The 72089-nt window shown below is 34.8% G+C and overlaps 5 protein-coding genes and 1 pseudogene across 15 annotated transcripts in view; all 6 read left to right on the top strand.

The window, feature by feature from the left end:
* Positions 1 to 238, top strand: part of LOC107892975 (zinc finger BED domain-containing protein DAYSLEEPER) — a 9331-nt gene extending 9093 nt beyond the window's left edge. The window contains exon 4 of the transcript XR_005905185.1: positions 1 to 238. This exon is cut by the window's left edge and continues 52 nt beyond it. The gene's annotated coding sequence lies outside the window, so the exon portion shown is untranslated.
* Positions 239 to 34588: 34350 nt separating this feature from the next.
* Positions 34589 to 37960, top strand: LOC107892479 (uncharacterized). 6 transcript variants are annotated; one of them, XM_016817569.2, is made up of 8 exons: positions 34589 to 34896; positions 35454 to 35793; positions 35899 to 36061; positions 36278 to 36458; positions 36558 to 36638; positions 36850 to 36957; positions 37067 to 37336; positions 37596 to 37960. In XM_016817569.2, the coding sequence occupies exons 2-8, from the start codon at positions 35481 to 35483 to the stop codon at positions 37692 to 37694; spliced, it is 1215 nt and encodes a 404-aa protein (XP_016673058.1). In that variant the 5' UTR covers positions 34589 to 34896; positions 35454 to 35480; the 3' UTR covers positions 37695 to 37960. The 6 variants fall into 6 exon arrangements, with proteins under 6 accessions (XP_016673058.1, XP_016673063.1, XP_040937876.1 ...); XM_016817574.2 differs by having other exon boundaries at positions 34615 to 34896; positions 35457 to 35751; XM_016817563.2 differs by having other exon boundaries at positions 34617 to 34896; positions 35444 to 35793.
* A 1090-nt stretch (positions 37961 to 39050) lies between these two features.
* On the top strand, positions 39051 to 41709 carry LOC107892471 (uncharacterized; annotated as a pseudogene).
* A 2114-nt stretch (positions 41710 to 43823) lies between these two features.
* LOC107892463 (violaxanthin de-epoxidase, chloroplastic) lies at positions 43824 to 47209 on the top strand. Of its 5 annotated transcripts, none has more exons than XM_041081937.1 (6): positions 43824 to 44060; positions 44624 to 44947; positions 45076 to 45248; positions 45754 to 45850; positions 45950 to 46341; positions 46575 to 47209. In XM_041081937.1, exons 2-6 carry the CDS (start codon positions 44660 to 44662, stop codon positions 47086 to 47088), a joined length of 1464 nt encoding a protein of 487 aa, XP_040937871.1. In that variant the 5' UTR covers positions 43824 to 44060; positions 44624 to 44659; the 3' UTR covers positions 47089 to 47209. The 5 variants fall into 5 exon arrangements, with proteins under 5 accessions (XP_040937871.1, XP_040937872.1, XP_040937873.1 ...); XM_041081938.1 differs by having other exon boundaries at positions 43826 to 44060; positions 44632 to 44947; XM_041081939.1 differs by having other exon boundaries at positions 43846 to 44060; positions 45100 to 45248.
* A 12241-nt stretch (positions 47210 to 59450) lies between these two features.
* Positions 59451 to 64516, top strand: LOC107892452 (aquaporin SIP1-2). Its single transcript, XM_016817537.2, has 3 exons — positions 59451 to 60017; positions 60756 to 61028; positions 64172 to 64516. Exons 1-3 carry the CDS (start codon positions 59721 to 59723, stop codon positions 64343 to 64345), a joined length of 744 nt encoding a protein of 247 aa, XP_016673026.1. The 5' UTR covers positions 59451 to 59720; the 3' UTR covers positions 64346 to 64516.
* Positions 64517 to 65847: 1331 nt separating this feature from the next.
* On the top strand, positions 65848 to 70317 carry LOC107892437 (apyrase 2-like). Of its 2 annotated transcripts, XM_016817525.2 has the most exons (10): positions 65848 to 66653; positions 67529 to 67657; positions 67747 to 67803; positions 67890 to 67982; positions 68526 to 68731; positions 68944 to 69035; positions 69295 to 69509; positions 69595 to 69784; positions 69873 to 69995; positions 70077 to 70317. In XM_016817525.2, the coding sequence occupies exons 1-9, from the start codon at positions 66336 to 66338 to the stop codon at positions 69980 to 69982; spliced, it is 1410 nt and encodes a 469-aa protein (XP_016673014.1). In that variant the 5' UTR covers positions 65848 to 66335; the 3' UTR covers positions 69983 to 69995; positions 70077 to 70317.
* Positions 70318 to 72089: the final 1772 nt, after the last annotated feature.

Genomic DNA, 72089 nt, shown 5'->3' with positions numbered 1-72089 from the left:
ACTATCAAAGCCCCCTCCCCTTTTTGGTACAATTTTGGTTGAACTTCGAAATGGCATGTATAGGACTACCCGTTTGTTGTGGGTCATGGACCCTTTGGACTTGTATAATTTTGGATAGCCATGCGAAAATGGCTTATATATGTTTGAGTATAATGTTATAATCATTTGGTGTAGATATGCTTGACAAGGATTGGCCATGGGAATGGTTAATCACTATCATAAATTGTGCTATTTATGCAAAAAGGGCTAGTTGAATCATGGAAACTATGAAATAGGTAAAGTCTACCTTAAAGGCAGATGCTGATAGCAGCAGTGATGTAGATTTGGAAAATCACTAAAAATAGTAGGAATGGAATTAAATAGTGAATAAAATATGTAAAAGAACCTTGATGAATCTATTTTCATAGGAAAGTAACGAAACAATCATACAGACAGTATGTTAAGAGATATTCAGGTTCTTGTGAGACAGGGCCAGAACGGTTTCTGGATTTCCTATTCCGACTTTAGAAATTCATTACAAATTAACCAGAGACAATTAGGAGTCAAGCCATATATGTATAGATTCCTCTCTGAGTCCAGTTTCTATAGAAACAAACGGCATCAGTATTGAAGCCCTGTACAGGGAGATATCCAAGTCGTAATGCGCAAAGGTCAGTATAGTCGGTCCCTGTAACATGGGATGCTTTGACTAATAAACTGTACTAATTGGCCCAACTAAAAATTCTAGAAAAAATATGTAGATGGGGATTTGAGTCTAGTTTCAGGGAAAATTTACGGAACTGGATTCCGAGTTTCTGAACTCAAGATATGATTTTTAAAGTGACTAGTACGCAGATTGGCAGTGTCTGGGAAATTATTTTTTTAAAGTCTGTTAACACCTCGTGTTCGACTCCGGTGACGGTCTCGGGTTCGGGGTGTTACATTTGATTGGTATCAGAGCTACGGTTTAGTCGATTCTAGGACTACCGTAATGCGTTGGGTCTAGCTATACATGCCATTTTATGTGATTATTTGATAGTGTGGTGATTTCTGACATTTGCAAATGTGTTTATTTATAGTAATGGATCCCGATCCCGACCGAGCGGTAGCTGATGATCTTGAGAGTGTAGCGCCTGCTCCCGCACAAGGGACAGCGCCGGTGAACTCTCAACCTAATGCTAGTAACCCGAATGATGAAGCTAGACAAGCTTTCTATAGCGTGATGAATGATTGGTTCAACCAATACATTCGAACTAATACGGCTGTTCCACAACCTCCCTTCCCGACTAATACAACCCCCGCACCTACAATACCTCCTGTAACTGACCAAATAAGGTCAAATAAGCCCCCAGTTGACAGAATCCAAAAACATGGGGCTACTGGATTTAAAGCTACGGATAGCGACGATACCGAACAAGCTGAATTTTGGTTGGACAACACTATCCGAGTACTCGATGAGCTATCTTGTACACCCGATGAATGCCTAAAGTGTACTATCTCCTTGCTACGTGATTCTGCCTACTATTGGTGGAGTACTCTGACTTCTGTTGTGCCCCGAGAGCAAGTAACTTGGGAGTTTTTCCAAACTGAGTTTCGGAAAAAGTATATCAGTCAGAGATTTGTTGATCAAAAACGGAAGGAATTTCTTGAGCTTAAGCAAGGTTCCATGTCGGTTACTGATTACGAGCGAAAATTTGTTAGACTTAGCAAATACGCTCGGGAATGTGTTTCGTCCGAGGCTATCATGTGTAAACGCTTCGAGGATGGGCTGAATGAAGATATAAAAATGTTCGTTGGCGTTCTTGAAATACGAGAGTTCGTAGTACTTGTCGAGCGAGCTTGTAAAGCCGAAGAGCTTAGAAAAGAAAAACAAAAAGTTGATGTGGGAACTGGAGAGTTTCGTAAAAGATCTTCGGGAAAGTCTCTTCAACAGGCATCGAAGAAATTTCGAGATGATGTGGGCTGGTCGAGAGGCACTTCGGGCCTTTTTAGACGAGATCGTGATCGACCCCCTGTGGGTACACGAGGCACTTCGGTCGCCAGTGTTGGGAATGAACGTCGAGACAGAACGAAATGTCGATATTGCGGTAAATGGCATTCGGGGAGTTGTAGATTCCCTGACCGCTCCTGTTACAAGTGCGGATCAGTTGACCACTTCATTAAAGATTGCCCGAGGTTGTCTGAACAGAATGTAAATCAGAGTGGGAAACTGGGTGCTACCACTGCTCGAGGTAGACCATCTGGAAATACGGGCAATGCTAGTGGTGGTCAGAGAGGATCTAGAGATGCTACGACCAGATCCGAGGCTCGTGCGCCTGCTAGAGCTTATGCTATACGTGCCCGCGAGGATGCTTCTTCGCCTGATGTTATTACCGGTACTTTTACTCTCTTTGATACTAATGTAATTTCTTTGATTGACCCCGGTTCTACTCATTCTTACATATGTGAAACCTTAGCATCCAGTAAGACTTTACCTATTGAGTCTACTGAGTTCGTAATTCGGGTGTCAAATCCCTTGGGTCGTTACGTGCTTGTCGACAAAGTGTGTAAGGAATGTCCCCTAGTAATTCGAGGTTCCTGTTTTCCGGCGGACTTGATGCTTTTGCCATTTGATGAATTTGATGTTATTCTTGGTTTGGATTGGCTGACCGCGCATGATGCAGTTGTGAACTGCAAAAGCAAGACTATTGATTTGAGGTGCGCAAATAACGAGATAATCCGAGTTGAGTCTACGGACTTAAAGGGGCTGCCAGCTGTAATATCCTCAATGTTGGCCCAGAAATATGTAAGAAAAGGGTGCGAAGCATACCTTGCGTATGTACTTGATGACAAAGAATTAGAAAAGAAACCCGAATCTGTGCCGGTGGTTTGTGAATACCCAGATGTTTTTCTTGAAGAATTACCGGGTTTACCACCTGTTCGGGAGATAGAGTTTGGTATTGAGCTTGTACCTGGGACTACGCCGATTTCGATGGCTCCGTATCGTATGGCACCAACCGAGTTAAAAGAGTTGAAAGCTCAGTTGCAAGAATTGACGGATAGAGGTTTCGCTCGACCAAGCTTCTCACCTTGGGGTGCACCAGTATTGTTCGTGAAAAAGAAGGACGGAACCATGAGGTTGTGCATTGACTATCGTCAGCTGAATAAAGTGACGATAAAGAACAAATATCCGTTACCGCATATCGATGATTTGTTCGACCAACTGAAGGGAGCCTCAGTGTTCTCAAAAATAGATTTGAGATCGGGCTATTATCAGTTGCGAATTCGAGATTCGGAGATACCCAAAACTGCCTTCAGAACGAGATATGGTCACTACGAATTCTTAGTGATGCCGTTTGGGCTCACTAATGCCCCTGCGGTATTTATGGATTTGATGAATCGGATCTTCAGACCATATTTGGATCGGTTCGTAGTTGTGTTCATTGATGACATCTTGGTCTATTCAAGAGATGAGACCGAACATGCTGAGCACCTGAGACCAGTGTTGCAAATTTTGCGGGATAAGTAGTTATATGCTAAGTTCAGTAAGTGTGAGTTCTGGTTAAGAGAGGTTAGCTTCTTGGGTCATGTGGTATCCGCATCAGGTATTCGAGTTGACCCGAGCAAAATTTCAGCCATACTTAACTGGAAGCCTCCAAGAAATATTACCGAAGTTCGGAGCTTCCTAGGGCTCGCCGGTTATTACCGACGATTGGTAAAAGGTTTCTCGACGATAGCCACACCAATGACGAAGCTACTTCAAAAGGATGTTAAGTTCGAATGGACGGAGAAATGTCAGAAAAGTTTCGATCAACTGAAAACTTATTTGACTGAAGCTCAAATTTTAGTGCAACCCGAATCAGGCAAAGAGTTTGTCATTTATAGTGACGCATCCCTACTTGGGTTGGGTTGCGTATTGATGCAAGAAGGTCGAGTGGTGGCCTATGCGTCGAGACAATTAAAGCCACATGAGAAAAATTATCCGACCCATGACCTTGAACTAGCTGCCATCGTATTTGCTTTAAAAATATGGCGACATTACTTATTTGGTGAAAAGTGCCATGTATTTTCGGATCACAAAAGTCTCAAATATTTGATGACTCAAAGAGACTTAAATCTGCGACAAAGACGTTGGCTTGAGTTGTTGAAAGATTACGAGCTTGTCATTGATTACTACCCGGGAAAGGCTAATGTGGTTGCGGACGCCTTAAGCCGGAAATCATTGTTTGCTTTACGAGCGATGAATGTGCACTTGTCTGTTCTACCCGACAATGTGTTAGTAGCTGAATTAAAAGCCAAACATTATTGATTCATCAAATTCGCGAAGCCCAGAAAGTTGATGATGAATTGGTTGCAAAACGGGCTGAGTGTGTTCCGAACAAGGAATCGGAGTTTCAAATTGATGATGATGATTGTTTGAGGTTCAGAAGTCGTTTGTGCGTTCCAAGGAATTCGGAACTCATTTCGATGATTCTGAACGAAGTCCATTGTAGCCGAATGTCAATTCACCCGGGGAGTACGAAAATGTACAACGATTTGAAATGTCGGTTTTGGTGGCATGGTATGAAACGAGACATCTCTGACTTTGTTTCGAGATGTTTAATATGTCAACAAGTGAAAGCAGAACATCAAGTGCCTTCAGGATTACTTCAGCCGATCATGATACCCGAGTGGAAATGGGATCGAGTCACAATGGACTTTGTGTCTGGACTGCCATTGTCAGCAAGTAAGAAAGATGCGATTTGGGTTGTTGTCGATAGACTGACTAAGTCGGCTCACTTTATCCCCGTGCGTACGGATTTTTCATTGGATAAACTAGCCGAATTGTATGTTTCTCAGATTGTGAGATTACACGGGGTACCTATTTCTATCGTGTCGGATAGAGATCCGAGATTCACCTCGCGATTTTGGAGGAAATTGCAAGAAGCTTTGAGTACCAAGCTGCATTTTAGCACTGCTTTTCACCCCCAAACCGATGGTCAATCTGAGCGGATAATTCAGATACTTGAGGATATGTTGAGATGTTGCATCCTCGAGTTCAGTAGTTCATGGGAACGGTATTTACCTTTGATTGAATTCGCTTACAACAATAGTTTTCAATCAAGTATTAAGATGGCACCTTACGAGGCTTTGTACGGTCGTAAATGCCGTACACCATTGTTTTGGACGGAGCTCAGTGAAAGTAAAATTTTCGGAGTTGATTTGATTAAGGATGCCGAACAGAAAGTAAAGGTAATCCGTGAAAGTCTGAAAGCAGCCACAGATCGTCAAAAATCGTATGCGGATTTGAAACGAAAAGACATTGAATATCAGGTGGGAGATAAAGTGTTTCTTAAAGTTTCGCCTTGGAAAAAGGTACTCAGATTTGGCCGTAAGGGCAAGTTGAGCCCGAGATTCATTGGGCCGTACGAAATCTCCGAACGAGTTGGTCCGGTTGCGTATAGATTGATTTTGCCCCCTGAACTTGAAAAGATTCACGATGTCTTTCATGTTTTGATGCTTCGACGTTATAGATCCGATCCGTCACATGTGATTAATCCCTCAGAAGTTGAAATTCATTCTGACTTGAGCTATGAAGAAGAACCGATTCGTATCCTAGCTCGTGAAGTGAAAGAGTTGCGAAACAAAAGGGTTCCGTTAGTTAAGGTGTTATGGCTCAAACACGGGATCGAGGAAGCTACTTGGGAAACCGAGAGCTCGATGAAAGAACGATACCCAAACCTATTTACCGGTAAGATTTTCGGGGACGAAAATTTCTTAAGTGGGGGAGAGTTGTGACAGCCCAAAATTGACCCTAGTCGGGAAGTGGTTTCGGGACCGCTAAACCCAGTCACCGAAATGTTTGAATGTGATATTTATTGTCTAGAATATGTAATTATGAATGTGTGAAAATTTCAAGCTTCGATTTAGTCGATTGCATGTGAATTTAGTCAATAGGACTTATGTGCGACATTTTTGAAATGTGATAGGTCGAAGCATAAGGACCCATTAGTGCATGAAATAAAAAGGGGGGACTTGCATGTCAAATTCCCCCCTAATTAGTAGTGGCCGGCCATGACAAGCATGGTAGACCAAGTGTGATGGGCAAGACATGTCATAGACATGTTGTGTTGGTGCATCATGGGTGGAAAAAAATAAAATAAGGAGCATGGGCATAAAATAATGAAAGGGAATATGATGAAAAAAAAATGTGTGGTTGTTTCCCCCCCCATTGCCGTGAGTTAAAGAAAAGAAAAGAGAAAATTTTGTTCATCCTTTTTCATCTTCATTTGGCCGAAAATTCTAAGGAAGGAGGAAGGAGTTATTGCTTCATGTTTGGTTTGGAAGAGGATTAGGAGGAGGTTTGGCCATACTTGTATCTAGATCAAGGTATGTTTGAGGTTGTGCCATGAGATTCATGCATGTTTTTAGTTGCTAGCTTGAGTTCTAATTAGCCCATGGTTCAAATCTTTGCTATGTCATGGGGATGATATTCGGCCTAGGTAGATTTTGTGTTAATGCCATTGCATGCTAAATATGAAGCTTGTTAATGATGCATGTGATGGTGGATTGATGATTCTTGAATCTTCTTTTTAGCATTTTTGAGTGAGCACATATGTGCATTGGTTTCTAGATGGAGAAGAATCGGCTAGCAAGTTTTGTGCTAAGGCCGAATATAATTTTTGTATATTAATGAGTAATGCATGTGTTAAATTGATGGAAAGGGAGAGGATGCTTTACTAGTGTATATATGTGTGTATTAGCCAAGTTTTGAACTTGAAACAAAAGGGTGTTTAGTCAATACAAGTGACCATACTTGTAGAATGTATTAAGTGTTGAAATCGGCCCCAACATAGACATGCATATTCGGCCATAGGAAGGAGATTGGTGTTGCATGTATTCGGTTAGAGGCAAGCATATTGATGCTTTTGTCTTGGCTTAGAAAATTCAGCCAAGGGGGAAAAATTAGCTAAAATGTTGAGTTTGATTCATGATTCCGTACATATGTGACTTTAATGTCTAATGTATAAATATGGGCTAAGTGCCTTGTGTTCCTCTTTTCGATGCTCAAATGATTAAATCAATTTATTTGTTTAATTAAGCTCAAGAGCAAAGGGGAACTAAATCCGATAAAGGGAAGGAAAAAGTGGTCGAATAGCTATCAGAATCGTTTGACAACACCCGAGGTAAGTTCTTGAGTAAAAGAGCTTAAATTATGATTTGATTAGATCATGTTTTAAGCAAATTAAAATCATGCTCTTTGTGTGGCTATTGAGCCGAAATTGCAAGAATGATAAATGTCTTGTGTTTGAGTTTTGCTAACGAAAACGAAATACGAATGTGCCATGATTTATTGTTAAATGTGCGTGGTTATTTGAATAATGTCCGGGCTAAGTCCCGAAGGCTTTGTGCTAAGTGACCATATCCGGACTAAGATCCGAAGGCATTTGTGCGAGATACTAATTCCGGGCTAAGCCAGAAGGCATTTGTGCGAGTTACTAAATCCGGGTTAAGTCCCGAAGGCAATTGTGCGAGTTACTATAACCGGGCTATGTCCCGAAGGCATTTGAACGAGTAGCTATATCCGGTTAAATTCCGAAGGTACGTGATTTGGGAATGAATGATCTTGCTGTAAAAATTTCAGTAAATACTCTAGAAACATCCCAACATTGAGGTATGTTTCGTATGTGCTTGAATTTAGTTGAGCCCTTACAAATAAGTATTCGCTCAGTTGATAAACGAGCTACCGGCCTTTGGCTAAGTTGATCTTTTGTGTATGTACATAAGCGTTGGTAATGTGAAGCAAGTATGATATTGAAAAATTGTGCATATGAAATTATCCGTTTAGCTACATGAATGCTATACTTTTGTTGTGCTGGAATTCCTTGCTCAAAACTTACTAAGCATAAATTGCTTACTCCGTTTCTTTGATCCTCTGTTTTATAGATTTTGGTTCTTTAGCTATCGGACTCGGGATTTTGAAGTCGAAGTCGCCCACACTATCAAAGCCCCCCCCCTTTTTGGTACAATTTTGGTTGAACTTCGAAATGGCATGTATAGGACTACCCGTTTGTTGTGGGTCATGGACCCTTTGGACTTGTATAATTTTGGATAGCCATGCGAAAATGGCTTATATATGTTTGAGTATAATGTTATAATCATTTGGTGTGGATATGCTTGACAAGGATTGGCCATGGGAATGGTTAATCACTATCATAAATTGTGCTATTTATGCAAAAAGGGCTAGTTGAATCATGGAAACTATGAAATAGGTAAAGTCTACCTTAAAGGCAGATGCTGACAGCAGCAGTGATGTAGATTTGGAAAATCACTAAAAATAGTAGGAATGGAATTAAATAGTGAATAAATTATGTAAACTAACCTTGATGAATCTATTTTCATAGGAAAGTAACAAAACAATCATACGGATAGTATGTTAAGAGATATTCAGGTTCTTGTGAGACAGGGCCAGAACGGTTTCTGGATTTCCTGTTCCAACTTTGGAAATTCATTACAAATTAACCAGAGACAATTAGGAGTCAATCCATATATGTATAGATTCCTATATGAGTCTAGTTTCTATAGAAATAAACGGCATCAGTATTGAAGCCCTGTACAGGGAGATATCCAAGTCGTAATGCGCAAAGGTCAGTATAGTCGATCCCTGTAATATGGGAGACTTTGACTAATAAACTGTACTAATTGGCCCAACCAAAAATTCTAGAAAAAAATATGTAGATGGTAATATGAGTCTAGTTTAAGGGAAAATTTACGGAACTGGATTCCGAGTTTCTGAACTCAAGATATGATTTTTAAAGTAACTAGTACGCAGATTGGCAGTGTCTGGGAAATTATTTTTTTAAAGTCTGTTAACACCTCGTGTTCGACTCCGGTGACGGTCTCGGGTTCGGGGTGTTACAATAAACATAGCATAATGCAACTCAATTTGAATCCAAATCCAAAAGCCTAACACATATTCAATCAAAAAGGTTAGATATGAATTCACTAATCTCATAGATTCAATACTTATACAATTCATAAACATACCTGTACTGGTACATATCAATCTCTTAGTCTTTTATATCATCAATATACTCGTTGAACCATTTGGAATAATATCGGATACTTAGGAATCTCGCACACTAAGTGCCAATACATGGTCGAAACCATCTAAATCTCATATCTCATATAAATGCTCACTCTCGAGAAATCACTGGGTCTACTCACAGAAGCTGACAATCAAGACGTAACTACACAGTGCTGTTCACACAAGCTGACGAGTAACCGCAACACATGCCAGAAAACTCAGCCACCGGTAGAACGTACAAGACCAGCACCCAAAACACGGTAACCCCTAAAGACATGGCATTTGTATCCTATCTATTCCTAAGGTTCAATCGGGATCTCATATATTGCCAAATCTACATTGAGTCTTTTCGTGAAGTTGTATTCATCAATAATTCAATGACAAAGCATTTAAAACACAATTAATTTAATGCTTATTAACATACTAACTTACCTCAATCACAGAAATGACGAAATAGGATCGACTAGTTCAATATTTTATCTTTCCCTCGTTCTAGATCCGTACGAGGCTTAACTTGATCTAAATATTCAAATTCAATCCATTTAGTATTCATTCTATTCAATTCATTCCAAAATACATATTTTTGCAAATTTATACTTTTACCCCTAATATTTTAACTTCTTTACAATTTAGTCCTTAAGCCCCTAAATTGAAATTCATGTAGTTCCATCCACATACTAAGCTAGTCGAATTTCATAAAAGCTTATAAAAGCCCACACATTTCATTAATTCACATATTTCACCACATAATTTTCACATTTTACAAATAAATCCCTATTTGACAATTTCAACCAAAATCACTTTAAAAAACTTATTTATCTAACAACAACCACTCATTTTCTATCATCAAACATCAAAACACATACACATTCATCAATGGTAAAACCCTAGACTTTTAACAGCTTTGCAAATTAGTCTCTGAGCTAGCTAGATTAAGCTACAACGACTCCAAAAACATAGAAATCATTAAAACCGGATCGAAAATACACTTACATGCAATGGGACTATGGCCGAACCTTCAAAAGCACAAAAATGGAGGTTTTTGCTTTTTAATTTCAGTTGAAAAAATGCACTTAGGACGATGACAACTTTTGTTTTTATTATTTTACTATACTTAATTAATGAATTAGAAATTTAACCTTTGTTTTTAACTTAAAATTCACCTATTTAATGTCTATCTTTGCCCACTCAAATAAACAATGGTCTCTTTACCATTTAAGTACTCATACATTTAAGTTCTTTAGCTATTTAGTGCCTTTAGCCTATAGAACTCTAATTTTGCACCTTTTGCAATTTAGTCCTTTTTACTAAATTAAGCATGCAAACGTCGAAATTTCTTAACGAAATTTTTATACGACCTTGCTAACATACCGTAAACATTAAAATAATAATAAAATAAAAATTTTGACTTCAAATTTGTGGTCCCGAAACCACTATTTTGATTTCACTAAAAATGAGCTATTACAGAATATGTGCTAATTTTGTTGTTTTCCTTCTGGGTATAAGAGTTATCTTGCTTTTTCTTTATTTCTTACCTATGAATATGAATTTGATTTCTTAGAACTACCAAGGAATGAGTCATCCCCGATTCCATAATTTTGTGAAAGAATACAAAAATGAGTTTGCACCGAACTTATTTTGCTTTTTAAATACTCGAGTAAGTAGAGCTCGAGCTGATGAAATAATTGGAAAACTTGGTTTTTCGAATTCTTTTAAAGTTGAGGCTATTGAATTTTATAGGGGCATATGGGTCTGCTGGAATGATAATATTCAAGTTTAGATTCTAGAACTACACCCTCAGATGATCCATATGTGAATTTGGAGTACACAAGGATGTTTCAATTTTTTGGGTTTAATTATTTATGCTAGCCCACAACCAATGCAATGTTGTCTGTTGTGGCATTTTTTGGATTCTATTACAGAAATAGTTGAGGAATCATGGGTACTTTCTAGGGATTTTAATTTGATCTTGGACATCTTAGATAGGGTGAGGGTACGCCTCTTTCTCAAATAGGTTGTGTTTGGTTTCAGTGTTTTTTATTCAAGAATGGGTTTCGCGACATGGGATTCTGTAGTACTCTATTTACCTAGAATCGAGGTAATTTATTACAACATCTTGACAAGGCCATCTGCAACTTGAGTTGGGATTCTTTTGCACCAAGATACTCCATCAAACACCTTTATAGACTTAAATTAGACCACCGATTGATTCCTGTATCTTTCAAGCCTTATTCTTATAACAAGGGGTGTCGACCTTTCCATTTTTTAGCGGGTTGGTTATTGCACTCAGAATTCAAAGACCTCATCCAAAATCACTGGAAAAATGATATTGAGATTGGCTCAAACCTGGAGCAATTTCAGAGTGTCATTCAGGATTGGAACAAGTGTGTATTTGGTAATATTCTTTTCGAAAAAAGAAATTGGTTGATGAGCTTGCACAGATACAATAAATTTTGGAGTTGCGCTCTTTAAATAGATTTCAAGCTCGAGAGTTGTGATTGCACCAAGAATTTGAGGATATCTTAAAGCATAAAGAGCTATTGTGGTTTCAGAAATCCCAATCTACATGATTTTTGAATGGTGACAAGAATACAAATTACTTCCACAGTCGTACTTTACTAAAGAAGAAAAGAAGCGGGATCTAGGGTTTAATATCGATAAAGTAGGCTAGTGTTTTGATAATGAACTTCCATAGCAACATGTCATGTATTTTTTCAAGAAACTATACTCGACCGGTTATAAGGTGAATAGTATATTCCCCTGTAATGGTCAATTCCCTTCGATCTCAGCATATAAATGAAATCATCTTTTGATGGGGACATTGAATGAAGAGATTCGTAGGGTCGTGTTTAGTATGTCACCTCATAAAGCTCCAAGGATTGACAAGTTCCATACCAAGTTCTATCTATCACAATAGGAAGTAGTTGGTGGCTCTATTTGTAATCTTGTTCAAAATATCTTGGAGGGCATACTTTGGATGCCTGGCTAAATAAAACTCCTTACAAAGCTCAAAAACAATTTCTCTGTTCCATCCTATTAGCTTGTGTATTGTTTTGTACAAGATTATTAAGAAAACTATTTTCAATTGTCTTAGGCCGTTGATGGTTAATCTTGTTAAACAGAACCAAGCAAGCTTTATTGTGGAGAGAAATATTTTGGATAACATTATTATTGCATAAGAGGCAATTCATTCTATGAATGCAACCAAAGGAAAGAAGTGTTGGATGGCACTGAAGATTGACTTGGAGAAAGCATATGGTATGATTCGTTGGGATTTTTTTGGAGGACACATTGATGGAAGCTAGTTTTCCTTCCTTGCTAGTTAATGTTATCTTAAACTATGCATCTTCCTCTCTGTTACAAATTCTTTGGAATAGTGCAATTACAGATGCTTTTCATCCAAAATATGGAATAAGGCAAGGACATCGTTTATCACCATATCTTTTTTTTATGCATGGAGTGGCTTGGCCATCTAATTGATCAGGTTGTTGATAAGAAATTACGGCATCCTTTGTTGTTATCAAGGAAGAGACCGATCCTCTCGCATATTTTCTTCACTAATGATTTAATGTTGTTTTGTAAGACAGATAAGGATCAAGTGGAAATTATCAATCAGGTCCTCAATGTTCTTTGTTCTTTATCCGGTCAGAAAGTTAATAGAAGTAAGACACAGGTATTTTCTCTCATAATACCCTTGTAGACTTAGCTAATAATATATGTGATGATCTTGGTGTTAGAAAAGTTGATGATCTTTGTTATTATCTTAGCATGCCTATTTTTCATAACAGAGTTACAACAACAATGTTTGATTTGTTGTGAATAAGGTTCAGAATAAGCTTAAAGGTTGGGAGGCAAAGAAACTTTCGATGGTAAGCATAATTACTTTGGCAAACTCAGTTCTTTTAGTTATTCCAAATTACTTTGTGTCTACGGCTTGTATTCATGTTTCTATTTATAATGAAATTGAGAAAATAGCTTGGAATTTTATGTGGATCTACCACAGAATTAAGGAAGCTTGCGCTTTTGAATTGGAATGACTGTTGTCTACCTCTAATAATGGAAGGCTTGGCATCAAAAATACTATTGATCAAAATAAGGTTTCTTATTAAAGCTGGGGTTTAATATAATTGATAATTCTATAGCCTTATGGGTATGTGTCTTGAGAAACAAGTATAACGTATCAATGTTGCTGCCGAAATCAATTTCGAAGAGTCAATGTTCTTTTATTTAGAGGTTTCTAATGAAGGTTTGGCCAGAAGTTATTAGTAATGTGTATTAGTCCTTAGGGGATGGTCGTTTATAAAACACCCCTAACCCGTATCCATTGCCGAAATAAGCTTACAGAGCATTACCATAAAAACGCAACTTTAAAACATACATTTCAATTCACAACATAAACATATCAATCACCATTCAAGTACATGCATAATGTCATTAAATTGAGCCCTCGAAGTTTGAGAAAGACTTTTGAAACAATTCGGGACTAAATCAAAAATGTTTGGAACATTTAAGAAAATTTTATAAAATTTGAACTGTAAGGGTCACATGGCTGAGACACACGTCCGTGTCTCAGGCTGTGTAATAATCGAAATAGGGACACACGGCCGTGTTCCAGCCCTTGTTTGTGTTCGTGTAACTCTCTGAGTTAGGTCGCACGGGCAAGCCACATGCCCACGTGCCACGCCATGTAATATTCGAAAGGGCTTCACACATCCATGTGTGAGGCCATGTAACATTCAAAATGGCCTCACACGCCCATGTGTCAGGCCGTGTGCTAGGCCGTGTAACTGCCTGAATTGAATGCCTTTAACAGGGGACACACGATCGTGTTGCGTGGCCATGTGTCACACAAGGCTAAGACACACGCCCGTGTCTCAGGCCGTATAGACATGAAATTGGCCAAACTCAAGTCATTTCCATCTCTAACTCAAATATGTACCTACAAGCATTTTGTTCCCACATTCAACACCTTAAAACATACCCATTCATGCATGAAAAAATCAATTCAATAGACCATAAATTGATCCAACCAATATGCCCACAAGGCACCTCAATTTCATTCAACCAAATATTATCTAAACATATCAAAAAACTATCACAATCAAGCATCATAACTCATTATATACTAAGCTACTACACACCACATATTTGAAGCATTCAAGCACCAACACTTTGCACCAAAAATATTTGTACATCAACTAAATATATGTGGTCCAAAAGGTTTACCTAGTTATGCACAAAAGTTCAAATGTCATTCTCTAGCAACAAGCATAAACATATCAACTTTTAATATTTACATCTTTACAAAAATATTATAATACTATAAGTCCTTTCCTAATACATGCCACTTTAACCAACTATAGCAACAACCAAAATGACTACCGAAATGATGATGATAGTGTGTGAGCTTCTGAGTCGATCCAATCAAAGCAACGATTCCAGAAGTCATACAAAAATAAATCAAATTAATAAGCATAAGAGGGCTCAATAAGTTCGATAATAGATTCATTTTTTATCAACTAAAAATGTTCAATTTGAAGTTAACTTTCAATACATCGGCACAAGCTTGTTAAGCAAAAAGCCTAAATAACACCGGCACAAAGCTTGCTAGGCATAGAGTCCGAATAACATCGGCACAAAGCCTGCTAGGCATAGAGCCTGAATAGCACAGAGCCTGCTAGGCACAAAGCTTGAATAACATTATGCTTCTATTTATTTAAACATAGTTAATTGGAATTCAAAGATTATCCAATAATGAAACATTATGAAAATTCAATACAACTGAAAATAGGAATATAACGAACTTATAGGACTAGATTGTAGTAATTACAAAACACAGCGATTACTCTAAAATCTTCCCTTTTTTCATGATCATCAATACGTTCGTGATCTAAAACAATAGTTTCATTCAATTGAGTACTTAATAACATCAATTTAATCCATAGTTCATTTTTATGCAAAATTACCATTTTGTCCCTAAAATTTTGATTTTTTATAATTTAGTTCTTAATCTCATAAATTGAAATCTAAGCGTTTTAATCCCCCATTCAAGATAACCAAAATTATTAGGGGTTTATATCAACCCAAATAAACCATTAATTCGTGAAATTAACATGAATTTTACCACTTTTTACAATTCGATCCCTAAATGCAAATTTCATCAAAATCACTTTACAAAACTTGTGTACTTTAAAACAAAGATTCATAATCTAGCATTAAATATCAAAAATCATTCAAGAACATTCATGGCATAACCCTCAAACTTTAATAGTTTTACAAATTAATCCCCGGGCTAGCTAGATTAAGCTAAAACGAACTCAAAAACATAAAAATCATTAAAAACGGGGCTTGATAACCACCATGCAATCTCAATATGTTGGCTGAACCAAGCTTTTTATTTAATGGAAAATTTAGGTTTTCAAACAAAGATGAAGAAAAGATGAAGAAGATGTCATCTTTCTATTTTCTTTTGTTTACTTTTTTTTTCATTTTATTTACCTAATTACTAAATTAACATTTATAATTCATTTAATCTACCATAAAACCTATTCATCACTATCCACTATCTTAATTATAGTATAATTGCCTTATAAGTCCATTAGCTTTCCTTTCCGTAGCTATTTATCCCTTTTTAACTAATAATTTCAACTTTTACACTTTTTTTACAATTTGGTCCTTTTTACTTAATTAATCATGCAAACATCGAAATTTCATACTGAAATTTTAGTACTACCTTGCTAACATCCTATAGACATTAAAATAATATTAAAATACTAATTTACTAATCGAATTTGTGGTCTCGAAACCACTATTCTGATTTCACTGAAAATGGGTTGTTACAACTCTCCCCTTCTAAAGGAATTTTTGTCCCTGAAAACCTAACCAGAAAATAGATTTGGGTACTGTGATTTGATCAATTCTTCTGCCTCCCATGTAGCCTCTTCAACCCCGTGACGATTCCACAAGACTTTAACCAACAGTACTTTTTTTGTTCTGAAGTTCTTTTACTTCACGCGTTAAAATCTTGATTGGTTCTTCAGAATATGACAAATCATGTTGAATCTCAACCTTACAAGGGGTTATTATATGTAAGGGATCGGACCTATAACGCCTTAGCATAGAAACATGAAAAGCATTATGGAACTTTTCAATTTCTGAGGGTAGGGCCAACCTGTAAGCCACAGGATACGGCTGGATAAACCTCGGACTCAATTTCCCTTTTCTACCAAAATGTAGTATCTTTTTCCACGGAGAGACTTTTAAAAACACTCGATCACCCTCAGTAAACTCAAAATTCTTACACTTCAAGTCTGTATAAGATTTTTGACGATTAATCGCGACTTTCAAGTTATTCTGGATGGGTCTAACTTTATCTTCAGTATCACGAATTAATTCAACTCTTTCCTCTCACTCAATTTTGACCAATATAACGAACTTCTACATTTATGCCCATATAGAGCTTCATACAGTTCCATTTTCAAGCTTACTTGATAGTTGTTATTGTAAGCAAGCTCAACTAATGACAAATATTTCTCCTAAGTACCCTTAAACCCAATAATGCAACACTGAAACATGTCTTCTAAAATCTGAATCACTCGTTCAATTTGACCATCTGTTTGAGGATGAAAAGCCATTCTAAACTTCAATTTTGTACCTAACTCATCGTGTAACTTACCCCAAAATCTTGAGGTAAACCTTGGATCACGATCTGAAATGATGGATAATGGAACACCATGTAATCTAACAATCTCATTAACATAGAGTTCGGCTAATTTTTCCAACGAATAATCCATTCGTACAGATATGAAATGTGCAGATTTCGTTAGTCAATCTATAATAACCCAAACTGCATCTTTCTTTCTCGGCGTTAATGGTAATCCTGTGATGAAATCCATTGTAACTTATTCCCATTTCCACTCTAGAATCATGATCGATTGTAATAACTTAGACAGGACTTGATGCTCAGCTTTTACTTGCTAACACACCAGACATTTCGATACAAAATCACAAATTTCTCGATTCATTCTTGGCCACCAATAAACTTTTTTCAAATCAGCATACATCTTCGAACTTCCCAGATGAATAGAGTACAAACATGCATTTTCGAAAATATAGATTACCATCGTCTCAAAGGTTAAATTTAGTAGTCTGACCAGTCTTAACCATCTTCCGTTTGGCTACCAACTCCGGATCAACAAGCTGTAATTCTTGTATGCTCTAAAAAAAAGGTTTAACCTTGAGCTCAACTAAGATAGAACCGCTGCACTTCATCTGTAACTCAGTATTCATTGCTCAAAGGGCAAAATGAAATTTACAACTCAAAACATCAACAACCACATTTGCTTTACCAGGATGGTAATCAATCACAAGTTTGTAGTCCTTTAACAATTCTAACCATTTACACTGTTTCAGATTCAATTCTTTTTAAGTCATCAAATATTTCAAGCTCTTGTGGTTAGTATACACAATACACTTTTTGCCATACAAATAATGACGCAAAATTTTTAAAGCAAACACAATCGCTGCTAATTCCAGATCGTGCATTTGATAATTCTTATCATGAACTTCCAATTGCTGAGAGGCGTACATGATGACCTTTCCTTCTTGTATTAAAACACACCCCAAGCCATTCAAAGAAGCATCACTATAAACAAAAAATCCCTTTCCCAATTCAGGTTGCATCAATATTGGAGCTTCTGTCAATAAACTCTTTAATCTTTCAAAACTTTGCCGACACTTATCCGACCAAATGAAACAGACATGTTTTTGCAACAGTTTCATCATAAGTGAAGCTATAATAAAAAAATTCTTTGCAAAACAATGATAGTACCCAACTAACCATAGAAAGCTTCGTACTTCAGATACATTTCGCGGGTTTTTCCAATTCAAATTGGTCAAAATTTTGCTTGGATCTTCTCTTATACCATCTTTCGAGACTACATGACTGAGGAATCCGACTTCAATAAGCCAAAATTCACATTTACTAAATTTAACATACAATTTTTTTTCTCACAAAGTTTGTAATACAATCTTCAGATGCTGAGCGTGTTTGACTTCACTTTTAGAATAAATCAAAATGTCGTCAATAAAGACAACAACAAATTGGTCAAGATAGGGTTGAAAAACCCGATTCATTAAATCCAAATGTAACACCCTTAACCCCTATCCATCGTCAGAACAAGGTTATGGAACATTATCGGGGTTTACAGATCAATTACAGAAAATTTCATATCATTTACTATTCATAACTGAAATCAATCATATCGTCCCTTATTTGGGTCCTCAAGGCCCAAAATACACGTTAGAATCAAATCAGAACTAAACTGGAAACTCAAAAAAAATTTCACAAAATTTCAAAATGTTTCTTAGGTGCAAGGGACACACGCCCCTGTGGTCAGGGTGACACGCCCGTATCTTTTGTCGTGTGGGCATTCGATGTGTGGCACACGGCCTTGCCCCAGCCTATGTTCAAATTATGGTAGCTACTGACTTGGGTCACACGGCTAGCCACACGCCCATGTGCTAGGCGTTGCGGACAATTAAATTTTCAAAAATAGGTGCAGGATTCACACGGCCAAGACACACGCCCGGGTGTTGGGCCGTGTGTTTCACACGGCTGAGACACACGCCCGTATCTTTGCCCATGTATTCAATTTTGAGCATTCTGTTTCTAAGATTTTAAAATGCAGGGGACACACAGCAAAACCACATGCCAGTGTGTATGACCGTGTGTCTTACACGTTTGAGATACACGCCTATGTGTCTACCCGTGTGGACAAAATAAAGCCATTTTCAAGCCTTATTTCTCACCCAAATTTTTACTTGTAACTACATTAATACTTGCATACAAATTCCAACCAATTCAAGATGTTAAAATCAAGCCAACATTAACATTATATTTGATATATCATCACATGTATTCAAACTTACCTTTTGAAAGACATATATGTTTACCATAATTCAATATAACTATACCAAACACATATATATTAACCATATTATAACCCCAAGTATATATTCACTAAATATACCATTACTAGCCATTCCAATGGCTAGATTACAAACAACCATTTACATGTCAACATTGGCCAAGTTAGCCTATACATGTCATTATACCAAAATAAGTTTGCAATTTATACCAAAACGTGCTAAAGGATAGTGTGATCATTCTCCGACTGATTCCAACCTTTACAGGCCTCCGAGCACTATAAAATAGAGAAAAGAAAACCGAGTAAGCATTTCAAATGCTTAGTAAGTTCATATAACAAGAATTTAACTTACCATTTATATTCATTTTAAGTAATCATGTAAATATCATGCATCCCAACAAATTGACCAATTGCCTAAGCACATATACTCTATCAAGCAAGTTAATCATGAATTTCTAAATACTTGAATAAAGATGAGCTCATCATGTAATAACTTTCATAAACATGTACTTTTCATATCATATTTCCATATAACATGTGCATTTCCACAATCAATCATCTTAAATTCAATTCAACCATGTCAAAACTATTCCGATTGAATTTATTTGAAACATCGATGGATACACATGTAGTACACTCCAAGTGTACAAAAGTCAACCCATATTCAGGGGTACCCGATTAGGGCACATAATCAAGAAGCACTCTCTCGAGCCATATAATAGGATGCCCATGTGAGCCATGTAACAAGAAGCTTATCTGGGCTAAATCAGGAAACTCATAAGAGTTTAGAACATGAAGCTCATTGAGCTTAACAGGTAACTCCGAAAAGCTATTATCAGGTAGCTTCAGATAGCCATATAACAGAATGTTCAAGCAAGCCATATCAGGAAGCTCAAAAAGAGTCTAATCAGGATGCGCATAAAGAGTTGCGTTTGTGTCCGCAACATATGTAGCATCACAACTGATCATATAACAGGACACCCACAAAAAGCTGCGGTAGTCCGCAACATATGCAAGATTACTACCGATCAGGATGCTCGCAAGAACCATATAACAGGAAGCTTGAAAAGGCTTATAACATGATGCTCGTAAGAGCTATGGCGTGTCCACAACATATGCAGGACTACAACAAGTTCAGGAAATCCCATATCCATCGAATTCCATTATTCAAACGGGACTTATCATGTATCAAGCTTTGTTGAATATAAGATTTATTTCAGTTTCATGAAAATGATACAATTCACATACATATTATTCAATTTAAAACATATAAATACACAATTTAGTTACACGAACTTACCTTATCACTTGTTCATATATGAAAATCTATTAATCTGACACTTTTTCTTTTCCTCGATCTAACTTCGTATTTGAGTTATCCGAATCTATATAAATGAATTTAACATCAATTTAATCCATTTCATATTCAATTAAATTCAATTCCCATCCTAGGAATAATTACTATTTTGCCCCTATACTTTTCATAAATGACGATTTCATCCCTAGGCTCGGAAAATGAAATTCGTGCAATACAATCCTTATTTCTAGCCTAACTAATTTTTACATATAACATTTACAGCACATATATTTCATAAAAATAAAAAATTTTCAATGAATTTTACATCTTTATAGTTTAGTCCCTAAATCACAATTTCATTAAAATTCACTTTACAAAAGTTATTCATCTATCAACAACTTTTCATTTTCTACCATAAATTACAAATTTTCAACATATTCATCCATGGAAAAATTTTAATACTTTAATATCTTTTCAAATTGATCCCCAAAATAGATAGGTTAGGTTATTTCAATCTCAAAAATATAAAAATTACTAAAAACGGGACAAAAATGCTTACCTTATTCAGCTTGCTTGATTTTCTTTCTCTTTCCTAGGGTTTCTATAGAATTTGGGGAAGAAGATGATATAAAATGATGATATTAGTTATTTATTTTATTTATCATCTTTTATTTATTTCAATTTCATATTTAGTCATTTTCTTTTTCTAATTTTCCATGGATGAAACATCAAAAATATCTATTAACTTTTCTTAATGGTCTAATTACCACGTAAGGATCTCAAATTTTGAATTCTATAAATTTTGAATTCTATAGCTATTTGATACTTATAGCTACTAGAACTCAACTTTTGCATTTTATGAAATTTTATCCTTTCTATAATTAAACATGAAATTGGTAAAATTTTCTTATTGAAATTTCATACGTCTTTCTTATCATAATGCAAATCATGCAATAATTTTAAAATAATTTTTCTTTCTAACTCAGACTTCTGGTCCCGAAACCACTATTTTTATTTCACTGAAAACGGGCTATTACACAATAAATGTTGCCGGAGCATTTGTCAACCCAAACGGCATAACCAAGAACTCGTAATGTCCATAGTGAGTTTTGAACGTTGTCATTGGTACGTCGACATCTTTTACCAGCAACTAATAATAACCCTATCGAAGATCAATTTTTGAAAATACTGAAGCTCCTTTCAATTGATCAATAAGGTCATCTATACAAGGTAATGGATACTTATTCTTTATAGTCATCTTATTCAACTATCGATAATCAATACGCAACCCCAACGATCCATCTTTCTTTTTAACAAATAGCACCGGTGCACCCTAAGGCGATACACTCAGTCTAATAAAACCTTTAACTATAAGTTCTTACAACTATGTTTTAAGTTCTTTAAGCTCAGCTAAAGCCATTCGATATGGCGCAATCGAAATTGGAGTGGCACCAAGCACTACTTCAATGGTAAATTCAACCTCTCATTCTGGTGGTAAACCTGGTAATTCTTCAGGGAAAACATCTGAAAATTCACAAACTATCGGTACTGTAAGATCAATCACGAGATGGTTGTAATAACATACTTGGTTTATCATGTTTATTAATATAAGGCGTTGCCATTATTATTTCAGTTTCTTTTCTGTGTGCATAAATAAATTGTTTTATAATAATGTCCTGAGAATAATATGATTATTCTTAAAAGATCCTTAGTCAAGTATTATTGTTGGCTAGGACAATAATAATGCATTAAGACTAACATGTAGTTGATTGATGATAAAGAGTTATCATTGATATGGAGTGTCAGAATCAATGCATGAATATGTGTGTTAGAGAACAACATATTGGACTGACCCGCTATGAGTATGTTTCTTGGATTATTATGTAATTGTCACAACATTACTCATAGTGATTAATATGTATATGATCCTTATACTTGAGATCATCTTTATCCCAACATCGTGAGTTGTATATTTTGATACAGTCAAACAAACACTATAACTGGTTGTTCTATAAAGACTGATGTTGGATATACAACAATCTATGTTGAGGTATATAGTTGATCAATATAGGATAAGTCCCTCATACATAATGGGAGTAATATCTCAGGCCACTTGATTGAGTGAGGCTAGAAATGCATGGTCATGCTCAAATAAGTTGATATGAGATGTCATACTTATTTGTGTATCATAGTCTACTCAAGGTATCAAGAAACATGGGATGGACTATGCAAGTGTGACTATTCCATGACTTGTGTCCATTCCAAAGATATAGGACTTAAGGATTAATGCATGAAAGATTAATCACAAAAGGTTATGTCGAATCATGACTTCTTGTAACTTAGGTAGCATTGATGCATTGTTATATGCCACTCATTGTTTGTAACATTAGAATCGTTCTAATATTACTGCTAACGTTACAAGAACCTATAGGGTCACACCCTATGGTTGAAATGAACGAGGTAAAACATAGTTGTACACATAATCAGAACATAATTTTATTGATATATGAATTTAGTTCGTATATAAGTTTAAATAAATATAGTTTACCGAAATCTTATATTATAATTAATGTAATTATAATTTTTCGATTAAACATTATTATATTTATTTGAATGATAATTATTATGTTCGGATAAATTTTAATGAATTAAAATTTGTTATAAATATATACCAATTAAAAGGGAGTTATATATAGCAAGGGTAAAAACCCTAAAAAGGATATATAAAAACTAGCCCGAAAATATGCAAAGTGGTCTAGCAGCCGTTTAGCAAAATACTCTCTGAAAATAGTTTTTTGGGATTTCTATCGTTCATTGTCAATCGAGTGGACTACGTAGAGGCCGACACCGGAAAAGGTTGTGGCTTGGTTCGATAGTGGTTCAGCATTCCTGTTGCCTAGGCATCGCTGTCTACTCAGATTGAAGTTTCGGTAATTTCAAAACCTTTTTATCACCCCGATTCGTTCCTTACACATGGATCCTTGGTTTGGATCGTCGGAATTTTTTTTTTTAAATTTTTCACAGCGCCTTGGAGGCACCGGTGTTCCAATAGGTACTTGATCCACTTTCTTCTCTGACTCTTTGGAATCCAAAATGTACACCAAAAATGCTTCACAGCCTTTCCTTACTAACTTGTGTGCTTTCATTGCTGAGATTATATTTGAAACACTATCTGATTTACCAGACTCAACAAAAATCACTTCACCATTTGAACCTTTCAACTTAACTCTTTTCTATCGAAAATTAACCACAACATCATGAATATTTAACCAATCCATACCCAATATGACATCAAACTTATTGAAATATAACAACATTAAATCAGCAGGAAAGTTGTTGCCCTAAATTTTTAATAGACGTTGCTTGTAAACCAAATCAACAATAACACTATGGCCTAATAGATTCATGACTTTAACAACACAATTGGTTGATTCTACAGGTAATTTCTTTTCTGACACTAACACAGTGCATATATATATGAATGTATCGACCCCGGGTCAATTAATGCATACACACTAACATTAAAGATAGAAAAAGCACCCACTATAATGTCAAGAGTTGAGGCCTCCTCTCGTGCACGAATGGCATATGTTCTAGTAAGAGCCCTAGCTTCAGATTTGACTGTTGACTCTTTAACACCACCTCTGTTGACTCCAGTTGAAGTGCTATTCTCAGGTCTACTACCTCGGGTACAAGTGGTCACCGATTTCTCACTATGCTCTTTAATAGACTTTTTTTCTATTTGGGCACTCTCTTTTAAAGAGATATAGAGATCCAAAAATAAAGCATGTCCTGCCATTAACCCTACAACCACCAAGGTGAAACCATCCACATTGCTTGCACTCTGTTCTATTTGTATTCTTCACATTGCCCAGACTAGCTACTAAATAAGTCGAAGCCTTCTTGCTAGTTTGTTTCAGTTGATCCCTTTTAGAAAACCTTGATGGAGTGAAAAACTTATTACTAGATTCCTTCATCTTCTTCTGTGAAAGCTTAAGAAAGCTTTAAACCCACTTTATTTGCTGAATTCACGTATTTTATCTTCGTTCCATCTTTTACTTTCACAGGTCTCTTCCATTTTCTGGGCTCGATCAGACAACACCATAAATTCACAGATCTCCAAAGCTTCTACCAAAATTTTGATCTCATCTTTTAGTCTATCCTCAAAATGTACACACATATCTTCCTCGATAAACACTATCTCACGAGTATATTTGCTAAGCTGAATGAACTATCTTTCATATTCTGCCACTATTCTACCTCCTTCCTTTAACTCAAGAAATTATTTCTTCTTCCTTTCCAAATAGCACCTACTAACATGTTTTTTTCTAAATTTAGACTTAAAGAAGTCTTAGTTGATTCTTTATTTTTGTATGACTGTCGTTAATGTGAACCACCATTGAAATGTCTTCTCCTTTAACAAAGATATTGTATACTGTAGACAATATTCAGGGGAACACAACATTTTATCATGCACTCTTTGAGTATATTCTAGCCAATACTCAGCCTTGGTTGGATTGTCACTCACATTACCATAAATTTCAACGGCTCCACACTTTCTAACTTTATCTATGTTCACTCTATAAACACGTTGTTTACTTGAACCTTCAGGGTGAGAAGATTAAGGTTGTGGAACTGTGGAGTTTACTTTTAAGTATGCATCGTACATGCCGTGCATCATATGAAGAAAAGCATTAAGTGCTACCTCCCTAGATCCTTGCAGTCTAGGTTCGTTCCAGTACTTTCCTTACAATAGGTGGAATAAGACTTTCTATCTCATCAGAACCTATTCGATTGGATCTCGATGACACCTTTTATCTATATACAAACATTTCAAAACTTATCAAAAGCTATCACACTATCATCAGTTAGTTAAGTGGCATGTATTTCTAAACTCTATACTTGTTACGTCCAGCCTAAGAACTGACTAAATCATAACTCTGATACCGCTAAATGAAATACCCCTAACCCATATCCATCACTGTAATAGGGTTACGGAGCATTACCTTAAAAATGCAACTTTAAGACATACATTTCAATTCACAACATAAACATATCAATCACCATTCAAGTACATGCATAGCATCCCTAAATCAAGCCCCCGAGGCCTGAGAAACACTTTTGAAACTATTCGGGACTAAATTAGAAAAGCTTGGAACATTTAAGAAAAATTTAGAAAATTTGAACTGCAAAGGTAACATGGTCGTGTGACTCACATGGCTGAGACACACAGTCGTGGCTCAAGCTGTGCAATAATTGAAATAAGGACACACGGTCATGTCCCAGCCCGTGTCCAACCCCATGCAACTCTTTGAGTTGGGTCACATGGCCAAGCCACACGCCCGTGTGATAGGCCGTGTGCTAGGCTGAGTAACTGCCTGGCTTGAATGCCTTTAAATCCTACAGGGGATACACGACTGTGTCGCATGGCCGTGTGTCATACATGGCTGAGACACACGCTCATGTCTCAGGCTCCGTGGACATAAAATTGGCCAAATTCAAGCCATTTCCATCTCTAACTCAAATATGTACCAACAAGCATTTTGTTCCCACATTCAAGACCTCAAAACATACCAATTCATGTATGAAACAATCAATTCAATAAACCATAAATTCATCCAACCAATATGTCTACAAGGTACCTCAATTTCATTCAACCAAATATTATCTAAACATGTCAAAAACCTATCACAATCAAGCATCATAACTCATTCTACACATCACATATTTGAAGTATTCAAGCACCAACACTTTGCACAAAAAAATATTTGTACATCAACTACATATATGCGGTCCAGAAGGTTTACCTAGTTATCTACACAAGTTCAAATGCCATTCGCTAGCAACAAGCATAAACATATCAACTTTTAATATTTATCTTCACAAAAATATTATAATACTAAAGACCTTTCCTAATACATGCCACTTTAACCAACTATAGCAAGAACCAAAATTACTACTGAAATGTTTATGATAGTGTGTGAGCTTCTGAGTCGGTCCAATCAAAACAATGATTCCAAAAGTCATACAAAAATAAATCAAACTAATAAGCACAAGAAGGCTTAGTAAGTTCGATAATAGATTCATTTGTTATATACTACAAATGTTCAATTTGATGTTAACTTTCAATACATCGGCACAAGCCTACTAGGCACAGAGCCCGAATAACATCGACACAAAGCCTACTAGGCACAGAGCCCGAATAACATTATGCTTCTATTTCTTTAAACATAGTTAAATGGAATTCAAAGATTATCCAATAATTAAACATTATGAAATTCAATACAACTAAAAATAAGCATATAACAAACTTACAAGACTAGATTGTAGTAATTACAAAACACAGCGATTACTCCAAAATCTTTCCTTTTTCGCGATCGTCAATCCGTTCATGATCTAAAATAATAGTTTCATTAAATTGAGCACTTAATAACATCAATTTAATCCATAATTCATTTTTATGCAAAATTATCATTTTGCCCTTAAAATTTTGATTTTTCATAATTTAGCTCTTAATCTCATAAATTGAAATCAAAGCATTTTAATCCCTCATTCAAGCTAACCGAAATTATTAGGGATTTATATAACCCAAATAAACCATTAATTCGTAAAATTCATGTTGCATTTTACCATTTTTTACAAATCGATCCCTAAATGCAAATTTCATCAAAATCACTTTACAAAACTTGTTTACTTTAAAACAAAGATACATAATCTAGCATTAAATATCAAAAATAATTCAAGAGCATTCATTTCATAACCCTCAAAATTTAATATTTTTACAAATTAATCCCCAGGCTAGCTAGATTAAGCTAAAACGAACTCAAAAACGTAAAAATCATTAAAAACGGGGCTTGATAACTCATCATGCAATCTCAATATATTGGCTGAACCAAGCTTTTTATTTAATGGAAAATTTTAGTTTTTCAAACAAAGATGAAGGAAAGGTGAAGAAGATGTCATCTTTCTATTATCTTTTGTTTACTTATTTTTTTCATTTTATTTACCTATTTACTAAATTAACCCTTATAATTCATTTAATCTACCATAAAACCTATTGATCACTATCCAGTATCTTAATTAATAGTATATTACCTTATAAGTCCATTAGCTTTCCTTGCCATAGCCATTTAGCCCTTTTTAACTATTAGTATTCAACTTTTACACTTTTTTTTACAATTTGGTCCTTTTTACTTAATTAATCATGCAAACATCGAAATTTCATACCGAAATTTTAGTACTATCTTACTAACATCCTATAGACATAAAAATAATATTAAAATACTAATTTACTAATCAGATTTATGGTCCCAAAATCACTGTTTTGATTTCACTAAAAATGGGTTGTTACAATTTAGTGAATTTCAGGAACAACGTATGGGCTCCACAAATCAGTTGTCTAAAAACTTTTTATATTGCACGGGGAAAATTAGATGAAATCCTTCTTGTGTGGGATACGATCGATCATGTTGGACAGTGATATTGAAGTCGACTTACCTATATGCTTCCCAATCATATTTTCATTCACTTAGCAAACATTTTACCTTTTCTATTGATGTAGGGACCGATCAGATTGCTTGGAAATGGGTGAACAAGGATTCCTTTTCTATAGTTGAGACATACAAGAATATGTTCCTTTTTGTTGATAAGGACTTGGCAAAAAACTGGAAGATAATTTGGAAACTCAGGTCCCCACAACTAGTTCGTGTTTTCATTTGGTTACGTTGGCAAAACTGTCTTTTATCCAATGGTGAGTGAGCTAGGCGGTACATGAAAAATGAGGGTCACTGTTACCCATGCAGTTATGTTTTTTAATCTGGTATTCGTGCAATTCGTGACTGTGATTTCTTGAAAGTTTTTTTGGTAGATTGTTGTCCCTAGTAATGCTAGAGAGTATTTTTTTCTCGATGTCTTTAAATGATTGGTTAAAGTGGAACTTGACAAATAAAGGTGGTTTTGATAGAAAAGATATTGATTGGGCGACTCTTTTTTCTATTTTATGCTGGCTTTTATGGAAAACCCGTAACAATTTTATCTGTGCTAGAAGACATAGTTCTACGAGTCATGGGCAATAAGTTGTACAAGTTCAAATCCTGCTCAGATTTTGATCGCTTCTATGGTCACGTCTACACATTGGTGTCCATTTAAGATAGAATGGGTCAAACTCAACATAGATGGGGCGAGTTTGATACATGGTTCAAATGCTTCGATTGGGGGAGTCTTTAAAGATTCGTCTACGAGTTGGTTATGTGGTTTCTCTATGAGCACCAGTAAGGATTTTATTTTCAAAATTGAGTCAAGAGCTATTTTAAAGGGGCTTTCTATAGCATGAGAGTCGGGTTTTAAGCAGTTGGATTTAGAATGTGATAACGTCATTTTAGTGAAGACTCTCCTAGCTGGAAGTGCGGTCAGTAGCAGATTACAGGATTTTCGGCTAATTCATGAACTCCTATTTCGTAATTGGAAGGTGCAGATTCATCATATCCCCTGGTCCCAGAATAAATTTGTTGATCATATAGCAAAGACTGCAAATGACTATAGCAATAATGTGCAAATATTTGAGGATCCTCCAAGTTCGGTTCTAGGGTTGTTGTTTGATGATTAAAATAATGTTTTCGCTGTTATGTTTTAGTATTTTCATTTTTCTATAATTGCAATATGTTGTTTCTTTCTATAAAAAATAATAATAAACAAAATAAAAAAAACATTTAATTCGTATTTAAATATTATTTAGGATTGGAAACTAATTTTAATTTATTTAGAATATGAATTCATTTATACTTATTTTGGCATTTTACTAATACGGATTAATTTAAAATATTGAAATTAAAATAAATAATGAAAATTAATTTTTTTTTTAAATTTGAGTATCATTTCAAAATATTTCTAACAATATTGAAATTTCTAACCAAATACGACAGTTTCTAAGAGTATCTTGTTAAATATTTTGGTAATATCAAATTTCTAATGCTATCCCCAAATTATAAAGCAAAATCAATATTTCTAATATTTTACCATAATTTCTAAGAGATACTGTTAGATATTTTGCTATACCATAATATCTAACAAAACACCAAAATATATAAGGCAATACTAATTTAGGGGTCGACATGAAATGTTTTTGTTAGTGTATGTTTCCCCCTAAATTTATCATAAAAAAATTTTTATATCCATTTAGAAATTTTGGTCTCCCTTCAAAAGTATTGGTATCACTTCAGAATTTTTTGTATTTTCAAATATTTAGTGTCACACCCGATTTTTAGTAAGTCCCGAAATTAATGGAGAGTTGGGAGTCAATTGAATAAAATGGTAAGTTGGCAAGCTCTACTAGAAAAATTGAAAATTTTGGTGGCTAATTGGTATTATTTGAGATCTAATTTTGGTTCAATTAAGATGGAACCGGCTGGTTCCTTAGTGGGAGACAAAATTATTGTTGATGGATGACTTAATTGGGGCTTTGATGACCACATAAGAATGACTATATATAATTGAGAAGCATTAATCAGCAGAGGAAAATTTTTTCCCAATTCCATTTACGTTTTCTTCCCTTCTGCATCGTCTTCTTTGGTTGCTTTGAAGAAGAGAAAGTTAAGGAAAGCTTTGCACGAGATGGTAAATGTGAGACTTGAGTTTAGAAAGTAGAGAATCCAGTAAGCTGGTAAGCCTCCTAAGTCTCTTTGTACTCGTAAATTAAAGGAAAAGAGTAGTAAGGATTCCTGAAAGCTTCTGTATAGTAATGGATTTGAGGTTTTAAGGTTTGAAAACATTTGGTTTAATCGATATATCTGGTTGCAATGCTTAACTGCTAGGAAGAAAGAGGCTTTGGCATTTGGACAAGCTAAGCTAACGAGGACGATGGAGTTAAGGTGAGTTTCTATACTTCATTCAGGTGTATGTTTGTGTTGTAGTGCTCGAATGTCTACTATGAGTTCTAATTGAATTCCATGAATGTGTGTGATCATAGTGAATGAGTTTGCTATGCATGCATAAAGTTGTGAAAATATATGGATGTTTGCAAGTATGTTCTTTGGATGACAAATGTGGTTGTGCATTTACGGATTGATAAATGGCATATTGTATGTTAAAGTAATAAGTACACTGACTTGCATAAAATGTATGATTATAAAATATGGAGTTCGGAGGGAATTATTTTAATGGGGTAGATGAAGAGAGGAAAATTTGGCGTGATGGAAGAGTGGGCGGATTGTTATGGGATACAAGAGAGTTTAGCGGCATCATGGAACGGATATCTACTGGTCTTTCGGGGCAGCACCTCGAAAGGGGTTTACTGATTCTTCAGAATCAAAAGTCCATTGTTATCTATGGCATGATCTAGTAGTGAACAAGCACACGTTATGGCAAAAATGGAATCCGTTAGGATAGTAATTAGAGAAGCCCGTCAGGGCATTAAAAGGGAGACACGGTATGACTTGCGTGGCGAGCAGTCTAATATAATGATCATGGCGCATTGAGAACATAGGCAAGAGTGTTAAAAAGAGGATTTGCCAACTTACAAAGGTAAGAAGAACTAGTGGAAGCTTCTTAAATACAGGTATACATGAAAGGAATTGGGCATTTCCCTCAAGGCATTAGTAATTAGGTATTTACCATAAGAGTCCGCCAAAGTTGGATGAATAAACCAACTATGGCTTAAATAAAGTGAGATGATTGTGCAAATAATAGTCCTAAGTATTTATAGGTAAAGAGGTCGCCTGCATAAGAGGGAAGTTTGCCGAAGACTCTCTTAAGAAAGAAGTCCGCCAATGACTATCTTGGGTAGAAAGTATGTTGGGAATTAACTAAAGAAGAAGATGTTTGTCAGGACTATTTAGCTTGGTGAAGTCCACTTGGGACTATCAGATGTGGAAGCCCACCAAGGGAAATTTAAGAAAAAAATAGTTCATCAGGAACTAATTACTATTGGGAGTGTTTTAGTCGTATAGTCTGAAGTGGGAAAAGTCCTGTAGGACTATCTTGCAAGTACGACTCCGCAAAGAAAGTGGGGTGTTTATTAATCAGCCAAAACTTATATTCAAGACCGCAAATAAGGATGTTAGATTGGGTCTTCCTTAAGGAAGGGTTTATTCAAAGTATAAGTCAAAAGAAGATAATTGCCGGGGTAATATGGTAAATACATATATTAAGTTCAGTGTGGAATGAATAGATCAAGGTAATGATCTTTTGTTATGGCGAAGTCAATCACGAGTCTGCCAGTAGTAGAAGTCGACAATCCGCATATATGCATGTATGGTTATCTTTGATGGGTTGAGCGAGAAAGGTAAAATGGAAGCCCAAGATGGAGCCAAACAAGGTTAAGTCATAGAAAAGGGTTGCTGAAAGGATGCACCTATGATTAAGTCAACCGATATGTCCGGCAACAGTTGGCTTAGTGAATGCAAGGCATCGGCTACACCAGAAAATCAATGAAACTTCCTAAGATACTTAAGGAGTTTTAAATTTTGTGTCTTACTTTATTCCCAAAAATATAGAGACTTTTTTAGTACTGCTATACAGAATCTGACTAAGTTCATCTGAACTTATGATTGTACTATATCTGAACTTATGATTGTACCATCTTATATGCAGGATCAAATATTGTTGGAGCCATTATGGGAAGGGACCGAGCCAAACAACGCCAAAATATTTCAAAGGGCACTATAGTTGTTTCATGCATATCGAGGGACACCCTTAAAGGCTACACTTTGGATAGTAAAAGTCTCAAGTCACAATTGTAAATAATTATTCATGCTTAATATGGTAGAATGTCAGTAAGGACTCACTACTTGTATGTTAAAGAATATAATAAGAGTTAAACTTTGAAATTTTGTTGTCACCCATGGAATTAAGGTTGAATAGTAGGAATGGATGTATAAATTGGTATTGTACAAGTTTGTATGTAAATCAAGTTCATTAAGACACTTGATATCCAGACCCAACAATTGGGTTAAGTATAGGGTGTTACATTTAGTATTTCTTCAAAAATTTTGACATTCCTTCAAAAATTTATCTTCAAAAAGAGTTATTTTACCTTTTTTATAATAGCCACATCACTAACTCCAACAAAAAAAGTGGCGAAAGAATCAATTTTTAATTAAAAAACAATATAAGGACCCAATGTCTCAAAATTAAAGTATATGAATTAAATTTTAAATTTTAGAAGAGTACAAGTAACTTTGGCATATTTAAACTAAAATAAAATGATTAAAAATAAATTGGGTGCTTACACCCATAAAATAAAATAATTAAAAATTATTGAAATGGATCTTTGATGTTGAACTTTGGGGCTTTTTTGATGGCCTCAAGCTTATTCAACGTAGAGGTCGTGATAAAGTTATCATTCAAACTGACAGTTTGAAAGTTGTTAAAGCCATCCTTGGAAGCACTTCCTCTATATCGAACTCAGTCTTGATTAGATGAATTGAAAGTATCTTATCTCAGGAAAACTAGTGGTTATTGCAGTACATCCCAAGAGAACAGAATCAAGCTACAGATTGCTTTGCTAAACAAGCCTTGACCAGAAAAAGATGGCTTGCAGGTGTTTGAATTCCTCCCCACGATGGTTCACACTTTTATTGAAATGGATAGTCTAAGGATGGTTCTTCTTTACAGAATTATTAAAAAATTATCTTATTGTCTCAAAAAAAATTATTAAAAATTATTATTTTAAATTTAAATATTAATATTTTTTATAACCATTTAAATATTAATATTAATTTATAAATATTAAATAATTTATAATTAAATATATATAATCTATATATCTTAAAATTTTGTAAATATATTTTTATTAAAATAATTTAAAAACATTTCATAATATTATTGTTCTTTTAAAAATAATATTTTTTAAATACAATATTTAAAACTATCCATAATCTCACCCCCAACCCCTTAAATAAGAAGATAAAAACACTTGAACATGCTCTAACTCATGTCCTCTTGTATTGATAACAATGCTAATATCAACCGAGCTAAAACTCGATAAACTTAAAAATAATTTTTTAAATATAATTTACTAATTTTTAAAAATTACATAAATTATTATTTATGGATAAAAAAATATTTTACATTTATTACTTAACTATTCTTTTATCACTATTTATATTAAGCAAGTAATAATTCATTATTCTTTATCTATTACATTCATGTCTATCAAGCATTGTAGTCCACAAGATTTTTTGAATTGGATCAGTAATTAGACTATTAATTTTTAGTTCAATCAATTCAACTACTGAAGTAACTGATTTATTATGTAAAAAAATAATTTAATAAAATATAAAATCATTTAATGTCATAAACATTAATTATATATTGTAAATTTAATTAAAAAATTAAAAATATATATATAATAAGACCCTAAATTACTTTTTACGGGTGAAGCAGAACAGCGGGCTAAACGGCTGAAGGAAGGGAAGAGGGTTTGAGAGTTTTTAGGAGTCAACAGTTGCTTTTTTCTAAAAAAAATTGCATTTTCTTTTAAAATTTTTGGGCTGAAACTGTTTTGGGCTGATTGGGATTTTCGTCATTTTGGGCTAGTCCCAAGCTAATCTAGCCCAAATTTTCAGAAAAAATCAGTCCACTGGTTTTTTCAGTTCAGTTCAATCGCAGTTTTTTTCTAATTATCTATCCAAACAGTTTTCTATTATCATTGGAACCGGTCTATATGTTGATTCTCGATCCGGTCGGACCGATTCCAACGTCACTAGTAACACTTATTGCTTCTTTATTCCATTCCAGATAACAACTATTACATCTCCTCTATAAATCAAACATACCTTGAGATTTTGATTTGGCTTTAAATTTTTTTACATATATATTTAATTTTTAATTTTTAATTTCTTATATATTTTTATGTATTTTTATAATATTTTTTTATACTTTTGTATTTTTTATAATTATAATTTTTTAAAAATTTTGAATCATGATCAATTTGATAAAATATATGAACATTGAGAATTTAATTTTTAAAAATTATCACTAAATTAATAAAAATATATAAATAATAATAAAAGTTGAATTTATTAATATACTAATGAAATGGTGACCAAATTAATAAAAAGAATCGATGAGGAAAATAGAAATGTGATAAAAAGTTGGGTCACTTATCCAGTGGAGGAATTAGAAAGATTTTAAGCGGAATTAAATTATATATTTTTATTATAATAAAAATATAATTTTATTACTTTAATAATTTATAATTTTATAATTTTTAAAAAATTAAATAAAATTTTTATTATTTAAAAAAATTAAAATATAATTTTATTATTATTAATTTAAAATTTTATAAATTATAAAAAAACTTACATGAGGATGATCTCTACAAGGCTCCGCGACTGCATTTTATCTAATATGAGTTTTTCAAGCAAAAAAAAAAATTATAACTTCAGATGTAAGCACTTTGCTTTTACTTTTTTTGTCTTTTCTTTTTTTGTTCGTTAGGGAACTTCTTCCAACTTAAGTACTTGAAAGCAAGTTTAAGAATAAAAGGACAATGCTCCATTACAATTATTTACAAACCCCATTCTTAAGCCATCAATCAAACATTCCCTCTCTCTTTGATCTTCAAGAATCAAGATCCTTTCTCTTTTTTTTCACTAAATTGACGTTAACCCAATCTTCCCAACACAATCAGGCCATCGAATTCTCTGGTAACGGCTCATATAAACCCATTTTCTTTGTTAGTTTCCAGAACTATGAAATTATGCTTCTTTTTTATATGCGTCTCTTTTATACTCTTTCATTTTTGTGTTTTTCTTTGATGGGTTGGTGTGTTAAAGAAAGCATGAAGATAGTTTTTCTTTATGGTTTTCTTAGAGTTAGTTACCTTAGGCTGTTTGTAGACTGTAGTTCAGGGACTAAATTAATAAAAGTGAAGGTTTAAGGTATTTCTTTGATTTTTTCTGCTGCCAAACACTGCTTTAAAGTATTTTACATTTAGTTTCTAAAGAAAGATGAGTTTTGATGGTGATGCTTAGTTTTTTTTGGTTGATCACGTTAGAATTTTAGTCTCGCAATCTGTAGGATTTTAGACCATTTTTGGGGTTTAAATTTGCTTAAGTTTTGTGAATAGAAAAGCTACAAAAAGTTAGCGCACATCAACTATTTGAATAAATGATCTCAAAAGTATTCTATTAATTAGTTAAGACTTGTGTTATTAATTAGTAACCTTGCCTTGAAACTCCTTTGATTATGGAGTTATTTCTAGTAGGTGTTTGAATTGAATATCTCATATATGGCTTACATCCCTCCACACAAGCGACATTCGAAGGATGCGGAGAGTCCAACGCCAACGCCAACACCAACTCCAGAGTCCTTTATTCCCAAATTTAAAAGAAATGTACAGTTAAGAGCTTCAAACACCAAAGCTGATAGGAGTGGAAGAATCGTATATTCAAACTATGCCATCTCTAGATGGTTTGCTGTTGGTTTGGATGATGGAAATGGGGACACATCTTCCGTTCATCTTAAGCCAGTTTCAGTTGAATCTATTGAGAGGAAAACAGGTGAGAAACCTGCAATCTTGGTGAAAAGTAATTTAAATAAAGGTTAGTGATACATCATTTCCTTAAATAATGTCCCTTTTTTGCCTCCCTTGTATTGCTTACATTGTAGAAAGTTGTTCTTAACTATTCTTTTTCCAATTGTCATAGAGAATAACGAAGCAAAAGGGAGCCCGTGGTCTTCTATTGCAGAAAATATTCTGCCAGACCTATTATCTTCCTTTGAGAAAGTGAGGGCTGAAACTGAGTGCAAAGATTTGAAAGATGTAAAGCCAGGAATGGTTGCTCGGTTTGGCAAAATACTTTTTCAAGGGTAAGCGTTGATTACTTTGCTATTGCTTCATCAATTGTTGCTCCTAAAAAAGTGTACATTATTGAGTCTTTTAAGTAACCATTTTTCCTTGAAGGATATTGAAGCGATCTCGGATATTGGTGGCTACTGCAATATCTAATTGATGACCAAAATACATTTATAGATTAAGTATATTGTCCAAATTCCAACAAGTTTATGTTAATATACTTGGTGCAGGAGCCCTTCCATGAACCTGGGAAGTGTTAGTAATAGTTGCGTTACAGAGACAATATTGAGTAAATTGAAAAGAACCTTTTACACGAGTCTTCCTGCTTCATACACGGGAAACATTATGGCTGAAGTTGTCTCAAAGATTGGAGTTGATTTCGCAGAGGTGAAAGATGTATTCCAAGTGAAGGTATATTTTCCCACTAAACTCTACTTTTTAGATCATGATTCTCATCTGATTGATTATGTTAGCTATTGAATGTTTTTAATCTATTAACATTTTATGTAGTTGTCTGATAGCACGCAACCAGATTTAACCATTTCATGTAAATGTAGCGTAAAAGATGATAAAAAACTCCAGCTATACAAGGCAAGTCTACTTCTGCTTCTCTCTCTGTCTAATTTTTAATCTCTCATGCTGTCACTAACCGTCTTAATGGTCTGCCCATTACTCGGATTTTAGTTAGCATTTAACAGTTGAAAATTTCGAACTACCTGTTTCCATATCTCCCCCTGCTTTTTTCCCCTTATCTGTTAATCTTGTGGAGGCATACCATGAAACATAATATTTTCTCATGTAGGTAGAACTAAACCCAGTGCGTGACATGTTTATAGACATATCATTCCTGGATATGGATCTCGATTTGAGGCTGGCACTGTCCCACAAGAGAATCTTAACTTCTATGACTGTAAGTTAATTTGAATCCTTTTGGTCTCTAAGGACATTAGTTTTAGCCATTGAGATGATTCGCAACTAAACATCTAATTATCAAAACTTATTTCGTTCACACTTCTCAGGAAGATGAGATGCAAAGCATTAAAAATCTGATTGATTCAGCGGTCCTAGACCCAGATGTGAAAGGTGGGTTGAGATGGCCCTTTGGAAAAGCAACGAGTGGGGATAGATACAGTGTCATTGGCGTTTGGCACACAATGTCTACTGCTTATCAAAACTCATCCATAAGACTCAAGGTTCGATATGCTGACCGATTTGATTTCAAAACAACATATGGGGATGATTCCAAGGAAGTTATCTTGAAGTTGAAAGGCATTGTTTCAGGACTGCTGGTAAGTACTTTCTTTCTGTCTTCCCAAGTTTATTAAAGGACCCGGTATTGTTTTATGCAGCTTACATACGTATTGTGCGACGAGTTTAATGGGTTTTAGCTGTACTTTAAAGTTTTGGAATCGAAATGTTCCATACTTGCAGGATATTGTTTAACTTCCACATCATGCAAAAGCCTTTGGTCTGTGCAGAGTTTCATGAGCAAATATAGCTCTGGAATTTTATACGATCATGTAACATACTTTTTCTTTTGATTTTCAGGAGCAGGATGTTGCAACACATGCAATCTCCGACATGCTGAAAGACAACTTAAACTTGATATGGCAACACTTCTTGAGCTGCGAGCCTTTTCTAACATAAAAACAAAGCCCCCTTTCATTCCACATCATGATGATGATGATCTTCCTGTCTTCACTTTAATGCTCACTTTATCTTAGTTTTGTGTGTTTTTGGATTTTGGTGTAAAACGGTAGTTATAGTTGATCGTGGCCAAGCATCAAGTAATGTGATATGCCACAATTTGAAATCTATATATGTATGTATATATGTATGTGTGTGTGGGTGGGTGCATGCATGCAATTATAAAGCTTTAAGGAAAATGGCAATTTTCTGGTTTTGTTTTCTTATATATTGTTCACTTTGTTTTCCCTCTTTGGATTGTAGCTCATACGGGTCGAATTGTAACCTAAGTTGGGTTGTGGGTTGGATCATTTAACTAAAAAAGTCTAAATCACATTTATTACATTTTACTAAAAGAATAACGTTATAAAATCCTTAAATAACTATAAATAAATAAATGCATGTAAAAGGTTAGTAAATGACACAAACAAAAGGAAAACTGTGTTCGCTTTTGTTCTACCCTACAATTTCCTTCAGTTTTGCAACATGTTATGTTCTGCAAATTCAACGAGTTCAAAGAATTTTTTCTATTAGTTTGATTTCAACCTTAGGTAAGAGTTTCTGTCATATATTCAAACTCTAAATATATCGCGTAAGAAATATGATTTTATGGATTCATCATTCATGATCTCTTTCTAATTATTTAATAATATTTTAATAAAATTTTTTCATGCCGTTAATATATAATTTTGACAATTTTTTTACTCATAATCTCAAATCTTAAATTTCAAACTTGAAGCCCGAACTTGAACATAAACCTTAAACCCCGAACTTGAATCTTAAACTTTGAATCCTAATTTGGGATTTAGGGTTCAGGGTAAAAATTTATCAAAATTATATATGAATGACCAGGAAAAAATTGTTAAAATATCATTAAATAATTGAAAAGGGACTAGGAATGATATGATGGGAAGGGTGTATAAAATAATTTAGCTAAAATATGATATTCATCCTAAAAAGTGATTTATTTTTATTTATTAAAATTTTTAAAAATAATATTAAAAATTTTATTGTTGAATATAATGGCAGAGATATCACATTGTATGGAACTTATGAGATGTTATAATGTTACAAAGTGACCCCAAAAGAAATTGTTAGCGCTTGTTTTATAACGAATAATAATTCTTTTACTTAAAAACCAATTTAAAATCTTAAATTATTTTCATTATTTTGTTCGTACATAAAATCCTAAACCAACTCAGCCATTGGATCTGGACTAATCGTGAAACCTGAGCCCAAACTGGAATCCAACTCGAACCAGCTCAGCTCAGCCCATTCAACACCATTGGGCGCAAATGTGAAGTAAAACAACTGCAACGACCACCGTATAGACCGTTGGTGCAGAGATACAGAGACACCATTGGTAACCTCGACTTTTTCACTTCGAAACCTTTCACTCTCTTTCATTTCTCTTCTCCCAGATTTCCCTCAAATGAAACTCAATCTCTCTTTAAACGCAAACCCCACAGCAAATACTTCAACCCCATTCCTGTCTTTCCCTTCAATGTCAAAAATCCAATTTTTCTTGTTAAAATCGCCCACTTCTGTTTCCTTCTCTACAAAACCCTCTCCTTCTTTCATCCCATTCTGCTCTTCCAATCGTTTTACCATTTCGAATTTGAAAATATCAAGTTTGGAGGCCAATGGATTGCCCCAAACTTCAAAGTTCAGTCTTGGAGAAGAATCTAATCAAAATTACAACGTGGGAGTTGGGAACCCAGTTCTCCCAACTTTCATTTCAACTCAAAAGATGAGCTTGAGTGATCAGGCCTTCTATCTGATGGCCTTTATTGCTTTCACGGTATGGTTTTTAACGTTGTTGAGCTTATTGGGTGCTTTGGATAGTTCTTTTTAGAGCTTTTTATTGAATGGATTTTCTGCTCTATATGTTAGTGTAGTTTTCTGTATGGATTTTCTATTGATTATGGCCATGGGTTTAGTATGAGTTAGTTAGAAGTTGAATTTGAAGAAATATCATCTTATATTACCTTAAGTTTGAAATGATTGCATCTTCTTTACAGTGGTGTTGATAACTTGCTTAGTGTAGTTTTGGTGGGTTTCCGTAGTTGTTAGGTACTTGTCATTAGGTGCATTTTCCTATTGCTAATGGTTGAAAATTTAAATAGATTCTTTTGATGCATATTAGGAAAAATTTAAGTGTTTGGTGCTGAAATTTTCCATTTTGACATGTTCATTACATTGTCTTCAAGCTTTGGTACAAACAAATATGTTTGATATTTAGGTTTTAAGTTTTCTGATTGATTAATTGCAATGAAATGTATACATGCAGACATCTGTGGCGTTTACAAGTATGGTCATTGCAGCTGTTCCAACTCTCTCTGTAAGTTTTCGCAAATTGTATCTGAAACTTTGACCGACTTAAAGATTGTTTTGATATTCTGGATTCTTTTAATCATTTCATTTACAATAATTTTTAGTTATCTTGTATTATGAACGTCATGAAATTTGGCAATGGCTGCAATGTATAGTGAACAATAATGTTAATAGTGCATATTTTCAAGCTTGCTCACCCAGATTGTGATGTATTCATAATATATGCTGTTTTAAACTTGTTCTGTAGCATTATATCATAAGTAAATCTATATCAGCCTCAATCAAAGAAAGGAATGCTTTTGTGGGTGATACTATTGAAAATAAGTTTTTCTCATATATATAATGATAGATCTAATTTGTATTTTATATTTTTATGTTTATTTATTTTCCCCCTGTTTTGCAGGCGATGGGAAGAGCTGCGGTTTCTCTTTCCAAGCTAGCAGATACAGCACGAGAGGAGCTTCCCAGTACTATGGCTGCAATTAGGCTTTCAGGCATGGAGATCAGTGATCTTACACTGGAACTAAGTGATTTAAGGTGACAACTGAACTCCTATTTTGATCTTTTTGTTGCATGCATATGATTGTTTCTCCAGTATCAAAAGCAGTTAGTCATATCCGTCATGTAAATAGAAGAGAAGAACTTGTTTTGAAATGAAGACTGATGCACTCTTGCAGGAAAAACTTGATTTTGTCATAGAAGGTTTTTTTCTCTAGAATTTGTTATATCATGGGACATTTAGACAGACTACCGGGATCAATATTTCAGTTCTAAAACCAAGAAATTTTGTTTCTCTGGGTTATTTTTGTGTATTGCTGGAAAAGATACTGTATATTTTCTTGTACCGAGTTTCATAGCATATCGAAATCATACCATCTAGAAACTGAGACTTAACTTTTACAACTCATCTATTTACAATTGTTTCAATAGCTTTCATGATTTTGTGCTTAATGCTTTGAATTGCTACTTGATACTTTAGCCAAGAGATTGCCGATGGTGTCGACAAATCAGCTAAAGCTGTGTAGGCCGCTAAAGCTGGGATTTGGCAGATTGGTTCACTTGCTCGCCAGCAGACAATGTGTAAGTTCCAAGGCTATAAACCTATTTCTTCTTTTATCCGATTTACTTATTAGAACTTCACCCTGTGTGGCATCTCTATCCAGCAATGATTCAAGAAAGGGCTAGTTTGCCAGTCATCTCTTTACAACCAGTTGTTTCCGGGGCTGCTAGAAAAACTTCTCATGCTGTTGGCCAAGCCACAAAGACTATCATGAATATCATAAATCAAGGAGAAATGAGCTCAGAGAACAACGATGATAGTGGCACTGATAGGCTGGAAATGTAAGGAGTTCATTGCTTCCCAATGCCCCCATGGATGGCTAGTGTTAGGCTTTACTAGTATACAATCGGAACACACACTCCCACGCCATAGACCCCAGCTTTCTCACTTATTTTGTACATTCTGCAGCATCTTGAATCATGAACTTCTGGGCTCTGGCTGCACTTGCTAGATTCATTTATTTTGAAGATGGCAAACCAGCCAAATTTAATAACTTTTTTGACAGATTACTTGGTTTTTTTTTTTTCTTTTTCTATGTTATTTGGACTAAGGTCTAGGAATATCATTCGAGTACCTATCCAATTGGTATATGTTAAATATTTTTAAAGTCTTCTTGTATATATTTTTTTCCACCAAACTACTTCCATTTTTTTCCTTTCCAGATCCATCTTTATCCTGAAAGCTGAGATCACTTAAAACGATACTAAAAGAGGGTGTTTCTGATGAAGTTTTGTTCCATTCTCTGCTCCCCATACATAATGCCGAAAAGTATAGGTTGTATTATACCTCAGAGTGACTAGAATTAGAAGAAAGTGTAATACTTGGCTCTCTTCTGATTCCATCCCAAAACAGCGAGTTTCAGCTCAGGATTCTCAGTTAAAAGAATGTTAGTAACCCGCAACATAGAAGATTAAACAAGAATGGAACTAAAACTACAGAATTTCAATTGCTTTTACGTAAGAAATTTCACATAGTTTCGTGAATGGTCCAGGATCCATTGTACCTTAGTATCTCTATGAATAATGCGTCCATCCATATAATGGTGGAGATACCTCAACGCAAGCAGTCTCTTAGGATCTTAACTCGTTTTCCCCATGTCAAGAACACTGTCTTATCCAGAACAATGATGAAAGCCAAGAAGTTTTCTAAAGGTGATGAGAGAATAAGATTAAAGGAGAGCTATATGTATGTCTGCAGTCGAACATCCTAAAAGGTTGCACCGTACAACCTTTTCTCTAGCATGGCAAGCCTCACTGTGAGTCAGGAATGCGCAATCCTTGCCATATGAGATATAGATACATCACTTTCCACTAGCCTAAGGCAAGCATGACTTCAATGAGTCTAACTAAAACTGCACAACAAAAAACGATTTCAGGCAAGAATTACTTAGGACAATATTCAAATACCAGATATTGCTCATCGTCTTCAATTCAGCAACCAGACATTGAAACAAGCTTCAGATGTTGAATCCAGGGAAGACCTGCAAATTTGCTTTTGAAAGAATCAGGAGAGTTGCTTCTGTTTATCTGCTTGATGGCCACAAGCTGTCCACTAGGAAGAATGCCTTGATAAACTTCACTGGTAATTCCCTTGCCTAGACTGTTCTGTTTTCTGCTAAAGCTTATAGCATTCTCAATCTCACCCTTGGAGCAACTTTAGAGACTGGAGCACCTATTATAATTATGTTTTGATTTAACATGTTTATGAAGTTGTTTCTTGAGCTTGTTCCTCTTCATCCTCATGGTCACATACTTTACCAGGTCAAGGATGAGCACTAGTACTATTACCACGATAAGAAGTTAAGAACCTTAAGTAAGTCTTTTAGGCTAGACAAAACATAATTCTAAGCAAGGTTGATTCAAGAACATATGTGGGTTCTACTACTGTAATTTCTTTTACTTGTAACTTAAGAAATGTAAGGTTTTAACCCGGAGTAACTTCCATGCTCTTTTCCAGTTATTATTGGATGAGCAGAAAAAATCAATGTCTGCAAAATGTGATTATATAATGGAGAAATGGAAGTTAATTTCACAGGAAAAAACGCCAACCAGAAATACATTTATAGACCGTGTTTTTCTTAGTGGTTATCACTGATATAACATTTCAAGAAGTCATTTTTTATTATTCAACAACCATAAAAGCTTTGAAACAAGGAAAGAGTTATCATGAATTTTCAAGGTTTTACGGCTTGATTAATTTGGTGTTAAAAGATGCAGCAAAATTCATCGTTTGGGGGAGCTAAATCCTGTCTTGTAGTTTCAACACTAATTACGTGTATGGTTCCCAAAGCTTTTCGATGCTACATTAATTACGTATACAAAAAAATGTTCTTAAAATGATACATCTTTTTCAGACTTGTCGAGTATGGATCGAACTGTCATCTTGTACATTTCAGATAACATCACACTCACTTTGGAATTTCAACATGAAAATAAATAAATATGGTTAGTCTAGTTTTTTCAGCATGGATGAGAAAATTAAGTAAATCAAGTTTTTCTACTTTTTTAATGGATAAATTTTAGTACCCATAAAAATTTAAACTGTGGGCTAAATGTATCATTTACAATATTTTCGGGTCAAATCACAAATTCTTTTTTTTATTGTTGTCGTTGAAGTGAAATTTTGATAAAATGAAGCTAGCTTCAAATTGTACGACTACTTGGTTAAAGACAGGGCCCGACATTCCCAAATATACAGGGATACGTAAAAGGTCTGGTTTCCACACATTGTCTTATCCTAATTTCACTTATCGATCAACTTGCTGTTAGTCACACGTTGTTGTTGGCTTCTTGCCGCCTTTTTTTTCTCCCCAAGTGTTAACAATCCATTGCCTGTCTGTCTGCAATCTCTCTTTTATAACCATGCCTAACATTTAAAAATCATTAAAAAGAAGAAGAACCCACCATTTTATTTTCCTGCTCCATTCAATTAAGGTCTGTTCTTTTCTCCCTTTCTCTTTAAAATAAATAACCTTTTTCTTGTATTTATAGCTGGTAATTGACGGAAAAAAGAAGAAAAGTTCTTGGTTTGTAAACTAGTAAAGTTTGGGAATTTGTTGCTAAGTTTCATTCTGGCATTTCTTGGTGGGAAATGGATATGATTCATTAAATGATAAATTTTATAATACAATTTTGCTCTTCCTTTTTATTTTTATCTCGAAATTGAGCATCTTTTGCTTAATTTTTCTATGGAATTTGTTTGTTAGGAAAATGGGTTTTATTCCTTAGTTGATAATTTGTTCCAGAAATGGTAAACCAGGCAACTAAATGCTCTTCTTTTGATTGTTTTGCTCCTTTTTTTCATTTCCTTTTACAAATGCTAGTAGATGATTGCTTTTTTATATGTGCTGAAAGTTTGGTTTAGTGAATGATGCAAAAATTATATATTTAGATCATATGCATATATGGAAAGTTAGATTCTGACATTTCTACTGAAAGAATTGGACTCTATTCCTTCGAATTTCTCCAGTAACAACATTTATACTGATTTATTGTAGATAATCAGGTTGTATGTGAAGTTGAGATACTGGAATATGGCAGAAGCTGCTCGTCTAATATGTTTTTCCCATGGTAAAAGTGTTAAAGTTCCATGTAGAACATCCGGATTTACTCGTAAAGAGAGGTTTCACCGGAGACTAGTAGCTCATTTTCATGGCATGATGCTACTGAAACTTCAATCTAGTTGCAGAAACTCAAGGTATTCTCAGTTAATTAAGCCGAATATGAATTATTCTGCATCGAAGTTAAGATGTTCACATCAGTTTTCAAGAAGAAAAGAGAGAAAATTTTCATCAAGTAGTAGCAATGAAAGAACACCTAAGGTAGTATTGGTGTATAGATGCTGCTGAGTTTCTTACTAATTAACCACATTCCTTCGTATGTTAATGTTCGTATTTTTGTATTTACGTATCTTCTTCTTTTCCTTTTTCTCTTTGGGGTCTTCTTTAAGGCAGAAGAGGTATTTTCATTTCAGATACCCACCATATCAAATCTCTTAGAACAATGGAGCCAGTCACAGACTGTGAAATTGGTTGGACTACTTGCATGTGCATACTTGGTGATTCCATCAGCTGCTGCTGTTGATGCTCTAAAAACATGCACTTGCTTGTTGAAGGAGTGCAGGTATTCGATCAAATTAAGTGTAAATGGTCTTTAAATTTAGTACTCGTCTTACAGTTTTAACTTTAGCTCATTAAAACATGACAACAAGCTGTACTATCGCACCACATCCTACTAATAGTAGTTCCTGTTTACTTATTTCTACCCTGTCAAAAGCTGTTTGCAAGGGTAACTGAGAAGCTGCCTTTACTGCATAAGTGGTTCATGGAAGGCCTACAGTTCACCACATTTTGTAATCTATATATCTATTAGTAATCTATAGATTGTGTGAAACATTCATACGTAAAGAGATCAATCCTGAAACCATCACCAATGAGTATAACCATCAATTTCAATCATCAGATATCTTATACAACTCTGGAACAGAATCCAATCTTTTGTATTTTTTTTGTTTCAGCTTCTTAAATGAACCTCCTACATCCCTGATTACTTTAGATTGCATTCTTAAGTATATAAAGATAAAGGTTCTACCATCATCTAACTCGATGTGCAATGTTGTTCTTGTCAGGATAGAACTTGCTAAGTGCATTGCCAACCCGTCATGTGCTGCAAACGTTGCTTGCCTCCAGACCTGCAATGATAGGCCAGATGAAACCGAATGCCAGGTTAGTTCTGTATGTTTCTTGCAAATAATTTATGTTGAATGATGGGGCAGCTTATGCGTGAGGGTGTGCATATTATGCTTTTTATCAGCACTTTTGCAGATTAAATGCGGGGACCTGTTTGAGAACAGTGTTGTAGATGAATTTAATGAGTGTGCCGTCTCGCGCAAGAAGTGTGTGCCTCAGAAATCTGATATAGGGGAATTCCCTGTCCCAGATCCTGCTGTTTTAGTTGAAAACTTCAACATTGCAGATTTTACTGGGAAATGGTTCATAAGTAGTGGTCTAAATCCTACCTTTGACACTTTTGACTGCCAACTACATGAATTCCATATAGAAGGTGGCAAACTTGTCGGGAATCTGTCTTGGAGAATAAGAACACCAGATGGTGGCTTTTTCACTCGATCAGCTACGCAAAGATTCTTGCAAGATCCAAACCACCCTGGGATTCTTTACAATCATGACAATGAGTACCTTCACTATCAAGATGACTGGTAATATCCGTTCCTGTATATATCTTTTAAGTTAGCATTCGCTGGTTAAGTATATCCTGAATATTAAACATTCAATCATATTTGAGGGAAGCATTTCACTTGTATGTGCTTAAAATTTATAATCTGGTGCTACCGTAAGGCAAAGTGTTTTGAGTTTCGAAACCCCTGGTGATGATTGTGCCTTTTTTCATAAGATTCTTGCTTTTGTACTCATTGGTTAATATAACATGCAGGTATATTATATCATCCAAAATAGAAAACAAACCAGATGATTATGTATTTGTATATTACCGGGGTAGAAATGATGCATGGGACGGATATGGTGGTGCCGTTGTCTACACAAGAAGTGCAGTTTTGCCCGAAACCATTGTACCTGAACTCAAAAGAGCAGCTCAAAATGTAGGCAGAAATTTCAACAAATTTATCAGAACAGATAATTCTTGTGGTCCAGAGCCTCCCCTTGTAGAAAGACTTGAAAAGAAAGTAGAGGAAGGTGAGCAGACACTGATTAGAGAAGTCGAACAGATAGAAGGGGAGGTGGAGAAGGGGGTCGAGAAGGTTGAGAAGACGGAACAGACATTGTTTCAGAGGTTGGCTGAAGGTTTTAAAGAGCTGCAACAAGATGAAGAAAACTTCTTGAGAGGGCTAAGCAAAGAAGAGATGGAACTTTTGAACGACTTGAAAATGGAAGCGAGTGAAGTCGAGAAACTCTTCGGGGAAGCACTTCCGATCAGGAAACTAAGATAGATTGTTTCACAAGTGATTCACCACAGTTAAATTACATCGTTTTGTTTTAGAAACTGTATAGCTTATATCTCCGTAATTCACATGGAGGCTCAAATCAGTTCAAAAAGTATTCATTCTGCTACTTGTTTTTCTAAACATATGCATATTCATGATATTAAATAAGATCTAAGTAAAGATCATCAAGAATCAATTATCAAACAGCTCAACGGAATAAAAATACAACATCATAAATATGTATACATGTAATATGCAAAACACCAACCAAGATCGAAAAGAGTCGATCTAAACGCAACAACTAGATATCTATAGATCAAAACACATAGCAACCCCAAACCTTGGGATTCGATTATTGCAAATCAAAGATGAGAAGTCTGATCCGAGTGAATTATTCAAGATTTCATAAAGATCACAAGTAGCTTAAATGATCTGCCTCTAACGATGGTACACAGATGCGAGTCGGGTCCTTGTAAAGACTTTCCAGTAATAGTAAAAGGATTGACAGTCTTCAACAAATATCCAATTTTATAATCACTCCTCTAATCATCTCAATCAAGATCCAATCCGAATTAAGCATTCAAGTTCAACAATTTTACATATTAATGCATTTATTAATTTTAATTATTTGTAAAATATTGTAGAGGTTTCTTATAAAGTGTTGAAATAAAGTAAACAAAATGTATTGGAAGAAGGCAAAAAGAAATATTGGAGAAGATCTTGTAACACTAAACGTAACAATAAGTGATGGTTTGTAACGTGGAGGAAGGCTGTGAGTGGCTGAGAATAAAACTTGGTAAGGGAATAAGAAGAGAGTTTTAAAGAGAGATTTTGGGACTCAAAATGTCAAAATGCCAAAAAAAATTTGTGAAAGGCTCATATATATTATGTCTCAAGACAGGAGTTACAAAGCTGACATTAAATAAGAAAAAAGAGGGAGTTTTCAGTTACAAAGGCATTAATACTCTTTCTATAATAAAGAGTTTAAGTCATAATGGTGATGGTGAAGAGTGAGTAAAAGTCCACTACATTTATGAAAGAAGAAGGGGAATGTGCTTCATGTTACAGGAAAAGGTTAAGAGGAAACTTACGAATTACCTACATATTTGTTCCACTAAGTCAAGTTCTTCAGAATGTCTCCAAAGTGAAGATAACGTCATAACCCTGTCATATTCCGAAGTTACTTCTATAACACCCCTCGTTCGACCCGATCGTCGGTCCGAGCTGCGGGGTGCTACATCTGTTGTCGGAGTAATTACTATCATAATATTGTAATTTAAATCGATTAAACATTCAAACATTTCATTAAATACAATCATTACACGCTAAATAAAAAATTTCGAGATTCATTCGACCTTAGGAAAGCTCAATCCGTAAATCATTAATCGCCAAAATTATTAGCAAAAAGAAGGGTAATTAAACTACCAAAATAGTCACTTTTGTTTACTTCAGGTTCCAGTTTAGATACTTATGTTTGAAAAGTTGCGTTTTAGTCACTTACGTTAACGTGTTGTAACATTTTAGTTACCAAACCATTAATTGTCGTTAAGGGTGTAACGGTAAGTTGATATGACATGTTAAATCATCATTTCAATCAATAAATTTAAGTTAAATTATACAATTGGTCCCTATATTTTTTTTTGTTTTAAGCAATTTAATTTTTTTCTTTTATGTTTTTTAACTTTCTTTTTTTTTTTCATTATCTTTTGTTTCTCCCTCTATTTTCCTCCCTTCTCCGCCTTTTTAACATGGTTTTTCTAGGATTTAGTACTAATAAAGACTCATTTCCGAAATTATTTACAAAAATGGGTTGTTTCTAAAATTGATAACGGATATGGACCGAAAACTCAAAAACGCACTAACGTAGACGCATTATTAGGGGATAACCCAGAAAAATGCTTCCATGACAACGTTTTTTTCCTTGTGTTTAGGTAAAAGCGCGTCAGCGCGCTTTAGTAAAAAGCGTTGACAAGGACGCACTTTTGGACGTGTTTTCCCCCAACGATCACCTCCAGCGGCCGTTTAAAAATTTGACCGTCGAGCCTTCAACGGTCAGGAAAAAAAGTATAAAACACCTCCAACCTATTTTTTCACACCAAATTTTATTATTCTTCCAAATTTCTCTCTAAATTTCTCAAAAAAGCTCTCAAGCTCTCTAATTTTTTTTTTATTTTTGTCTGAATTAGTATTTTTTTTATAATTTCTAAGAAATTTGATCGTATTAGCAATGGCCCAGCAATTAGCTTATCTCAATGATAAACATATATTCGTCAACCAAATGAAAATGGTAAGGGTTAATTTAATTTTTTTAATATTATTTAATTTTTTTATTTCATTTTTATAATTAATTAATATTTTTTATAATTTTTTATAATAGTCGATAGATCAAGTGTTATAATATTTTATTCATAATCTACCTAGTCCTCCATCACTGTTGATTGAAAATACTTGAGGGATGCTTGTTTTTGGCATGTGGCTAATATAGGCCGGGGGTGCAAGTTGGACCTGAAACTCATCAACATGTTTGTGGAGAGGTGGAGACCCGAGACACACACATTCCATCTTCTATGTGGGGAGTGTACCATCACTTTAGAGGATATGTAGTTACAGTGGGGTTTACCAGCGGATGGGTCCGTATTCACCGAGTCCGCTCAATCTGATGATTGGGGAGCCATATATTAAGATCTTTTGAGTGCAATTCCGGATATTATTTACGGAGGTCGAATCAATATAGGCTGGTTACGAGAGAAATTCCAGTGTTGGGGGATGATTTGATTGAATTATAAAAAGTACGATACGCTCGAACGTACATCTTTAGATCATCGGAGGTTATCTGATGCTAGACAAGTCATGAAACCTGTACATCTGAGGTGGCTGCTAAAATTCATCGATTTTAAAGCAGCTGATGAACTTAGTTGGATGTCTGCCGTGTTGAAGACAATTTTCTAGGAGATGCGTCAAGCGACGCAATCTAGTAAAATCAAAATCGAAGGTTGTCTTTCACTGCTACAATCATAGGCTCGGTTTCACTTTCTATTTTTATGTTCTCGAGTGGATCACCTGTATACATTCTCACTCATAACAAGGTAAAATCTATATTAGATTTTACAATTATTAAATAGATTTAAAATAAAATTTTATACTAAAATTTTATTTAAATAGGTGGAACCATTCGCTGAGTTACAAAGGAATTCCTATTGTTCTTAAAGATATACAGTTTCTATTAGACCAACGGTCGGAAGCGCATATAAGTATTTATTTCATTTTGAACTAAATATACATAACATAGTTGATTTTGTATTTAGTATTTAGTATCATGTATATAACTAATATTTTTATCACATTCATATAGTTTCAATGGACACCATATGAGGATCCGATAATTCGAGCAGTAATTTCGGATGAATTCCTACATAATCCGAACATCTGGCACGTTAGGGTCCTATTGGTCAGCTATGCTACCGTCGAGATGCACCAGACGGATGCGGCAATTCAAATTTTGACAACCGATTTTCGTGGCACCTGAGGTGCTCGATGATGAACACAAAATTGACTAATGGCAATTAGATACGCATTGGCTGCTCTTCCACTCGGAATATATTGAAATGTGGGTAAATTGGTATGATAATATACCTACTCGTGAACCAATTATCGTTTCGGAGTTAGTGTATGATCCAGATTACATGCCATGGTTTAAGATCCATAGCAAGCCATATTTACTTTCGGAAGAGAAGAGGGGTCGACAAATTATTGTGAAAGGGTACGACGGGGCCCCTTAAATCCAAAGACAATGGATGGCAATGCGGGCCCATTAAAAGGGCCCACACAATTACCGGCCCCAACGGAGCAAGCGACAATGCCCACACCACTACACCTTCAAATTATACAAGGTGCGTATCCTAACTCTTATATGTATCATAACCCTTATATATATATATATATATCCACTCCTATGCCAGGTTAGAATGTATGGCCCGGTGTATCTCATTTCTCGATAACTCCGAATCAACCGACAATATATAAGTCATTATCATGAGGCACCGTTAGGGAACTCAACTCATTTCCAATTTCTATCTCCTTATGGGATTCAAGCCGGTTACACTCATTCGCCGTGGGTGATGCAAACACATCTGTGATCTTTGTTCTATTAAGGTAGGTCATCTTTCCAACACTCACAACCAGAAGCTGATCCAAAACAATTACAACCTCGGCCGGAAGCTGAACCAAGAAGGAATCTAGCACGTAACCGTCGACCACCCCCATGTGGCACTGATTCCGACCGGCATATGCATTGGTTTATTTTTTAATATTTTTGTACAAATTATTTTTAAATTGTTTCATCCAATAAAATAGAAGTTGTTTTGAATATTTTTGTACAAATTATTTTAATATTGTTTCATTTAATAAAATAGAAATTCTTTTGAAACAAATTATTTTACTATTATTTCATTTAATAAAATAGAAGCTCTTTTGAATATTTTTGTACAAATTATTTTTTATTGTTTCATTTAATAAATTAAAAGTTCTCTCGATATGGACATGTTGGCATTGTATGACTTGGGTTCTTACACCACCCGCATAACTTTTATTGGCTCGTTCTTTCCTATATATCCATATTATTACATATTCTAGTCGAAAACGGTCGACCTTTTGGTTTGCGACGCAATTCTCTATCCGATAATAACTTAAATGGAGTAAGCGATATAGAAGACCACTTACGTTCATCTGGGATTTGTGGGAATACATGTTCCATATGTTGTACATGTATTCTAATTTGTACACTTCATCGACATAGCTCATGGGATCCAAACGGAGATTCTGACAAGCTGCAATTACATGAGCGTATAGATAACGAAGTGTGTAAAACCTCCCAAAGTCGCAAGTCCTTTTTCTGAAGTATACATGATATTGTCCGCCAGTAATACCTTAGTTCGATCTGGCAAAATCTGTCACCAGAAACCATAGGTTGTCACGATCGTGACACACTGCGTGTATGGAGTTGGCTAGCACCTTAGCCTTATTCATTTATTGCAGTACCTTCCGGTACCATACATAATCTCCCTGTATTTAGCCTTTATAACCCGTTGCTCACTTTAAGAACAGTGCCGCCAAAGGGAAGTATGTCTCCTTCACAATCAAGGTTATCAACAAATAATGCGTTCCTTTTAAAACATAATTGAAACATTCTGCCAGGTTTGAAGTCATTTGACCATATTGTAAGCCGCCGTCGTATGATTGTGCCCACTGATCGAAAGATATGTTATAGAGGTAGTTTGAACCTTGATTGTTAATTGACCGTAAAATCACTAACATATCATGAAAATGGTCCTTATTGATCTCGTACCCTATCAATATAAGTGGATAGTGATAATTACATACCACTTTTTCATTCAAAAGAAATTGAATATTACAAACCAAATGATATTGGTAGCGATTAAATACCTATGTTGGTCATTTGTCGTCGTTCAGCATTATACTGATATTGCTCGTAGTAGTTAGACGTAACGTACCTTAAACAATACTGATGGTGGGTGCAATCCTAGAGGCTTCCCTGTTATTCAATTGTGGTTAGTATTTTAAGGCCTCGATCTAATATGACGCAAATATGAGGTTGGGGGCAGACATGCCTCCTCAACCTAGAAAGAAAGAAATCTCAGTCGTTACCGGACTTCTTCGATATTATTGCAAACGCAATTGAAATGATCTTCTCATCACCATCCTGTACCACAGCAAGCAATAGCTGATGGGTATATCTACCATACATAAAGATACCGTCAATTTGTACCAATGGCTTGCAGTACTAAAATGCGTCCTGACATTACTTAAAACTCTAAAATAGACGTTTGAACACTTGGCATCCACGGAGCAAGCGTCCGTTGTAGTACGCAGAACCTGTTTCAAGGTCTATTACGTAACCTGAGACTTACCTCTCTAACACTGACACCACTTCCACACCTAATTGTATGAAGCGTTTCACCCACAATGCATATTCTCTAACTCCTTCTACTTAGCTATCCAAGCCTTGTGGTAAGAAGGCATATAGTTGAATTGGCTACGAATATCAGCAAGTAAGACTGACACAACAGTCTTGGAATCCGTTTTTATCATCGGTAGTATTAAGTCTGCTATCATTTTCGAATCTGGCTTGGGATGATATTGTGAAACACCTGTCACCCTACGAGTACATTAAATAATACAATATTAAATAATAATAGTAATATTCAAAAACCCTAAACACCCAATGATACTGTACTAAAGGCAACACGCGTATACAGACTGGTGAACTTCTTTATCTCCCACAACCCTGTCCTCTTCTTAACTAAATTCATGATTTTTCATGAAAATGTATCATCTTACACTGCACACTTGGCCTCAAACTTCTTGGATTTGGATTTAACCACGTGGTAGTTAACTCCGTTCTTGATGCTATATTGCTTCAATTTTTACTGAAAAATCCTTACCAATTTCCAAGTCACCCGAATCCAATGACGAACTTGTGTGGCCACACCTCTTGTGTGGTAGATCTAGAAACTCCAATGCATCATCTATCAATAAATCAACATTATGAATGTGGGTTGGAGGCGAGTACGCCGTGAATTATGGATCTTCTTCTTCATTTGAACCCCCTTCACCGTCTTCAGGTTCGGTTGGAACAGACTTCAATTTAGAAAATAATGCAACTTCTGCATCATCGGCACTGGGCTCTCGGAGTGGATCCACATAAGACTCATCATCCAACCTACCAACATCTACCATGTAGGAGGTCCCATCGCCGATGGACGTCGTAGGGAGTGTATCATCTCTTCTCATGCATATTTCAGAACGTCCCCAATCAGATATAGATTGCCAACCACCAGAAGTTGATGCCATTCCCCTGTAAGTATTTCTAGTATTGAACATCGACCTACCGAGTTGCATGTCCCATCCACTAGGGAAGTGTCGTGCAGGGGTGGTATATTTTGTCTTGCCACAAAAAACAGACGGTTCTGTATTCTGCCTCTCATTAACAGAGTGTTAGACAAGGGCCGTGTATTCCTCTTGAATAGTAGTAGATGTTAAAGTCACAAATACTTCATTTCACCTTGAAAATTCCATATATAATGCAAAATAGAGTGATCCACTAACAAGGTGAGTTTGCACCATCGTCTCCAAGCCATGAGCACCTTTGATATCAAATGAGTCATATGTCACAGGAGCAACCGAAGCATAAAATCGATACTTAATAGACAAAACTCTCATTGGCATCGTTCCGAAGATTTTATGCCTAATTCTTTTATGAAGTTCTATCAATTCTATGTTCTAGTTAAAAACCATTCGTGTTATGTTCTCTGATAAAAAAAAACATCATTCTCGGTGTTACGATCTCACCGTCGTAGTAAATAACAGCACTAATGCGTCTACTCATTTTCAACCAAATTATCTATCAAAAGAAATTAAAAAAAATATTATACAAAAATATAATGATTCGTATAAATATTAACACGAAAATCAACTTATACCTTCTCAATTTCTTCAATTTTATTCTTCTGAACTTTTTCAATTTCTCTTGCTGTAACTTATGCAACCAGAGAATAAAATTTAGGTCATTTATAGCCTAAGGGATAGTGAGATGCTCATTTATGTATAATTCTCCAGATAGTAACGGTTAAAATTTGTAGGGAAAAATGCTCCAAGAAGGATGCACTATCACTAGCACTACTAAAAAGGGCGTCCAGCTAGGAGCCTTTTCAGTACTTTAGCTGACAGTGCATCCTGCTTGGAGTTTTTCAACCCCCACTATTAGATTTCCCGGGAATTTCGAGATATTTTTCAGAACCATCTTCTCAAATTTATTTTTTCAGAATCATCGGTACAAAAAAAGCGTCCAGTTGGAAGCTTTTTCTGTACTATTACTGACTGTGCATCCTACTAAGAGTGTTTTAAAAAAGAAAAAACAAAATCCATCTCGTCAAAATAATTTTTTCAGAACACATCATGTCAAATTTATTTTTTCAGAACCCATCTTGTCAAAATTATTTTTTCCCAAAACAATACTTAGCAATTAAAAAATTTAAACCCTAAAGCCCTAAACAATTAAAAACCCAATATCCTAATTTAAATTTTCTTAAACCTTAATCAAACCCAAAAATATTAAACCTAGGCCCTAATTTGCAAATAACCCATTGGGGATTACATGGCCAAAAGCGCATCCAGTTAACACGCTTTTGCCTGACACAAGAAAAAAAGTGTTGACGTGGAAGCGTTTTTCTAGGTTATCCCCTAAAAACGCGTCTATGTTAGTGCGTTTTTGAGTTTTTGGTCCATACCTATTATTATTTTTAGAAACGATCCATTTCCATAAATAATTTTGAAAATGGGCCTTTATTGGTACTAAACTTATTTTTCTATGTTTTTCATTTGTTAAAATTAGTCCCTATGCTTTTATTTTTTTCAACAATTTATTTTTTCTTTTTATTTATTTATTTTCCTTTTCTTTTTCACCTTTATTTTCCTCTCTTCTTATATTCTTCACTATAGAAAAATAATCTTTGCCCACCAAATAAATGAAGTCCTTGTTTATTTCACATGATTTCTAAATTAATTTTCACTGAAAACTAAATATCAATAATTCTTAATCAAATCTCGATTTGAATATAACCTAATTTTGAATCTAAAATTGGATCTAAATAATCAATATAAAAAACCACATCCTTAATAAAATCTAAACATAAATTGAATTCTTTATATTCAAAATAAATATTTTCAGTTTCCAAACTTTTATAGAGTTGTGTAAATTATTCATTTCCTTTTCTTTTATTTTCTGACGAATAAAAGTAAGCAAACAATAAAATTGATCTAAACCTTCTTAGGTATTCCTAAGCAAGCTTGATTAGAAGTCAAATGTAACACCCCAAACCCGGCCTAGAAATCTAGACCGAATCCAAGATGCTACATTAATCACTGAAGTGGTCGTGAGAAAAATTTACAAAAAATAAACCTCTTTATTACTTAAGAACATTTATTTCATAGCAAACCAAAAACCAATAATCGTTTTAAAATTCTGTCTGAAAAATTATTAGTCTAAAATATATGAATATAGCATATAGCATATAACGAAAGTTGTACCACAGTTTAAAGCTTTACAGTTCAAACTAAAACCAATTAGCAATTAAACTTATAGTTCATTTCTCCAAGATTGTCCGAGACCTCCGCGTACTAAACCCATCAACAAAATCTAGAACTATACCTGAAAGGGGAAACAGAAGAGGAGGTGAGCTACTCGAGCTCAATGTGAGATCTAAACCCATTATCTATAGATCTAGAAACACTTCAGAAACAGAACACACTTACAAAAATATTCAAAACCAGCCGATATATGTATATATATCAAATTTACTGGCAGATGACAGTTGAGCATAAACACCCAAAATCAAAGACATACAGTAAGTATTTTTCAGTCTTACGGGACAATTAGACACACACAGTCTCACGTGCCATTCAGTCACTTTATTAGTAATCCTCATTCAGTCACAAGATTCAATCCAGTTAGTCAAATACGATCAGAGCATGCAAAGTTTACGTAGGAACACATATGTTCTTTTCAGTCAAACAGATCAATCAGGTGCACATGAATGCAAATTGGTTATAAAAGGACCCACCCATCCAGCCAACATATCTCTCTGTCCCCCATCACTCCTACAAGAGCTATTAAACTCATCCAACCAATCACTCCATATAGGACCTCGAAAAACCCATCCATCTCTACACTCCATATGATGTCATCCTGGGTTACCTGACAACTATGGCCATCAGCAATGTCCACGACCCTCAGGGTATTGGGACTGCCCTCGACCCTCTGGGTATTGGGGCTAACAGTATGCAGATAAATTGCCAGTCATGTATATTACGTAGCAAAACTAGCGTATAAGTTGTACTGTGTAATGCAATAAACCGCGGTATAGACATGCAGTATGAACTGCCAGATCAGATAGTGGTACATAGCGTAGGTAACGTACATGCAGTACAGTGTAATGCGATAATCCGCTATACCAATAGGTTGCAGTGAAGCTGCCAGTTCAGTTAATGGTACATAGTGTAGCTAACATACATGCGGTATAGTGCAATACGGTAATCCGCTATACCGATATCAGTAAAGTCCACGACCCTCAGGGTATTGGGATTGCCCACGACCCTCTGGGTATTACGGGCTAACAACTAGCAAATCAACTACCAGTTCAGTCAATTTCAATCTCCCTTCTCTTCAACATCCCACCCGAAACACTTTATGCACATGAATGTGTGTATGCAGTCAAACATACAGAACAGAACGACAATTTTAGACAATCATTCAAAAGCAGTCACTCACATCCAGTCAGTCAGTCAGTCATAAAATCAAACATGTGCACACTCATAATTCGAACTCAGTATCAAGCTTATCACATAACCAATCACAAATACATACATATCAAGCCCAGATCGGAGTCAAAATTACCCTCAGTAAGGCTTAGTCGAGGGTTGGAACACATAGAGTCGCATTTACACCTATATTTGTCCTAAAACCAAAATTTGACAAAGTAGGGCCATACGCCATGCGTAGGGTAGCACAGGACCGTGTGACAAAGGCAAACGCCCATGTGAAGTAGGGACACGACTATGTGACCAGGCCGTGTAACTCATTGTCCAATTTTACTAAAATAAGGTGCAGGGCAGACATGGCCGTATGAGGGTCTCACACGCCCGTATGCCCACTAGACACGGCCGTGTGAATTCTGAGAAAATTCCCAAATCGGCTACACGACCGTGTGACACCCAATTTGGCTTGAAACCCCAGTTCCCAAATCTACATGGTTGTGTGCCTCGGTACACGCCCGTGTGGTCATCGGGGAGGTCACGAAACCACCCCCAAAACAGCTTAAAACCACCATCTAAGCCATTGGAACCATCTCTAATCTTTGCCCTATCAAAATATATCAAAAAGTGGCTGTTTCTCCTCACTTCCAATGTTTATAACCCAAAATCTTCGGGTTAACACATAAACAAAATATTCTAAACAAAAAATTTGTAAAAACGATAATGAGAAGATAAGGTTTCTAATCCCACACCTATTATGCGATTGGAAATGATGATGGAGGAACGTAATTCTAGTGGCCGCAGATGAAACGTTTCCCAAGCAATCACAACAATCCTAAAAGAAAAGCCAAAGAAAACCCCCCAAAAGAAAAGAAAGAAGAACATCCAAAAAAAGACCAAAAATAAAAATAAAGATAACAAAAAATAATTTACAATCAAATAAAATGAAATAAAAACAAGTAGTAGAAAAAAACTTAAAAAGAAAAAATTCATCCAGAGAGCGCACGCAAAACTTGAACTTAGAACCCCAAAGTTCATTAACACTCACTCAACCACTAGACCAGTAAGCCTATTCTTATATTAAAACGCACAACTTAACTCATGTGTACGACCTTCTCACTGTCACTACACTCAAAACCCAGAACTTCTAGGCCCAAAATTCGGGGCGTTACATCGATCCTGGATGAACCGAAGAGAGAAAGGGAGCATGGAACCAAACTGGTTTGGGTAAAGTTGAAGGTAAGTTTCGCATGGTGGTCGTTTTAGTCATTGAGAGTGTAAAGCTCGTTTGAAGAATTAATGAAATAAGGTAGTTTTGAGAGGGTGATCATGTTGTAGGTAAGATAAATAATGTAGTCGTGGGGGTTGATTAGGAGGTTAAGGGAACGTGTTTGGGAAACTTTGTCGATAGTGGGTAGCCATAAGTCACGACTGGCGAGGTCTTCAAGTGAGACGAGCTTGTGGACTAGGTCATTGAGAGATCCAAATTGGTTCATTAAAGCGATGATAGATGATGATGAGTTGTAACTGTGAGGTGAGAATATGCGAAATAAGTTTTATTTTGATTTCAGTTTTCGCCTTTTCTTTTTTCATAAACATAAAAAAGTTTTAACAAATGGACAATATAGAAAAACTACTTTAAAATAGATAGAGAATAGAGGAAAACAGAGGGAGAAGCAAAAAAGAATGAAAAAAAAGAGTTAAAAGAACATAAAAGAAAAAAATTAAATTGCTCAAAATGAAAAAATATAGGAACCAATTGTATAATTAACCTAAGTTTTTTATTTTAAAGGATGATTTAATGCGTCACATGAATTTACTGTTATACCGTTAACGATAATTAACGGCTCAGTGACTAAAATATTATAACGTATTAATGCAAATAATTAAAGCGTAATATTTTAAATATAAGTAACTAAAATATAACTTGAGTTAAAAAAATTAACTATTTTAATAATTTATCTCAAATAAAAAAATTTAAAAGGCTCTAGAAAAATGAATATTTAAATAGGATTAAGACAAATTCTAAAAGCTGACTTTTTTTTCCTTCATTTTTAAAGGGCAAGAAGTAAAAAAGACAGAACAGAGCAAGTAAATAAAAAAAAGCTGCGTATATTTGGAAACATCTTCTGTCTGTGATTTGGCAAAGAAAAAAAAAAATCCCACACTAATACCAATCTCGGCTCTACTTCTCTTCTCCCTCTCCACACATTCAACAAACCAAAGTTCTCTTCTGAAATTCCCTTCTTCCATTTGCTTGTTACTAGAAAAAAGGATCCATCAAAGCAAACATAATAAAACCTTAAACCATGGGTCCAATAAAGATTGCATTTGGTGATATGTTGATTACTTTCATGTGGGTTTTCTGTTCATCAATGTTTGGTTTATTTACCTCTTGGATAGCCACCGCCATTGGTGTCCAAACCATTTCTTGGGCTCCTATTGTTATCATCACCTTCATTATTTTCGTTTTCGTTTTCATCTTTAATATTATTGGTGGATTTCTGGGTGGGGCTAGCTTTAATCCTACTGGAACTGCTGCCTTCTATGCTGCCGGGGTCGGTGAAGATAGCCTTATCTCCATGGGCCTCCGGTTCCCAGCTCAGGTAATTATGTATTTGTAATCTATTTTTTGAGTTTTTTTATATGGAATTCTATTTGATTTGATCTGGGTTCTGCTTTTTTGGTCATCTTTTCATGTTTTTCTGTATGTTTTTTTTTAAATTGAACTCTATTTGGTTTGATCTGGATCTGCTTTTTTATTATCTTTTTAGATCAAATTATATGATATTTTTGTGGTTTTACTGATAATATTTTAACTTTTCGATAGGTTCATTCTGTAGTATTTTCTTCGTGCGTTTCAAAATTAAATTCCTTTGAATTTCTTAATTCTGCATATGCTTTTGAAAAGCAAAAAAGTTTGCCTTGCCTAACACGACAGTACTTTACTTATTCAAGTGATAGAATCTTAATTGTTATAATTTGTAAAATCATCCCTCAGTTCAATAACAATATGCATTGCTTGCTAGCTCAAGGCGTGAAAGTAGTCTATTTTTACTCTGTTTTTTTTAAAGCTTTAGTTACTTTTTTTTCCCTTCAAATATTCTTCATTTTTTGTAACTTTGTTGTCTGTCAGTATTTTTTATGTATGTGCTTTTTTATCACATGGTTTTGGCATTATTTTTCACTTTATAGCTCAATTAAGCTGTAAATCTGAGATCTTGCCATGTTTATTTCCTTTTTAAAAATGAACTAAGAGTACTTCCTATACTGTTGAATAACAATATTAAACAATTAGCTAAATTTTGAGATACATTATTGACAATAAAATATCCAACTGACAGGCCGCTGGTGCTGTGGGTGGTGCCCTGGCAATCACAGGGGTGATGCCAGAACAGTACAAGCACATGATAGTAGCACCGTCTTTGAAAGTAGATACACACACAGGAGCCATTGCTGAGGGGGTTTTGACTTTTGTAATTACTTTAGCCGTTCTTTTTATCATTCTTAAAGGTTCAAAGAGTGAAATTTTCAAGACATGGTTGCTTGCCATTGCGACTGTAGCAATAGTTATGTCTGGTACTGCTTACACTGGACCTTCCATGAATCCAGCCAATGTAAGTTGCATTTCCTTTTCCATATATTGTTCTGCTTTTCGTTGTATCTAACCTACGTAGCGTGTTGTGATATTGTTTCCTTTGTTACTTTAAATTGCTACTTGAGCTTATTCCTTTTTCAAGCATCTATAGTTGTTTGACTTACCAACTAGGGATATGTCTGGCTTTCTTGTTACTACGCTGGTTTGGATTCCTTGGAATATAATTGACTCTGCCTCTCTCACTTGTTGTGATGTTTTGTAATATTTGTTTATATTGGACTGTCATGCATTGTGCCCAATTTTAAAAATTGTTGGTACTTGAAAAGCACTTCATTTGTTTTTTACTTTCATATTAAGTAGGTAATAAACTAATAATTGACTAGAGGATAGAGGTCTGCAGTCTTAGGGCATCTAAGATATGGGTGGTACAATGATGATGACCTAAGCCATATTAAACTAGTTAGGTTGAATAAGTACATTTAGATATCTGTTACGGTCTCAACTAATGGATCTTGTCACCGACGATTCACAGACAAACTGTCTGTCTTATCAGGGTTTTTTCCTTGATTTTTTACCTCTTCCTCGCGAATGACCTATGATGAACAAGTGGAACTCGTCGAAGGGAATTCCAAACCTTAAGACTTGTTAGAGAGAATCTTAAGTCTCGTAAAATTTGTTTAATTTGACTCAATTTTATTGCTACCAATTGACCTCTTAAATAGAGGTTGCATAGGTTTACTTATCTGAATAAAAAACTTAAGTTAAGGAAACTAAAATAAAGACTTTAAATAAAGGACTCCTAATATCTATCTAAAATACTTTTAATTAAAAAAAATCTCCTAAAGACATAAAATACTCATAAATAAAATCTCTTAATACTTCTAATAAAATAATAAACTAATCTAATAATTAATTAACGTCTAACATTACTCCCCTCCTGAAAAAGAGCTTGTCTGCAAGCTCGAGATTGAATAGCTCGTACATTTTTTTGCCCAGTATTGCATGTAAACATATTTTAGTTTCTGTACGTCCCTCTTGATTTTGCTTAACATCATTGGTGTTTGAAGGGCTATGGTTCATCACAATTGTAACAAAGACTCTTGTCTCTTCATTTTGTTATCTCTACATGAGTCAAACTTTTTAATAAAAGGAGGATCTTTCTTGTTAGCACTAGAGTCTCTTGTTGATTCCCAATACGCTGGTCAGCAACTTGAGTTGGTTGATCTTTTGTCCCAAAAGTTCGCGCTAGATTCATAGCCTGAACCAAGTTTTTAGGTTTTTGCATCTCCACATCTATTCAGATAATAAACAAATTAATTTGTTGATCCAGTCTTATGGAATCTACACGGGTTAACAGTTCTTGAAATTGGCAAAAATGGTCTTCCACCAATCCTCTTTGGTTCAATTTTGCTAATTCCCCCAAAGGGTTCTTGCGCATCTATGGTCCAAACCATAGAGTTTAGTATCCTTCGAATGCCTTCCACAAATGGTTAGGCTTTTCCTACTCTATTTGATAATATCTCAAGCCTTTCCTATCAAGTGAAAAGCGGCTAGACTCACTTTGTCTATTTTGACTATCTTTTGATTTGCAAAGAATTTTCCACATTAGTGCAACCAAATTAGAGGGTTCTCTTCTCATTAGAAGTTGGGAAATCCAACTTTGTGCATCGTTGAACCACAAAAAATCTTGTCGTTGTCTCTGATCAGTTTTCCAGCTTCTCTAGTTGACTCTCAGGTTTGTCAACACTGCTATAAATCATCAAATCTCTCATCTGCAGCATGAGCTGATCAATCTTCGATTCTATTCTTGCTTTAAACGACTCAAACTCCTCTTTGGTAATGGAATCACCTATTGTTTCTAGCTCTGATACCAAATTGTTATGGTCCCTACTAATGGGTCTTGTCACCAGAAGATTCACAAGCAAATCATTTATCATTTTAGGGTTTTTTTCCTCTTCCTCCCGAATGACCTATGATGAACAAGTGGAACTTGTCGAAGGGAATTCCAAACCTTAAGACTTGTTAGAGAGAATCTTAAATCTCGTAAAATTTGTTTAATCTAACCTAATTTTATTGATATCAATTGGCCTCTTAAATAGAGGTTACATAGGTTTACTTATTCAAGTAAAAACTTATAAGCTAAGGAAGCTAAAACAAAGACTCTAAATAAAGAATAACTCTTAATATCTCTTATTTTTAATTGAAAAGAAAATCTCTTAAACATAGAAAATATTCATAAATAAAATCTCCTAATACTTGTAATAAAATAATAAACTAATCTATGTATGAGGTTCCTTCTACTGAACTTGGTGTTTGTGATTCATTCTTGGAAAGCTAGTCTCCTTTAGTTTTTATTGCACCATAGACAATCTCCGTGATAATTAATGTAGGATTAGAGTCATTGTTAGAAGTTGTGTGACCCAAATTCCTATTAAAATAAAATACAAGTGGCAAGGTTCGGTACAGACTGCACAAGTGAAATCCGTATATTATTTGATGTTGATTAGAATAAGGTGTTTTAATCTTGCTGTATTTAGAATCAAGTGTCTGCTATTTTCTCAGTCATAGTGATTTGAAGTCCTACTAATGTTGTTATTTGATTTGTGTATAAGCAATTGCCATTCTCCATATACTCTTTCAAGCATGACAGTTAATGTGTACCGGTCTTTCTATTCAATTGCATGTGCTGGTAGATTTATGTATAAAGCAAATAGATTAGACTCTTTTTTGTGGCTTTCTTTTTTATTTGCCTTAAATCTTAATCCTTTTTGCTGACTTCAGACTTTATTTTACCCTTTTGTTATTGCATCTTTGACTTGAGTACTAATTACACTTTCTATCCAATAAAGTTATTCTCTAATGTAATTTATGTATACTATCATGTTACTAGGACTTGGGTGTGAGTATCCAAACGTTATGTTTGATTTTCTTCAGTTTTAGAGGGTCATATCTCCCATACTCATATTCGGATACTATTTGGGCTTGAATATTTCAAGGAAAATGAAAAGTCATAACTTAAGTATGCATTTTCCTACTTTTCAATGATTTTATAGATTTTATAGTTCATAACTGATTACGTCCTACTTTTCTTATCGAAAAAGTAATGATTTCTTACTGGTGAAGACATCATTTAAAGCTTAGTAATGGTGAATCATGTTGCAGGCCTTTGGTTGGGCATATGTAAACAATTGGCACAACACATGGGATCAGTTTTATGTTTACTGGATCTGTCCATTCATCGGAGCTATATTAGCAGCATGGGTGTTCCGACTTTTCTTCCCCCCACTGCCGCCAGTGAAGAAAGCAAAGAAAACAAGGAAACCAAAGAGAGCGTAAGGTGGCATAACAAAGTTTGCATGGCTGCCATAACGACAATAGATAAGCCCAATGTTTATGCAAAGAACATTTTATGTATTTTTGTTCTTTTTCCAATTGTTCAATTCCGATGGCATCCATTTATCTCCAACATTTCTATGGATTATATGGAGAAAACATTCTTCTCGTGTACTATCTTTTTCTGCTTTCTTATGTTTGGTTGGATCCATATGTTAAACGTAGCGGATTGAATGCATGCTCATGCATCATACACAACTTATCCAAGTATTGCATGCATTGTTTTTTGGAATTAATATAACCCTGACATCGGTGGTAGAGTGAGAAATTTTGTTGGGTTGAAATTAAATTATATATATATTTTATAATAAAAATATAATTTTATCATTTTAATAGTCTATATCTTTATAATTTTTAAAAGATTAAAATAAATTTTTATCATTTTTTGAGAATTAAAGTATAATTGTGTTTTCCAGCCACTGCCTAGCGTTTCTCATGTAAATTGTTTGATTCTATTCATAAAATATTGCAGGCATCAAGAAGTTTGGTTATCTTATATACGAATTTCAGAGTTAATGTTTTGTGGCTTCTTATTTCCTGATATTTGATTTTTTACGCACGATTAATATTTAATTATGATTAAAGATGTTTAAATGATTAATTTCAAAAATTATTTTTAAAATTTATTATGCAATCAAATAAATCTGGTTAAATTTGTATAGGTTTCTTACATACAAGTAAGAAGAAAAAATTACTGTAAGAGCTTAAACTCGTTAACGCATATATGGCTTAAAATTATTAAAAAATATATTAAATATTCAATAAGTGGTTCGATATATTGGTAAGATATATTGTATTCTTAAGAAAAGAATGTAAGTTCGAATATTAAAGATAATATTACTAAAAGAAACAATCATAAAATCTGAACTTATTATGATAAAAAATTTAAGCTCAAGAATATTTATAAATTAATTAATTAATTTTTTATGTATTGAGTTTTTATAATATATAATATATTGGATCTGTATTTAAAGTGGAGATATATATTATATTGTATTATTAATTTTGATTGATTAATTAATTAATTCAGTATAAAAATGAAATATCAAAAATAAATACAAGTGTTTGTGTAAACCAAAACAAGCATTTCCTTTGGCGTCACCTGATAATATTATACTACTAATTACAGAAAAAATAAATTCTTTACCGACAAAAATATTTAACCAAAAAAAGAGACATTTCAGTTTTCATTACCATTTTAAAATTTCATTTTATGGAAATTCAGTTTCTATGGTATAAATATCGTAAATATAAAAATAATACATTCTATTAAAAACATAAATTTGAAATATAAAACAAGCAATAGTGTTAAAACACTGAAATATGTCTCTCTTTTTTTTTTTATTTTGAAAATTTCCAATATTGTCTAAATTCAACTTCTAAATTCTTTTTATTTCATATAGAACAAAAATAGATGTATTTATTTTTAACACATGCGGTGATTGATATACGGCTGGGCCTGGATCTAGCTTAGCAAATAATGAATCCTCCTCTTTACGTTTAATTTCTCCCTCCCTCCCTCCCTCCCTAATCTCTCGCCGTCCCTTTCCTTCCCCTCCCTTCCTCCCAAAGTCACTATCACTACATTAGCTCCTTTCTTTTCTTTTCTTTCTCATTCCCATTCCCGCCCCCCCTTTTTTTTTTCTTTTTTTTCTTTTTTTTTCCCATGTGATCCACATTTCTTTTCCTCTTCCAATCCTTTCAATATCAATAACTTATTTGATCGGCTAATTCTTTTTTTTTTTTCATTTCATTATAAATTTGAAAATACCCCCAATCCAGAAAACTGGAAGATCTGGAGTCATTACCGACTTCTTCCGGGAACGGAAAGATCCGGTACAGAACACCATCCTCGGCCGAGTTATTCGAGTCCTTTGCAAACGGAGGCGCAATATCCCCCACCGGAAACGGGACCACGGATCACCCTGAAAAGATGAAGCGTTCATTGGCGAGACACGACTCCATCTCCGACCAGATCCATAGATATCGAGGCGTTTTGCTGGTGATCGCCATCCCTATCTTGCTCGTAACCTTTGTTTTGTATGTCATGCCGGGGAAATCTTCTACGGATACGGCCGTGATGGAGGAGATCGAGATCAATAGCAGGAAAGTGGGGGCGAATTCGAGAGGGAATAGGAATTATGCGGTGATTTTTGATGCGGGGAGTTCCGGGAGTCGAGTTCATGTTTATTGTTTTGATCAGAATTTGGATCTTGTTCCAATTGGCTCTGAATTAGAGCTTTTTGAACAGGTAAATTATTTTCCTATAATTCTACAATATTTTTTAAAGCTGAAAAATATATTGGCCTGTAATGCAGGTTTACAAAACGATAATTTGAGTGCTAATGTAATTGTAGTATTTTGTTGATAGATTTGCTAGGAATTAGAGCCTTTTGAACTGCCAATCTTTTTCAAAATATATATTCTGGCCAGATTTTACGTTTTTAATTATTCCTTTTAGTTTTTAAGAAACGCAAATTACTTATTCATTTAGAATGTGGATTAACGTAAGGGGGAATTTTATTATCATTTGTTTTTCTCTTTAATCGTTTTGGTGACATTATTTATATATTTAATGTTGAATTTGTTCGAATCTTTTAAGTAGGATTTGATTTTCTATGTTCTAATTATATGTTTAAATTTAGAAGCGAAAGATTAAAATTTGGAATTTTGAGAGTAAAATAAAGCTTTGAAATGATAATTCAAGTGCTTTAATTATGTTAGTGGATTTTATTTAATATATACTGTTATTTTTTACCACAATTTTTGTTGTCATTTAGAAATGAATTAGATTCCTAGGGATTGACTTCCAGGATATAAATATATTGTTAAATCTGGAGTTTTAGTGAAAATGCACCTTTAAAGTAATACTTTTTGTTGCATGTGTTCTTTTTAGCTTTTTTAAGAAGAAAATGTACTTTACGGGCATATTTTAATGTAAAATCTGAATTTGCATGCTTTAAAAGAGGATTTTACTATTGGGACTAAAGGAGAATTTTCTAGCATCAGTTAGTTGGTATTTTTAAAATTTCCATTTATTTGTATGTTCTAGACGAAGCTTTTTCTTGAATCTCTGCGATTGTATTCCATGCATTAATTGATTTTATGTGGTTTGTTTTGTTGCAGCTTAAACCGGGTTTGAGCTCCTATGCAAAAGATCCACAGGCTGCAGCGAAGTCTTTACTTTCTCTTCTAGACAAGGCAGAAAGTGTTGTGCCACTAGATTTGCGATCAAAAACTCCTGTTAGAGTTGGGGTTGGTATACTTAGATCCTTCAGTCATGCGTATTTTTGAATTCTAAGTCCTTTGAATTGCTGAAGACTGGTACTTTAAATGTTGCGTAGGCAACTGCAGGTCTGAGGGCACTAGAAGGAGATGCAGCTGACAGAATTTTGCAAGCGGTAATTCTATATTTGGAAGCATTTGGTCTATGTTCACGTTATTTGTCCATTTCCTCATGCGAATGACTTTTTAAATACTTATATAGGTTAGAGAACTTCTGAAAGATAGAAGTACCCTCAAATCTGAGGCAAACGGTGTTAAGATTCTGGATGGCACCCAAGAAGGTTCTTATGAGTGGGTATGTTTTGCTGAATTTCTTTACTTTTATACTTTGCTTTTATTTTGAGCTTAAAGTAATTTTCCTTAACAAGATTGATTGTAGGGAAAATATGTCAAGTGTGCTGTACAATGCATTTTGTTGCATGCTTGATCAGGCTCCCTTTTGTTGTGGTAGATTGTCATCAAATTTCACTTTATTCCTATAAATATTTTCCTAGAGGACGCTTTTACATGCTATAGCTGGTCAGCATTTATCAGTCTTACTCAAGATGATTATATGATGATAGTCAATTCGAAGGGGAGATCCTTGAGGTCTTCTCTGTGGTAACAAACAAGAATGCTCTAAAGGTTGGGTGATATAGATATATAAATGGACACATACATGGCTATAGTTTGTGGTTTTTTCCGTATGAGCAAATATTTACATTTTGTAATGAAGCTAGACTCTTCTTTATCTATAGGGAGGAACAACCAGTCAAAGATCTGGATCCACTGCAAACTTTCCTACTGGTTGAAACTGTGACCTCATTCTGAGTTTCTTAACTGCCACCTTCTATTTCAGGTTACAATAAATTACCTATTGGGGAAGTTGGGAGGGACATACAAAGACACAGTTGGCATAATTGATCTTGGTGGCGGATCTGTGCAAATGGCTTATGCCATCTCCAAGGAAGCTGCTTCAAATGCTCCAAGTGTACCAGCAGGACAGGACAATTATGTAAATGAAATGTATCTGAAGGGATCAAAATATTACCTCTATGTTCACAGGTTTCTCTCTTTCATTTTGATAAGTTGGTTTTATGATTCTATTAATGATTTGAAATGGAGAAAAAGGAGATTTTATGGTTGTGATTCCAACAGCAATCAATTTTATCAGACATGTTTTTTTCAGTCATTTGTATAGCTCTGTAGAATAATGAAACCATTATATTTTAATTATAAGCTTTTGTTAAATATTCTTTTGGATTTTTTGCATACAGTTATTTGTGCTATGGCCTATTGGCAGCTCGAGCAGAAATTTTGAAGGCATCTGATGATTCTGGCAACCCTTGCATCTTGGAGGGTTTTGATGGTATGTCTTGATTTGTTTAACAGTGACGTAAAACTATTCAGTAGCTAAAATTTTTTTAATGCTTTGATCACTGGAAATGTAATCTTGGCTGCCAGCTTCCTACTTGGAACATTAAATTATCTCTCTATTCCTGAATTTTGAAATGCTTTGAATGATGTAGTAGTTTTGAGTTGTTTGGAGTTATAGCATTTTTTGTTCTATGGTTGACCGATTTGTGACATTTGAAGTACTAAACATGTTCGGCAAAAATATTTACAAGGTACTTATACATATGGAGGAAATCAGTATAAAGCATCAGCTCCTTCATCGGGTGCAAGCATGGAAGAATGCAGGAGGGTGACTCACAAGGCTCTTAAAATAAATGACACATGCATGCATATGAAGTGCACATTTGGTGGTATATGGAATGGGGGAGGCGGAGATGGACAGAAGAATTTGTTTATTGCTTCGTTCTTCTTTGACAGGGCTGCTGAGGTATTGCTCATTAAGAATCATATTGCCTGAAACAAACTATGGAATAAACTGATTTGCCATTCTAACTAAATGTTCATGAATACAGGCTGGTTTTATCAAAGCTGCTGATCCAGTTGCAACAGTTCAGCCTCATTCTTTTGCAGAAGCTGCTAAACGAGCTTGTGGAACCAAGTACACAGATATTAAAGCAACATACCCAGCTGTGGATGTGGGTAACCAGGCTTATCTATGCTTGGATCTAGTTTATCAGTACACCCTGCTCGTAGATGGATTCGGTAAGCCTATACTTGATCATTTTCAGTTATACAATTTCATAGTTGCAGAATGCAGATCCTATAAAGAGTGGAATCTTTTCATGGACAGGCCTTGATCCCTACCAAGACATTACATTGGTAAAGAAAGTGAAATTTCGCAATTCCTTTGTTGAAGCTGCTTGGCCACTAGGCAGTGCCATCGAGGCTGTATCATCTTGAAGTAAAGTTCCAGGTAATGCACAGCTTTAATCACTCCCTGGATATTTCCATGGTCAGTGGATCTAAAGCATCTGCATTTCTTAATTCAAACCAGTGGATGAAAATAACGTGCAGATGTAGGCAGCATGTTCAAGCTTGAAATCAGATTTTGGTGGGAATAATGGAAGAGGATGAGTCATTTGTAATTACATTATTACTAGGTTTTGTGAGATTTAATTGAACTTGTTCATTTATTTTGTCCTACGGAACTAAACAAACAGATTACGATACCAATGTGATTTGTGTCGCTAATATTTTGTTAGTTTTAAAGAAACAAAAGAGGCAATTTTCTTTGATTTTGTTGGAGTTCCTTACAACTTAGGCTTTATAAAAGGGAAGGACAGTTTTGGCGCCGGCTTAAGTTGACATATTTATGTTGGATACACTTATGTAATGCAAGTTATGAAACAAAAATAGTTTACGGTATATAATAAAAATGAAAAATATGGAAGCTTATTCAACATTTTAGCCATTTTAAAAAACTCCCGCCTTAATTTTCTTCCATAGCTAAAACAAGCAAACCCAGGAATTTTTTAATATTACAAGACATTGGTCCGGCTTCCGTTTCGCTCAATGTCTCGGCTTCCTTGCCGCATATCCCATCCCATTGACCTCCATTTTCCCCAATTCACTTTGTAAATTAGGGTTCCCAATTACCAACTGCCTTGGTCCTTTTGCCCGTACTCTTTATAGCCATGACAGTAATTAAAGGATAAATTATTTAAGGCTTGGAAGGGAAATAATGACAGGGATTGAAGATGATATTGTACTACTGCATGAGGGAGGTAAGATTATAGGCTTTGATATGGAGTTCCTCCTATTAAATTTTCGAAGAGAGTCCGTAGTCTCAGGGAGAGAAGTATGGCTGGATGATTCTTAAAGTTATTGGCATGATTGTTGAAATCAGACCTGTCAATTAGACTGGTTGGATTGAGAATCGGTCTGGATAAAGGGTTGAATCGATTTTGGAGTGAATCGTTTAGAATTGGTGCTTAAACTGAACTTTTTTTCTATTTTTTAATTTATATATTTTAAGTTTTTATGAGTTCTTAATAATTTATTTAATAAAAATTGGATTAGTCAATTGAACCGGTCGAATTGATTGAATTAAAAATTAGTGGTCTAATCAAGCAACCATTAGTTTAATTTTAAAAAACCTTGGTTCTTGTGTAAGAAAATTGGCTTTAATGCGCTTTTGAATAAAACCTTCGCAAATTGGAAGCGAAGCTGGATTTTTTAGTTAATTAATTTAGAAAATGACTATTGTCTGGCAAAATTTCAGGAAGATTACATGAATTTTGTCTGAAGGTCCTTAACGTGTCTTTGAGTAGCATCGTATTGTCCAACTATAATCTTCTGCAATTAGTACTAGTATGGAATATCCTACACAATGATGACATGGATCCAACTACCAAGTCTTTCCAGTGCAATGTACAAAAGGAGTAGCCTTATGGCTATCAATGAAATAATGGGTAAGGTGGTCAAATTGATTCTAATACTAACAGTGGATCCCCGGAAAGAGGGGGGGGGGGTGTTTGCGTGGATGGTGATATACATAGATCGGCGACAACCTCTAATGTCGAAGATATGAATTGAAGGAAAATTGCAAAGGGTGGAATATGAATCACTACCCAATATTTGTTTCAACTGTGCTAAGTAAGGTTATATGAAGGAGTTGTTGTAACAGCCTGATTTTCAGTAGAGACAGAACAGTAGTTCTAGACCACAAATTTTAGTCGTATTGACTCGTAAATATTATTTTTAGAATATTTATAGTCATTAGAGTCGTTTTAAAATTTAGTTTAGAAATATTAACGATTAGGTAATTAATAAAAAAAGGGGCTAAATTATAAAAAGGTACAAAACTTGTAAATTAAAGCAAATAGGTGATGAAATTGTTTAATTAATATTGAAGGAAGGACTTACAATAAAGTAATAAAATAATAAAATAAAGTAATTATAATGGTAAAATTGTAAATTACTTGAAATTAAAACAAAACAAATTGAGATTTTAAAGCTTCCTATGCATTTTTCTTCAAAATTTGGCCGAAACCACCATAGGAGGAGC

Source organism: Gossypium hirsutum, chromosome A11, assembly GCF_007990345.1.
Source record: "Gossypium hirsutum isolate 1008001.06 chromosome A11, Gossypium_hirsutum_v2.1, whole genome shotgun sequence".
In the NCBI taxonomy this organism is placed as follows: domain Eukaryota; kingdom Viridiplantae; phylum Streptophyta; class Magnoliopsida; order Malvales; family Malvaceae; genus Gossypium; species Gossypium hirsutum.
This window is presented reverse-complemented; position numbering and strand designations above follow the sequence as displayed.

Excerpts from the sequence above, each read along its gene's own strand:
- LOC107892452 (XM_016817537.2), top strand. The coding sequence starts at position 59,721 with ATGGGTCCAATAAAGATTGCATTTGGTGATATGTTGATTACTTTCATG. Across the intron at positions 60,018-60,755 it reads GCCTCCGGTTCCCAGCTCAG|GCCGCTGGTGCTGTGGGTGG; the intron begins GTAATTATGTAT and ends TCCAACTGACAG. Across the intron at positions 61,029-64,171 it reads CTTCCATGAATCCAGCCAAT|GCCTTTGGTTGGGCATATGT; the intron begins GTAAGTTGCATT and ends ATCATGTTGCAG.
- LOC107892479 (XM_016817569.2), top strand. The coding sequence starts at position 35,481 with ATGGCTTACATCCCTCCACACAAGCGACATTCGAAGGATGCGGAGAGT. Across the intron at positions 36,062-36,277 it reads GGCAAAATACTTTTTCAAGG|GAGCCCTTCCATGAACCTGG; the intron begins GTAAGCGTTGAT and ends TACTTGGTGCAG. Across the intron at positions 36,958-37,066 it reads GAATCTTAACTTCTATGACT|GAAGATGAGATGCAAAGCAT; the intron begins GTAAGTTAATTT and ends CACACTTCTCAG.
- LOC107892463 (XM_041081937.1), top strand. The coding sequence starts at position 44,660 with ATGGCAGAAGCTGCTCGTCTAATATGTTTTTCCCATGGTAAAAGTGTT. Across the intron at positions 44,948-45,075 it reads GCAATGAAAGAACACCTAAG|GCAGAAGAGGTATTTTCATT; the intron begins GTAGTATTGGTG and ends GTCTTCTTTAAG. Across the intron at positions 45,851-45,949 it reads CAGATGAAACCGAATGCCAG|ATTAAATGCGGGGACCTGTT; the intron begins GTTAGTTCTGTA and ends GCACTTTTGCAG.
- LOC107892437 (XM_016817525.2), top strand. The coding sequence starts at position 66,336 with ATGAAGCGTTCATTGGCGAGACACGACTCCATCTCCGACCAGATCCAT. Across the intron at positions 66,654-67,528 it reads AATTAGAGCTTTTTGAACAG|CTTAAACCGGGTTTGAGCTC; the intron begins GTAAATTATTTT and ends GTTTTGTTGCAG. Across the intron at positions 69,036-69,294 it reads CATCTTGGAGGGTTTTGATG|GTACTTATACATATGGAGGA; the intron begins GTATGTCTTGAT and ends AATATTTACAAG.